The sequence below is a fragment of the Hyalella azteca genome, unplaced genomic scaffold (assembly GCF_000764305.2).
Source record: "Hyalella azteca isolate HAZT.00-mixed unplaced genomic scaffold, Hazt_2.0.2 contig8314, whole genome shotgun sequence".
NCBI lineage: Eukaryota > Metazoa > Arthropoda > Malacostraca > Amphipoda > Hyalellidae > Hyalella > Hyalella azteca.
The window spans coordinates 111,391-172,338 of NW_025938411.1; the positions used below are offsets into that span (position 1 = coordinate 111,391).

Below are 60,948 nucleotides of genomic sequence, written 5' to 3' on the forward strand. Positions count from 1 at the left end.
ACGCTTAGCGTAGGTAATTTATCGAGGGAAGAAGTGTCACAGGAATAATAGGTAGGTAGCATGCTGAATCTTGGCACCATTTAGAGAAAAAATTGTGAAGGGATATTCATCAATGAAATTTATGTTCAGCGAAGAGGCAGCGCGCCGTCCGTCTGCGTCAGCGAACCTTTGTTTACTGGAGCGTGCATAAAATATTCATGAAATATATTTAGAAAAATAATTGGTACGTGACTACTACTGTGTCACTATCTTAATAAAATAGCCATTAGTTATGTTAATAAACGTGTCCCGACTGATAAATTTTCAAATTTAATGTTCTGAGCTTATACAACAGCCTCTTATAAATTATTGAAGTTTCGAACAAAAGTATATGAATAGAAGAATATTCAATATATTATTGATATATAACAATTTAATGCATTTTCATAAATAAAATACACTTATTTAAATAGTAACATTCATGAGACAGACCTTCCGATTACCTCTCAGCAACGTACAATTATTTTTTTAATACAAATTCTAAAATTGCTCATTTTCACATCGACATTGATTTTTTCCATGGATTTAGCAAGATGATAAAATCGTGAGCTCTTTTTGCAAAGTGTGTCGGATCGTTGTAAGTGTAATTATTTTACACTGAAATTAACAAGTAACAAAGGCTTGGAATAAAATATTGTGTATATCTGATAATAAATCCAATATTCATCGAACGGGAGTAAAAAATGTACAAAAAGAAAACTTTCAGTTAGTTACAGTCGTTTATTCCGTACTACTCAGACGCAAGCAATATTGATGGCAGGCAGAATCATTAATCAGAACTTTAGGTTTGCAAATTATCTTCCGCATAATGATGACTTTCTTCAAGTTTGAAGCCGACTTTGCTACAGCGCTTCTAGGTTGGTATTTGTGGAACGCTTATGAGAAAAGATAGGGATTGAGAAGTTCTCTTCAGAAGGATTTTGAAAGTTTGCAATGAAGCTCGCTGAGGTAAAAACACAACACGGAGCATTACCTCCAGGATAAGCGAGCAGGGGGTTTTTAAATCCTACAGATGTTTTCATCGGGTAACGAAAATTTATAGTGGAAGCTTAATCGCAGTATATTTTACAGTAAAATTTCACGTGTTGTTTTAATGTATCGTTACAATGTTGCAAGTTCCTCCATGCATGGCATTCATTTATTAAATTATGAATAATAATAACAATTGAAAGACTAGCGTTTAAACACTATAGTTTCTTATTGAATTCGTGTCAAATGCTTCCAGCCTAATCTAAATCATATATGAATTCCATTGAATCTGGATTTCATGATAAACCATAGAAACATCAAGTTTATCAATATACATTTCTCGAAAAATATAGGAATCAACTATCAGAACGAAAAAGATATCCTGTGAAAAATATATTTTACTATTCATAAGCATAACAACTGTCCAATTTACGTATTACATGACACACTTTCCTGCTTCCGTGCGATAAATTTTATTTATTTCATTTCATTTTCCCTCGTTATATTTTTTCTTGAGATAAAAATTCCAGTAATTTTTTTATTGCCAACCTCAACAGAAATTTCCCCAGAGGATTTAAGATCCCTGAGCATTTTTCTGTCGTTAGTCCATAATTTCTGAAAATTTCGAGCGTCCGCCATTGTTAAGGATCTTGACCTGACCGAGCGGCTCAATTGCATGGGCCTTGTGTAGGCGCACGCTATTGAAAAGCGGCCGACGTTCCTTGCCTTCTTTTTTTAATTCGTTTTAGAATGTCCGTTATCCATAATAAAATGAAGGGTTTTATTTCAGTCAATCACATATGACCAGAATAGAGCCAAATAAGATGAACAGTCCGATGAAGTATCAAGAGTAAGTGGTACTATGTTCATTAAATTAAGTTATGTTGTAGACCAATGTCGCATAGCAGGTATTTTTTTTTGTTGTGAAAACGATCGACAGGAGTCGAAAAAAACGTGAGAAACAAAATTATGTAGAAACTATAGCTACAATAGTCAACAAGCGGAGAAAACTTTTAGGGCTTCGAACATTGCGAAATTTTGTAATAGTTAATATTTTTTGAACATTTGGAGACGATAGTAACATTACAGTCAATTATAAAAAACTTTTTAGGAATTGTTTTAGTAAAATATTTTCCACTACTAGAAAGTGTAGATACGTTCACATTATTGTGCATCGCAAGTTGAATACCCATGAGTATGTTGTATGTACCCATGAGTTTATTGAGAACGCATTTTCACAATTTGGAAGCCACAATTTATTGTTAAAACTGTATAACTATTTCTTCATGCAATACAATTATTCAACAAATAAAAAGTGTAACGTGGACAGGTAAATAATTGAACACTTGAATAATTATTTCTGGCATGAAGAAGTTTTGATTTAGTGTACGAGCTGCCTAATAGACGTTATTTTAATTGTAATTGTAGGGCAGAGTTCAATTTAGGAAGTCTAGTCTATGGTTTTTCATCTTCATATTTCAGTACCTCTTCCCTTTTCTCTTATAGGTGACCAGATCAAGCCAATTCAGATTATAAACTCTTAATTTGATTTTCTTGATCAATGGCCTGTAAAAATTAACTTGAAGGTCAATTTAAGGGTACAATATATTATTAGACAACTGAGGTAATTTATAATGATTATTAATTATCAGCTTGTAAAAAATTGCTCAGCACCAGAGGTTGAACTAAGCGCGGAAGTTGTTCTGCAAAATTAATTTCTCTTGAGGTCAATTGATCATGGAAGCTGACAGATTGAATTAAAGGGAGCGAGAAACATTTTTTAGTCATGATTTAGATGAGATATTGATAGATAATGGACAAGTTTGGAGAAAATTTATTAACTCGAATCTGTAAGAAAATTGTTAAGTAGTGAGAATTTGTTTAAAGTCTATATACATGTCTATTCTATACATGTCTGTATAGAATAGTGATGCTATATAGTTGTTTTAATAATCCTTGTTTTACCGGCCGTAAACCAGTGCTTAAGCAAGACTTTCATTACTACAGGTCAGTATTGTCCGAGATTTTATGCATCAATATAGTCTGGGAAGCACGCATGGAATTTGGCGTAAGCCCGTAGAATATCTTTGTTTACGCGTATCCAATATACCTACTGCTTATTGTGAGCATTTGCTATTTTCTGTCCAGCTTTTTTTGTGCCAGTTATCCGTTCTTTGTTCCCATGAGTAACGTTAAAACGAACAATTATTCTAGATTCAACTAAAAAGTGGCTTGAGAAGATTTAATCAAAGAATCTATCACTTTAATCAAATATATCTGAGAGATAAAGTGACCGAAACACGAGAGCATCGTTTATACTAATTCTCCGTTTAAGGTAATTGAAGTGTTTGTTAATAATGCTGTGGTAATTTTATGAAATTTAATGCTGTGGTAATTTTACGCAATGTAATGCTCTGGTAATTTTATGCGATGTATATAGAATCGACTGCTGTTGAAGAACAGGTTATAAATGTTTTCATGTGACATTGAGTAACATCGAATTCCAAAATGAAGCTCAAATTTTCGCCATTTCGTTCGCAGCGCATGAATGAGAATAGATGTAACTATTTTAAAAGTGCTTTTAAATACATATCAATAATCGTATTATTACAATCAAGTTCCATGACTTGCAATGTCCTCTTTCCTATTTAATTCCGCTGACATCATTAATGTAACTGAGATAAATCATTCAAACTTCATCAATTTTTACTCCCCAATCTTCTTGCAGCAATAAATTAATCAAGATAATTCCAATATTGTTAACTTCAAAAAATTTGTCTGTTGCTAAAGATCTTCGTAGAAACTAATAGTGGAGCTCCAGTAAACTTTAATTTTTAAAGACTTTTCCATCGTTCACAAAAACGATCCTTAGCATTGTTAATCGTTTGGTGCGAACCTGAAAACCAATTTTCGGTATTAAATCCGGTAAAGTTGCTGTTGTTTTCCAGCAAGATCAATTAAATCGTACCTGTTTTAGATGAGGCGCTAATGAGACGCTCATTCCGAGGATAAATTTCCAATCAATGGCCTCATAATGGAGGCAGAATCGTGGATAAAATATAATGCAATAATGGATATCGGACAGAACTGCATATATCTACATCGGCTCCATGATACGGATGACAAAATCTTGAATCGAGGATGATAAATGTGATTTTATATTATCAATTACAGCAATCATCTGAGGTACGAAATCATCTGCAATTATAGTTAAACAATTTCATTTAATGACACAATATACACATTTGCGGCACTTTTTCCTGATGGTTTTATAATTTTGTTGGTGTAGTTAGTGTAAAAGTGATCTTGTAGAAACGAATAAATAATCATTACATGATATTTTTCTTCATATGCCAACATATGGGATCGGTTTTAGCTATTTCCATGTTCTGCATTTCTCTTTATTATCTTTATGAACCATTACTTGGTTAGATGGATTAAAAATTGAATGAAGTTTTCCAAATATATGATATGCTTCATCAACTACGAACACAGTTATCTCACCCTCACAGAGTCCTAAGATATAGTTTGTTTGATATCTTAGACTCTCTAAATTATATGGATTACCTATATTTTATGAGCGCGTATATGCTTGTTCTTTTTTTTGTGATGGCATTTAATTAAATTAAAAATCGATTTTGGCGGTGGAATAACGTTTTATAGTTTTTCTTAAATTAAAGAAATATTATCTTGCTGCTTTATCCAAGAACCTAATGCTTTCTTGCCACAAACCAACACCAGCATTTTAATACTTTGATCGTAGTTGGTATATATAAAACTTTATGATGCGTGATTTGAAAGCAATATTGAAAAAATAGGTTACAGTTGCAATGATCAAATACCAGAAATTAAGGTTAATGGAAACTTGAAAAAAAATCTGGACTACTGCACTCTCTATGTTTACTTGTTACCTTGCTCTACCTGCAGTATCGGGTCAAACCTTTGCATAGGGCAAGCCCGCTATGTCAATTCAACCTAACATTTATCATTCTTAACCACCCGAGAAACTTTGTATAGACATTTTAATTAGGAAATTCTATAAAATATCTTCCTCCCGTCTGAACTAATAATCATGTAAATTAATTTTGATGATTTACAACGTGGTTATTTACAACGTCACTATCTTTGATGATTTACAACGGCATTTCTTTAATAAGATCAATAAAAATTTCAGCGTTTCCACTGAACTTCGTGATTGCGAGTAAAATAATCAAAGTGCGAATAGATGGCCAAGGTCGGTTCTCGAGCGAGGTTCACAGAATTCTTCTAGTCTAGTATCTTATGATCATTTAAATTATCTTCGCTGAATCATCAGGGTATTTCCTTATTAATTAAGATAAGTGTGGCTTACGGATTTCTTCTAGTCTGATCTCATGATCATGTAAAATTTCTTCGTTGAATCATCATGATATTTTTAATTAAAATAAATGAAGATTCCAGCATTTCCTTTCTGTTATTTCGTAATTGCGAGTAAAATAGTCACGCTAGATAGCGACGGTGAGCCTTGAGTGTGTGCTCTGAAGCAGCCTCAGCGGTGCTGTTCTCAGCGGGCTCGTGCCGCGGACTTGTGCCCCGCGATAACAGTTAACTCACGAGCCTCAGTGGGGCCGTGGCTCGGGCAGCAGCCTGGTAACAATGGCTAAATATAAATTTTTTCATTTAATTATTGTTTTTCTCGAATTAAGATGGAAAAGCTGAAAAATTTTAAGGTCTGTGTTGTTTTTGGAAGGAAAATAACAACATGATATGTTCAGAATTAATATGCGTTTAAAATTACTTTTTATATACAACACTTCTAAAGAGGCCAGTCTATCCAACGTTACACATTTACCATGAATTTCTTATTTATTTTAAAATAATAAAAAATTATTTATAATTTTTTAATATATAAAATTTATTTTTCTAATTTAAAAAAATAATCTATTCTGTCCTTTTATTCATGCATTGTCTCCGATTTTACGCAAGGGTGCAAAATTTCAAATCGATTGGATAGGTAAAAGTGTGTTAAAAATCGATTATAAGATTTGTAGCAGACAAACAAAGAAACAAATAAACAAACAAACACCAAGAAGTGAAGTTAAAGAAACGTGTTGTAAAAATACATTTGATTATATTCACGCAATTTCGGTTAAATCGAGTAGTGGTGGAAGAAGAGAGGAGAAACCTAATTTTTTTATTTATTCTCGCTTGCACATGAATAAATTTGATTAAGCCATAGGCGTGTGTCCTTCGTTATTTCATTCAAAAGAAATTAAGGGCTCCTTAAATTAAATGTATAAATAGTATTACACCATTGTACACATATAATGAAATATTCACGATAAGCACCATTACGATGCAAACAAAATGCTGCAAGTCCTGCATAAAATCCATTTATTTGCTTATGAATTAGCATTAGCAAAATATTGTTGCCATATTTAAAATCTATTCCATCTACACCGAAGACAAAATGATTTACTCGAAGGATTACACCAAGTTATTATTATAGCACCAATTTCAAAAATATTACCTCTTCAGTAAAATTTTCTCGTTATTTTTAAGCTGAAGTAAATTTTTATGTTCGACATCGATAAAGCAATGGCATGCACTGACATTTTCTAATTAAAAAAAGAAGAAAAATTATGTTCATACTTTTTGATTACGGAACGTGATGTCTAATCTTATTGCATTACAGCTCTTTCTATGCAGCAGAATTTTTAATCAAGCTTTCTTCAACGTCTGTATCAGAAGTCTTGTTTATGTCCTTAGACGCGCGTGTCTAAAATGTTGTTATTTTTCAGGCTCTAGACGGAAAATAACTGAAGATTCGATCAAGGCCATTAAGTGCCCCACTGAGCTTCTAAGGAGTGTCACGTGCACCTGTACTAATTTGAAATTATTTTTAAGATTTATTTTTATCTCTCCTTGCTAGAAGCCTGGATTGATCAGAATTTCTTTCATTTTTTCATTTTTGCTGGATGCCGTTAACATCTTCGAAAAAATTAGGCTCTAGTAATTTCTTTAACTTTCAGGATATATATTAATTGCATAATACCGCGAATTTTCTTCAACAAGATTACAAGTCTCATCAAGTCTCATCTCTCATCTATGCATTCGCTCATGTACAATTATTTTATGAAACACCTACAATTTCGTTTAGAATTAATTATTCATTCTCGAACTCGATGTGTGTAAAGTTTGGGCACAGATGAAAGTGTTTTCTGGCAAAAGAATTTCTTTGATGTGATAAAAACTCTTGATCAATATTACCATACACTCCGTACGAAAGTGGTCGGAAAATGTGTGATGGAACTCTCGATACTTTTAAATGTTTCACCTGCTTTTATTTTTCTGTTTCCCTAGCTGGACCCAGCCCTTTTTCTTCACGGCTAGTTGCCTCGGCTTATATAGAGCTTCCATAAAGGGCCACTTTTCTCACCGTCGCCCTGCTTTATGGTCGCTCATTTTATTTTATTACGCAGCACTCGGTCCTCATGCATACACTTATAACGCTAAGCCTGCCTCGAGATGTGGAAGGAAACTCACAAGCGTAAAGTCAAAGCAAGCTGATTTCAATACAACAAATATTTATGTTTGCTTTACAAGGGAAAAACGGATAATAATCTGGTCCGGCCGGATTCGTTTCTTCAGAGTTTTCGAAATACACGCTTTATTTTCTAGCCAGTTGAAGTCGTCCAAATGCATATCAGACTTTACAACGGTATGGTCATTTGATACACAAATGGTGCGTTAAATGCAAAAAAGTCTGGGAAGGTTTATTTTTTTTCGCTCAGTCGATAATATTTCTGGATAAAAATTTTAATTCTCAGACCTCCCAGACCACAGTACATGACTTCAATTCATATGTAATATAAGTATATACTATATAGTTATTGTTATTGTTCCTGGTGAAACTAAGGCTATATTATGTTAAAATACTAAAATGCAGAAAATTTTTTCATTAAAATGGGAATGAAAATTCTGCTCAGCTTGCTGCCTTGCCATGAAGCCAGACTCTCTGCAGTAAAGTAATTGCCCAGTAAACTTCTTCTATAGGATCGGGAGATAAATCTAATATTGCGCATTCTTGGGATGAATGATCGCTTCCAAGAACTGTCAATTATACGAGGTCTCGAAATTCCGTTCACACGGAACGAGAGCAATGGAATATTTGCTCAATTGTGACTGACCTACATCGTTGAATGGATCTGAGTAATTTTTGTTGTGATGAGTTGGAGTATTTCTGGTGCAGTAGGGCGATGAAAACAATGTATGACAAATGACAGTATAATATCATAAAGTTTTAGTGTGCAACAAAATCCCAGTCATGAAAATTTATCCGCAAAATTGCTGTTGTTATATAATTGAAATAGTTGTAAATATTTTTAAAGGTTTTGAATGATTTGCCTTAGGACATCATGACTGAATCTTCTGGCTTGTGATGAAATTGTAGTTTGATCTAAAATAGTACTTATGTAAAATTAATAAACTTGATGGTCTCCGAAGTGTTGCGATATAGATAAGATAAATTCGTATATTTTGCATTATAACCAGCGCGTTCTATATACTGAAACCAGCGCGTTATTCAATTGCCAGCTACAGTTCAGGTCCCAGGTATCAGCTTTGGATAATACACGACTACAGAGATTTCCAGGAGCTTCAGATCAAAGTAGCTGCAGTGGAAAGACTTCTTTGCCTAAACAGGCAGATACCATTAATCTCCCGAACCCAGCAGACATCAAACAAAGCTCGTGTACACATATTAATGGCTTCTATGCCTGCAGAGATCGGCCCGATATCTCGAGAAAATCTTCATGTTGTGCGGGCGAACATGTTGTGCAGATACGAGACCCGATCCCTAGACGCTAATGTAGTATATAAATGTGACTTTATTCAACTCGGAACAGTTGATGCCTTCCGGGAAATAAATCTAAGTGTGGAGAAATGACGATGACGCCGATACCATTTTTGCATGCAAAATGTTAGTGATGACGGCAGGAAAAGAATCGGGCACTAAAAGGTTACATTTTCTTGATGCTGCTGCAGGCATTTAGGAAGAATCTAAGTAACAATCAAATGCAGAATAAGTTTCAATTTTTTTGAAACTAAATCGTACATGCGTGTTTGCAAATGATATTGCTACAACAATTTCACGTAAATTCCTAAAACACGCTTTACATAGTTTCCACGTATACTATTTATAAGAAAAATATATGAGTAAGAAACAGGAAGTTTTCATGGAACAATGAAATTAATTAATTTTTGCCCTGACGGTAACTTTGACATCAAATTTCAGAGAACTTTTCTCAAAATTTCTAGGAATATAACGCTAATCGAGTTTACAAGTGAGTCAGCTTCAGGGCACTGGTTAAAGTTGCTCACTCATACTAGATCGATGTAGGCGTTTTGATGATGTCTAGACAGTAATTTTTTCATCATTATTTAGTGATGAAGTTTACATAGAAAGAAATATTGACTTCACTTTCTTGTAAACGGGTGATTACAAAGCAACATCGAAATACATTTAGCGTGTGTTCTCCTTCAAAAATTAATAATAATTATCAACAAATTTTGCTCTAAAATACGACCAATGAAAAGCAAAAAATGAAGTACAAAGAAGTTGTGTCACCTAAGCTCCTGTAAAGCGTCGCTTAACGACATGGAATATATAAGTACTCTAAATGACGGCAGTAACACGTAGCGCCATCACAGGAACCTAAATAATGTTGAATGTAATGATATTCAGGTGAGTTTATTAATTAATTGCAAAGATTGACGTGAGGCCGAGGGCCAAGCCATGAAAATTTTTATAAAGCTAACAAATATAAATATATTTAAAATATACCCTCGCTCTGGAAATGATGGGAGCATGAACTTCGAACAGTATATGCTTTGTTATAAACCAGCTTCCCCTGTGGCTATTTACTCAATATATCATAAATAGCCGTTAATTGTTTCCCAATTTTCGTTCGGTAGCAAGCCTTCCTAATCAATATGCAAGCCAACCATGCATTCTTGCGCCTCATGTTGCCAACTCATGAGCTAATGAAGTGATTATAGTAGGCGTAGGCCGGGCATTCAGCCTAAGCACTATATCTTCCTACATGGGGGCATTCATCCTATAAGGGACGAGGTATTGAGCCGGTCTCGGGCAAACAGTTACAGTAATTGCGTGCTACTGTGCAAACGGGCTAATGCCTTGGTCATTTACAGGGCGGAACAGAAGCAGCTAGGTCTGTTAGTAGCTGTGCATAGACCTAGTTTTACGTCATGCATATAAATGCGTTCGTTTCATGCATGCAAATACTTTTTCTACATACAGGAAAATATTTTTTCTAAATTCATACACATACTTTTTTATCCTTTGTGCAACAGAAATCCTTACAACTTTACTGCAAGTGTCTAACTTCTTTTTATGTATAAAATATGTAGTCCTTATGAAAATACTATTATCAAGGAATAATCGTGACTATGAGTAATTGATGTATGAGAAATACAATAATCTTGAAAAAATTGAACTAGTTTTCTTGCTCTGTGCCGTTGATCGAGCGACAAACTTTGGCAGTGTTCTCGAGCCATGAGGAAAATATCAACCATTCTCAATTTTGGTTGAAAATCCATGCCGGTTCCCGAACGGTCAATTAATAATAGGCGGTTGGTTCCTGATACTCCGCGTGAAATTTTCAATCGCGATGTTGCGCGAAATTAAACCGAAGTATCAGAGAACTCGAGAAAGTCAGCGAGTAAGAATCTACGCAGTTCATCCAAAACACCAACATTTTTTTAGAACTTCGACAAAGTTGGAGAGTTGCTCGGGAAGTGTAATTGGTTTACTTGTGATGAGGCAGAAATTAAGCTGGCAGTTCCGTGAGCGTCTTGAGTCTGACGACAGATCTGGTCGGAGTGTGAAGCCAGCACCCAAACACTCTGGTTTGCCTGTCTTTATTGGTACTCTATATGCAAATATTCCCGTTAGAAGATCGAGTGACCAATAAAACTTGTTAATACGTTTCCTTTTACACTGCCGCTAAAGCAGTCGGATTGCCGGTGAAAATGTTAGAAGCCTTGAAATGGCTATTGCGGGAACTGTCGCAGCGGGAGTGTAATGGTCATTTCAACAGCTGTGAGAGTATATTTATGCAAGACGATTGCGAATTCGGTCGTCAAATAACAGATATTACTGAAGGCGCTAGTGTTCCTCCATTCTTATTTCTCCAATTCAGATCTTATTATACGTCTGAACTCTAATAGACGAAGCAGACTAATAATAAATTTTATGCAAGGCAAAAATGGTACAGATAAGTACCTTAATAGTTGCATGAAAACATAAAAATCTGAAACAAATGATTGATTAGAAGGAAATTTAATCGAAGGGACAGTGTCATAGGCGTTGTAGACATGCGCTCTAATATCGATAAGACATTAGAAAAAAAAGTTTGTGTTGTGCGTTTGTTGGAAAAAGTAACGGAGATGGCATATCGAATTAATGGTAGATGATTGCTGACTAATTAAAATATGGAAGGATACCAAAAACATGAGTTCATTATGCATAACATTCACATATTGCATTGGATACCAAATACGCGGAACAATTTAGATATAGTGTCAGGAATTCATTGGAAATGTCTTAAATATGTAGAAATGCATAAACCTGAAAGAGGTAGTTATGTGCGAAAAAACTGATGTTGTACATATGAGAAATGTTAAATCTGTTTGAAATTTATGATATATGCCTTTCTTGAGAATGAAAATGGCTAACGTACCCAATTTGAATTAAAAAATAATAATCACCTAAATTAATTCATTGAGATATATTATGAAATTGATAAAAATGACTCAAAAATGTTAGAAAATATTTTTTAGAACACGTTTGGAAAAATTATTAGCAACGTACATAAAAGTAAGCTCTCATAAGTTAACGATACTTGAGGAGTTGAAAGAACGTGACGACGATATTTATTAGTTTACATGGATTAAAAAGGAGAAACATCTGCACTCGCACACATCGGCACCTTCAAATAAAATTTAAGATTTGTTTCATGGTCACGGTTTATGCGGGTAGCCAAATTCCACAGTATCGCGGATTTTATATTCATGAAATAGAAATGAAAAAATTCGCTAGTCAAAATCATTCACATGCATGCGTGACAAGTGAAAATCTGCTTGCTTTTCTTGATTCAAAAATTCATAATAACATGAAACCCATTGAATTCTTTAGCAGCCGTTTTATCTGAAAATTTGCAGCTGTTGTCAAATAGTTTCGAGATCGTGGACAAACACGATTGTTAAAAAATTATCCATTTTACCAATACTGTGCCAATTTCTGATCAAAGTTTTGTTTTTGTGTGCGTTCCGCCCGAATTTTTAGAGTTCGTGCTCTCATGCAAAGTTTATTTTGCGATATGAAGCGGTGACTCTGGCTGAGGAATGCAGACCGAACTGCGTGGAATTCGGCATATGTATCTGATACCGCAGAATTCTTCAACTATAGTCGATTCACTCGCGGCAAAACCTGGCGCATTTTTATTTGAATGGTAAATATTGAAGGGTCTTTCCATGAATGGCTGCTAAAGGTGCACGAATCATGAGGTGGAAAATGAAAAGGCATGGAAATAGTAAACATTAAAAGATATTTTCATACTTCCTCCTAACCACGTATTTCCGGTGCTGATGGTCGTGCTGCATAATCTTTAGTCAAGGAAGCAAGAGCACATTTTTGTGCGCTGGAAGTATTTCAGGATTCTATCTGTAGCATATAATATATTTTCTCCGATTATTAAAAACTCTTTCAGTAGTGGAAGATTAAATAAAATTAATTATATATGACTTACTTATACAGATTGTTTCAGTGAAGCTTATTGTCCAATAAAATTGTTTATGAACAAAAGTTTAAGGCAAGGCCCTGAGGGAGGAGACTTCTGGGAGAGTGGCTACTCAAATTTTTGTTCCCGTTAGCTGACTGTTACTAACACGCGAAATAATCGCACGCTTTTCATCGAGGTTTACTTCGGTAATTGCCAAAAATAACTTGATTGTTTGACGCTCTATCAGGATGAGGATGATGAGGCGATATAAAAAGGCAAAAATGAACAATATCAATATAATATCCCAATATATTTATACAATGTATCTCAGAGATCAGAAATTTCTATAAGCCAAAAATTAAGGAACCGAAAATGCAGATTAATTGAATCATTGCATTTAAAAAAATGCAACGTCTGAAAGCAGTTCTGCAGCAAAACATTACTCTATTTAATTGAGCTCCCAAGAAATTTAGTGCACTTTTCGTACCTTTTGTGACAATTTTACAGTAAAAATATATTGTGTTCACTGCTCCACTTCGGAGAAATTTCAACCAGAAGAATTTACCAAAATATTATTAAAATTAAAATAGAGTCAAACAATAAAGGTATGTACCAATATTATCCTTATTAATAATAAAGGAAAATATTAATAATAACTACGTTGTATAATAAATTTACACGTAAGTCCATTCTCACTCGAAGTTAGAAGATAATGAGCCTAATTAATATGACGCAAATACGCCTAATATAAACCGCTAATGAGCGAATTTAATTCTAATCATCAAGTCCCATTGTAAGTTCGACTACCTCTAATTAATTATTTATAAGCATACTTCCTACTGATACACCGTATATCATGAATAAAACTAAAAAACTTTTCTCTTTGTAATAAAGGTAAAATTTGTTGAGAATGTAATGGGAAAATTTTATGAGTTATATTAATAAGAAGTCAATTAACGAGTAAACAAATTTAGCAGGGAAAACGCATCCATGAAAATACTTGGTATATATAATCCAGATATAAAAAAAAGTTTGTTACATCCATGGCTCAACATAATTATTTTTTCTTCTATAAATCTAAATAGTAAAGTCATGAGGTAGAATCTGGGTCCCGATAGTCATATTTGATTTAATTTCATTGAGTTCAAATCTTATTCATCCAGCTGATCTGTGATCCTTTTCACTGATTTTATAAGATCAGTAAACTGAAAAATCCCACATCAGAGTTCGACTGACTTTCCGTTTCTTCAGCTCAGAGCGCAAGACGCGACAGAAGTCCTAATTAGATCTTATTTTGCCCTCAAGTCCAAAAGCCTGGGGCTAAGCTTCTTTTTCTTGCCATTCATAATCATTGCTATCATAAAACTGGCCGCGTAATCATTTTCATGAAATATTTTCAGTCTAAATAAACTAAAAAAAAATAAACTAAAAATCAGCGGTCTTCTGAAACGAGTAACGTTATGACATAAAATTCACATCTACACGTGGAAAATTCCAAACAGGCGTTTGGTATTGGGTTTTTGCCATCATAAAATACGAATAAAGGGATCAAATGGAAGATGAATATTCACAGTATTTATCCTCACTATTGAATATATAATGTATTGACTTCTGGCGCAACTTTCGTGCAAGCATGCATGTGTAGTTGGTGCACAGGACCTAATGAGGGATAAGCCTCAGGGACCAAAGGAGGGACAGAGAGGGTGAGGAAGAGAAGCTAGGGCAAGGGGAATGCTCCCTCGTGATCAGGGGTTTGTGAGGGAGTCGCGCAGTCGCACAAGCCTGCATCAGGTGGAGGGGAAAGAAGGGGAGACGGGTTCTCTTTGGGGCTCCGTGGTGCGAGCTCGAGTCAGTCAGGTGAGGGACGTCTTGTGGCAGACGCTCTGTTCGATGCACGCAAGAGCTTCGGTCGAATCGATAAATATCTTTCGCTAAGTTCGGCAGTGCGGCGACGAGCGCGATCGTTGTTCCGCGGAACGAGGGGTCTCAGACACGCAGTTACCGAACTCTTTTGACGGCTGTCGTTCACGCTTCCTTGCTGAGGCGCCGATCGCTCGTATTAATTATATTTTAGCATTGCATTGGCCACTAAAAAAGTAAGTTTTCGGTAATTATGTGAGACATTTCTGCGTAATAAACTCAGTGACTACGAAAATGAGGAAATTTTCACAAAAATGTATTTTATAAACAGTTAAAATTGAAAATAACATAAGAAAGCCACTGAAAATATGAATTTAAATTGTGTAAACCGTTTTGCTAGGAATGGATGTGACAGTTTCGATAGATTTCTGGATTAGAATACACAAAAATTAAAGAAAAAAACATTGTTAAAGCAGAGAACATTTTAAAATTCGCCGGAAATTGTACTAGAACAAATGATTCATATTGCCTGGCTTTTCCGGGAAAAACCTAACAGTTTTTCGGCTGATGTTCATAAAAAATAATTTCGTCTAAATAAATTTGTGTAACGTGCAAAATGAGGTATTTTGATAATCACATGAAATTTGTTTATTAGCATCCAAGATAACAGCTCTTGGAAGTGATTTAACTCTGAAAGACAGCATCTTAAAAAAAATTCACTTGTTTAAGCTTCTAACGGACGTGGAAAATTTACCTTTTCTGCAGTTTTACCTTTAAGCGTGTTTTTTCGTTTTGATCTGCTTGGAAAGACATCTAAAACCATAATTCAGTTAATAAATAATTGAATAATTATCAGTAAAGAAGCATAGCAAAAATGTTGTTTCCAAGCTTTAATGTTCTCTTCTTCGTCCTGGAGATCGTCAGTGTGAATTGTAAGTACACATTGCTCCAAAATGAAGCGCGAAAATGAAAGCAATATGTAGATCTAATGAATTATTATTATTGTAAGTATGCACTGTATCATAAAAAATTTTTGTCTTTTAATATATCCAAATATCTCTGTATTATTTATAAATAGTTTATATTACCTGTCGAGCAAAAGATAATCGAATAATGTTCAGTATTTTCCGGATTGAACTTGGTGTCAGTTAATTTAAAATAATGCATTGTTAAATTTTACAGCAGTCGAACGATCCGCGGACAAAGTTCACTAGAAGATTTGAATCAATTTTAAGGAGTTAAGATTTTTTTGTCAAATCCATTTATTGGTGTTATTCGTATAACTTGGTGCACGAATCCATTTCTTTTGTAATAAAATATTCGTGTTTGTATTTGTCGCTGTGCAAAATTTACTGAAAACTAGCTGAATATCTAAAAGATCGATTTAGATAAAACCAAGTCACACATTTCACCTCATTTCCCTTATCTGCAGCACTGCCGGGCATTTTTTTTATCCAAGATTTGTTTCGGCTTTTAATTTTCGTGGAAAAATATCATTGCTGACACGGAGGTAAATAAAATTAATTTTGTACTCGATCAAATACATTACGTGAGACGATTGAACATTTCGTCTTTATATAGGTTACAACGCAATACAATTCAAATGGTCGAAAATAATTTGATAGTATTTCTTTCAGTAGCTCTGTACTGATGTCCAGCCAATTAGAGCCAATCGCCAAAATATAAATTTTCATGAAGTTTTACACTTGAAACTTGTTATGTTAACTCATTCAGCTTAGCAGTCAATCATGTCTTAAATTGGCCAGCACATCGCTTGAATTTATGCGCCCGTTTCAAATGTCCGTAGACTTTTTCTTGGAACGGTGACCAAATGCCTTTGTTTAGGTATTTATTTGCTTAGGGATTGCAGAATGCAATTTTGTTTCTTTCCGATCAGCTTCCTGGATAATTATTTGCTCTTAAATGCAAGTCAATGAGTAAATTGTATCAGTGATTTTTCGTTTGCGCATAAGTTTGAACGACATATAAACTGAGACATCGCTATCGACATTAGATTTCGGAATTACGCTATGTTATTGCAATAATTTGGACAAAATTGACAGAAAATGTTTTTAATTTGTCTGTTGGATACATCGATAGCTTAATGTCTGAATTTTGCCAAAAGCTTTACCCAATAATTATTCGTACATTGACCATATACGATTTTCAATTTGACTTTATCTCACTCTGCATCTTCCTTCACCACACTTCACTCGTTCTCGTCTTACGATCTCAAACATATGAGCATCCATCAATCTCCTAAATACTGCAGTCGGAATAAATATCCGGTCGTTGTAGGGGAATGAGGCTAGTGCGATTCATCATCGTAGAGTTGGACGGTTGAATGTAAAGTACTTCGGCGAGGTCTTGCTCCGAGCTTTAGAAGCTGGCTAAGTGAAGTTTGATTTACGTAAAGCAGATCAATATGCTTCATAAAATTTTGCAAGACGGCGTGCAATAGAAAATACGAATATAAGTTTGCAATTTATAAAAAATACATGCCATTTAATTACATTGGCTTCATTTTCCGGCAATGAAAAATAACATTTTAAGATTATAATTTCTTAGTTTGAATTGCATTTATAGCCGTATAGGAATTGTGGTGTCTGATTTTAGGTTAGGAGATTGACAAATTATCCCTGAAAAATTAAAAGAATTCAATGACTGAATAGCAAGGCAGTTTGTGTTCCACGTATCATATTATTGTAAAGTGTACTAAATACGTCACACAATATTAACAAGCGTATTTATCAATATAAATGAATAAAACATTTCATTTTATTCAATGGGTTTTGGAGAACCTAAATTGGTCTTCATTGCTCATAAAAGTCTGTTGGTAAAACGATATAGAGTGACATCTGAGACTTCTTTCCTCGCTACTATAATTGAATTTAGATTAGAAATGACGTACTTCATTCGACTTTGAAGGGTCTTTCTGAAATTTGTTGGAGAAGCGACTGATCCCAAAATGCACCGAATTGGAATTTTGACGATACGACCAGTCAGAAAACTCGTTTGCGTGAAGGATTTGAAGAGAAACTCGCTATTCATTCGGTATCTTCAAAATCACAAAATCGACTTTGCTGGAGTGCCCTTGTAAAATCTCGCCATCTGTCACATATATGACAAAAGAAAAAATCGTATTTTTGCAGCCATGTCCGCTCTTGATCCCTTTAGCAACGACACATACAAAAAAGTATGGTGAAATCTCACAAATCTCACCATCTGTTATTAATTCAATCATGGCCGCAGAGAAGATAATAAGAATCGTAAAGAATTCCACCTTCTGTCAAATACTCGTATGGGCTTCTAGCTGAAACATAACTATAAAAATGTTCTAAAATCTAGCCGTCTCTCAAATATGTCTCCTATTATAAGAAATTAACCAGAGAAATCAAAACTAATTTGCTCGGTCCAAGGGTGTTTATTATAGAGGGCGGTACTTCGATAATTAAATTAAGCTTTTATTTCGTTATTAATTAAATGATACAAAATTTTTGTTCTATGAAATTTTACGCGTATTAATGTCACGCATTATTTCATTGTGTGAGATGGCCATACTTTTGAAAAGATAACATTTTATTCGGTCCTGTAAGATCCTTCTAATGACACTGCCTCGTAAAAGCTGATGAAATTAAGACTGGCGCCGCGCTTTATGGATCATCACAGTCAACGGGCTCAAAATATTTGCATCTTAAAGGGAAAAAATGAAAGGGGCATCGAAATGAAATAAAAAAATCCAGAAAACATTTCTGCTGGCTGCCGATGTCGTTATAGGCATTAGCAGCACTGCAGTTAATGGAGACTTGACATCATAAACAATGGAATGAAATGCACAGAAATGTGATCGATAAAGTTAATATAATAATAACTTTTAAAAATAGAGCTTCAAAATTTCTATGGAAAATAATACCGTTTGGTCAAATAGGCTTTTTTGTGATTCACACTAAATTACTGTAATTAGATTATTCAGTTTTATATGTTGGTTAATGAAATATTCTTGATTTGGGGACAATCTTCGTATTAAGCCATATCTCTAACAATCATTCACGACACTCTTTTTTTCAGTTTTCCAATGACGTTAAATCCAGTTTATGATATTATTGCAGCGTTGAGTACCTTAGATCACGCTCGCTCTGTCATTCTGATATCAGTAGTAATAATGTGTTCCGTAAAGTTCAACACGCACTGCCAATCACTCAATAAAGAGAATAAAATATTGGCATGAAATAAAATAAGTTTTTTTCTGCGCATTAACCACACATGCAGAAACATTGTTTTTAACCATGACCGGAACAAGCATTTCTCACGTTCTATTAAATTGTTAGTGACACTCTCAGTTTATAGTTCAAGGTGTAAATATATATTTATAAAGAGTGGAAAAGATTATCTTATATGCAGAAAAGAGTTCAAAGCATGGAAAGCGAAATGACAACGCAAATTATTGACGATAAGCTTTCAACCATGGGAGCCAGCACGGATTGGTGGATTAAGAATCGAAATTGCCTGAGTAATGAAATTTCATGACTGAATAAATATTTGCTTGTGGTTCTCTTCGGAGATTATACTTGCATTTGGTCATTCTTTTCGCTCGAACTATAAACGAGACTACATAATCTAAAATACATACATAAAATATAATTACAATCTACAATGCATAACCATTATCTACATTAATAACAAAATTATCTATAAATTCATCAGTTAGTAAGCGATAGCAGTGGTAAAAATTAACATTTTCTACGTTTTTTAGCGCATTTTCTCATTTATTAGCGCATTTTCTCATTTATGAAATAAATGCAATATTGTGCTCGCCATGTCCGTGACTTCATGTTTTCGTCGACTAGAAAATGCGCTCTCTGTCACTCACGACAGTGAGTACTGAGTTATATTTTTGTTTTATCTATGCGCAGAATTCAAATTCTTCAGTTATTTTAGATCGAGAACAAGAGAAGAAATCGAAAGTATTGAATAAAAATATTAAATATTTCTATACAGCCTCGTGGTATTAGAGTTTATGTAATCACTCATAATCACAGGTGATTCCGGAATAAATCGGCTAGATTGAATGGTATTTAACGTATTTATTCCATCGGTACACTCAACTCGACATAGAGGTTTTTAAAGATCTCAAATTTCCCTTTTAATGCTCGCAGGACATCTTAAGTGACACAACCAGTATTATTTCTTCTATAAAATTTATACGTGAAAAGAAAAGAATTATTGTAGCCTTAAAAGGATAAATAGATTATTCACTTAATAATGATGTGCTATCTTGAATTCAAAATCCGTCGACTGATCGAGAATATTTCAATACTAATTTACCTGAACATTATTCGAAATATTTACACAAATTTCGGTTTCAATCTTATTCCTGAGTAGTGAACGATGAAAACTGACACCAAGTAAAGCTGAGCACTTGTTCAAATGAATAAATGATTCTTCAAAACATTTTATAATCATTTGTATTATATAAAATGAATTGACATTCTCTTGTGAGAAAAAATACCAGTGGGAATTGAAGCGTTGTCTTCTTCGCGTTTCCTGCGTCTGACAGAAACCATATTTTTCGAGGTACAGCTCCAGAAAACTAACAAGTAGGGTTTTTTCTCAGCCAAAAAGGTTTTGCCTATGTAATGCAAAAGTCAGAACTCAGGCCCACAGCTCACTGTTTTGCTAATGTCATGCAGAGGCCAGAGCTTAGGTCCACTGTTAGAAAACTCTTACAGTAGGTAGAAATTGGAAAGATAAACGTAGATTATAGTTTTGTGTGCGTGACTGACATATGCTGCATAAAGAAATAACAGTAGTTGGAAATTAAAATTGAGATTGGCTCATTTTTCGGATAAGGTGAGATCATTGTACTACTTGCCTATAGTGGAGGTAAGATCATTATACTCCCTGCATGGTGGAGGTAAGATCATTTAACTGCCTGCATGGCAGAGGTGAGATCATTTAACTGCCTGTATGGTGGAGGTTAGATCATTTAACTGCCTGCGTGGTGGAGGTGAGATCGCGCTACCGTCTTTTCGGTGACACGAGCTCCCATCGCCCCTTAATTGCCAGGAATCGATGTACGTCGTCTGTAAGGTCAACATTGGGAGCCAGCAGCCCAAACTCTGCAGTGATGATATCAGTAGTTCAACAGCTTCATTAAGATGGTTCTGCGACTAATTATCGCAGAATTTGAATTAATGCTAATAAAATAGTGGCCAGAATGTAGGCGATTAAAATAACTTACAGTTTACATAATAGATATTTTCAGTAGGTAATTATGATGTTTCTTTAAAGTCATGAAAGTTTATTTTGATTCAAATTAAATAAGTGGAAGTGATGTAGAAACAAAAAATAAGATTTACAAGCGAAAGTTGATTCAAATAATCAATGTAGACCTCCTTCTTCGGAGGTCTCTCTCTATTTATGGCAATCGACCATCGACCTTATGAAATTACTATTGAAAATTATGTTTAGTGAATGATTTACATTTAAGAGAATTCAATGGGACTGCATAATCTAATTTACTATGAGGTTTCTCAATCAATGTATTGGTTTCTCAATCTTGGGGTTCGGATTAACCGAAAACAGAACTTCTGTAAATGGCTGACTCACAAGTTACGGAATTGAGCTGAAATGGCCAATATGCATGACTGTAACAAATCAAGCCTGATTTTATGCTAGCGAAAACTGCTCAGAAATACAGGAACTGAACAAGTTTTAGTGGTCTGTGTGGCCGGGCATTTGCTGACGCATAACGATATTCGCAAAAGGAATCCCAGCAAGTGGCATGGCACTTGACATTATGCGAAATGTTTTTCCAATATAGAAATGTGTTGTGGCTCCTGGCCACAGTACCTTTGATAAGTTTGGCAGGTGGATGGTTATCGTCAATGTCAGAAATGATTGAGGTCAACTATACGAATTGAGTATGATCAGCATGATGAAGGTTTGAAATAAGCATGAACAGCATGAAAGCTTTATCACGAGCAAGAGGTACTGACATATCAATAGTTTTTCTCCGTTTCATTTATAACGAATTTAATTGAGTTTCATCCAGCCACACCAATAAAATTTTTTCGACAGGTAAAAGAAATCCCATGCCCTTGCTTGTGTGTAGTCTAGGATAATGTTAAGATCCAAAATATTATCTAATCTATTTTTTTATATTATATATCTAATAGCATACCTAAAGTATCCCAATTATTCTAAAAAAGAAGTATATGGACTGTGCCCGTAAAGTCAATAAACATTTTCTAACTCTAACTCGAAAAACTCAAAACTAGTAAGTTCGGCACAATTATTTTGCACCTGAGCTTCGGTCATCGATTTCTTGTTTCAGTTTTTGTGACCTGAGATGACCGATCGACATTCAATAATCCTTCTGTAGGCTACGGCGGCTCGATATGCGCTGCAAAGGACTTTTTTAATAGTTCTTCTTGTGGATGCCGCAAAGTACAATGTTTCATCTTCTGTAAAATATCCTGGCTTGATATGTACTTCAAAGGACTCTTCCAATAGTTCTTCTTGTGGATGCCGCAAAGTATAATGTTCCATTTCGTGCACAAATGTCATGTTATTGCTATCATGCCTGAACCTTTTGATAAATCGATCACACAGGAGATGAATTGTATCGTGAATTGTTGGAATGAGTCCTTATTATTTAAGAGGTTTTTCATCGCTTGAATAATTTAACAATTAGTTAGTGATTTGAAACGAATTTACAGGAATGTGTTGTAATTCGAGAAACAGACCAGGACTTTATTCTGCAAGATACTCTACGGAATTAAAGCCTGACATTTAATTTATTTCGTTTTAGTTAAAAAGTTAATTCAAAAAAAATATTTAATCTCCATTTATTTGGCATTTAATTGCATAATAAACAATTTTCCATTTAACACGGGAATTTCACTCTGTCCCTTGCTTTAGGGACTCAAAGATAAAACTACTCCAGATTAACTCAAGGTAAAACTTAGACAAAAATTCTAGGAATTAACTGCTGAAAAACTCTTATTCAGTTCTGCTAGGAATAGTTTCACAGGCCTGCTCGCATTCAATTTTTATGTGATAAGCGTCATAACAATTTTCCATTTTATTGCAGCAACTGAGGTTCTCTGCAGAGCAAACCTGTCAAAAACATTTTTGTGAAACAGCTGACTAGGAAGATTCATCTCAAGCAAAATGTCATGGGCAATGTAAAGAATATGGCTCTTTGTTCAGGGGATTGTTCAGAATGAAAACTCGTTGTGGATTGTAACGGTTTCTGAAAACAAAGAACGAACAATTTGAACACAAATCGAGGTTATTCGAGATTATAAACAATATAGAGAAAATAGCCAAGGTTAACAAGTAATAAAATGGATCATAACATAAGTAAATGATAACGTACCAAATTGCTGAACAATCTCGGTCAAGTTTGGTTCAAAATGAATTTTGTCTGAGCTCATTAACTCTGGTCCTGTCTAAAAGGTCCCAACCTTATGTACACAGGAGAAGTATGCCTAGTAAAATTCTTTACCGGCAAGATTTATTATAAGCCTAAATATAGGAGTCCTCTGGGACTAGAAGCGCATCTAGTAACCATAGTAACCACCTTCGAATTTCTGCGGCCTAAGGCGCGACGAGATGGGACGCAAAAACGCGTTAGGGTCTGATGCCTCGTGGTCATATTCATAAATTTTTCCGAAAACAAATTTCTTCCGTGAAAAAGAGCTACAAAAAATGTTAAATAAAAACCGTCATTATTCAATTTTTTTGAAGATTCAAGTTCTTATCAATTTGGAATGGTTAAGTTAGTTAGTTTCTCAATTCTTGAATACGTTTTCAAAAACCTACCAAGATTATGACTTTTTTACGTTTGAATGCTTAGATGCAAGTTTTTATATATATATATATAATTTTATGTTAGTAGTCTTTTGAGCAGAACTCGCCGATTTGAAAGCGTTCGATGACGATACTGACGGACCGTGTATATTCTTAGTTACACAAGACCATTTATGCGTACTTGGTCAATGGTAACAACTTGTTATGCCTGCAAATAATTTTTGTTGAAAAGTATCAACAGTATCGAAAAAAGTTTTATAATGACTTACTCCTTACTTACGTAGCAATTTTATTGAATACATAAATATGTTGTACTTCTGCAGTTGGCACATCAACCAATTAGTTACATTGAAGAGGGTTTTCAATATCAGCATACAAATGTGCACGCTAAAATTTGATTATATTGATACGATTTCCTTATTGGAGACGGCCAGGGCATTGCCGAACTGCTAGGAGCGCAATTTGAAAAAAATCAGCAACTCAATTATATTCAGCAACTCCAATTCAGTCCTTCAAGAACTGCCATTTGCTGACGAATGCAGAATTTGAAACACCGGATCTAGAGAGGAGTATCCAAGAATTGGATACTCCTCTCTAAAGGAGTATCCAATTAGCCGGGTTGGACGTGGTGAATTTAGACCTCTCGAAAGCGTCTGGCAAAGTTAACCATGCAGTGATCTTCGAAAAATTAAGACCATTGTAGGTCGGATGTGAAATGTTTGCATGTATCCACAACTTTCTAACGGAAAGACTACACGCTGTCGTTGTTATATAGAGGCTCGAAATCGAGCGTGGCTAGGGTGATGAGTGAAATAACACAGGGAACGGTACTCGGCCCTATACTTTTCCTCATCCACATCGTCGACATAGATGTGGCAGTGAACCACCCCTATCAAAATTTGGCGAGCCTGGCGAGCCTGAATTAGGGACCGCCTAGGACTCGGGCCGAACGTAAATCAGCTTCTCTATGTCCGCTTTTTGGTCTACATTCCGATCCCCGATTCAGACAGCTACCAGAGCCTGGTGAGGGGACTGAGGGGATTCTGCCAACTCTTGCCCTACTCTCAGGAGACCATAAAGTCGGCCAGGAGGTTCTGACTAGACGCTGATTGCGATCAGTTGGCCAACTGACCCAGAATAACTTTGCGCCGAGTGTAGTGACTATTCGGCCAAAGCCTAGGCGGTCCCCGAATTTTGTTAGGGACGCCACTGTATCGTAATTCACGGACGACACCAGGATACTAATGACAATTGCGGTCAAGACAGACTGCGAGGGGCTGCAAGAAGATATCTCTCTAATATATGACTGGGCCCAAGTGAACAACATGCAGTTCAACAGGCCAAGTTTGAAGGCGATGTTATGTCTCGTTCGCTATCTACGACTGTTGATGAACACTCAGGCCAAGTTTGATGATCACATAGCGGCAATAACCGCAGGAGTCAGGCAGCAGATGGGGTGGATCCGGTGGAAGTTCAGAACAAGAGAAGCGGAACCGATGATCATGCTCTTTAGATCCTTGCAATACCTATCCTTGAATACTGCTGCCAGCTCTGGACCCCTTTCACACCCGGCGCAGTGTGGCAACTGGAAGATGTCCAACGAACCTTCACTTCCAGGATCAGAGGGATGGAGGAGTTGAACTACTGGGAGTGGTTGAAACCCCTGGGTCTGTACTCACTGCAGAGGAGACGGAAGAAGCAAGTCATTTTTGTACACGTGGAAAATAATAAACGGAATGGCACCAAACTTTGAAAACGTGACCGTCAGGAGTGAAACATACCATAGCAAGAGAATGGGGAGACGGCAGGATTCCCCCACTACGTAACAGATCTGCGGTCAGATTTCAATCCCTGCCGGAAGGATCTCTTTCCGTGTCAGGGCCAAGGCTGTTCAACGCTCTACCAAAATATCTAAGAGAGAGGGAGTTCACCCTGGAGACCTTCAAGAGACGACTGGACGTGTTCCTGGGCACAATCCAAGATCGACCTCCCCTGCAACACTATAACCAGCAGCGAGGAGCAAGCAACAGCATCGTGCATCAGGTGGCCCAAATGAGTGCGGATGGGCGATAGTCAGAGGCGGCGATCCATCGTAGCGTGGGACTGATCCGTCTGAAACATATACTAAAGATGAAATTTACCCGTTGTTCCACCCATTACTTTCGTTTTGCAAAATAGGATAGTTAGATATCTCATGAGAGTTTCTAGAAAAAATTTAACATATGCATTTTCAGAAAATTAATTTCTTGGGAGCAACGAAAATCAAATGGTGAAAATCCAATTATCTCAATTCATTGTTTCATTTTGTAATGTAGTGGTAAGCATCAATGTTGATGCTTACCACAATGGAAGTGAATTTCCCACAATGGGAAGGTGTGTATAGTTGAAGATAAGTTATTGATTTATCTTTATTTTGTTCATATATACTAGTTGTGGCATTATTTAGTGTGTAAAAAAGTATGGAAAGTATAGAATATATCGATTCGTTGATATTATTTGTATAGAGTTTTCTGATCCGATTAGTATTATCTTTTATTCATTTTAGTTTTTGTCATTTACTGCAAGGCGTATGGATCCATATTCTAATTGAAATATTTACAACATAAGCTACACGTACAAGGTAGATCTAGCGACACATTATCCTGGAGCGTTATCCAATTGAGAACATGGGGGTGGAGTTCAACAGTGGGGTAAGGTCATTTTGAATTTTCATGTCTTTACTTATATGAACGTATTATAATAATAATTTGGTATTCTATATAATGAAACCACCGACTTGCAGCTTAGAGTGGTTACGCACCATTCTAGCAATGGTCTTCACGTTTACTGACTTCATAGTTCGTACAAGGGCATGGCTTATGAAACTTTTGACAACTGAACACCAAAAATTTTAATACCAACGAATTTAGAAAATATTTCGTCTAAGAGGCTTTAAGCTAAGTCACAGGCCTAATGCCGCTGTTGAAATTTTTTGCCTCTAGGTCTGCAAAGAGATTAAACTCGTTACGTATAGTCATAAATCCCTACAACAATTCAAATCTCACAAATAACAATATGACAAATGTTCAGCATCTCCGCACCACACCGCACTGATCTGCATCGAGATCAAGAGAGACACGTGGAGAAAGAGTGATGCTGAAAATTGCTCATGATAAACAAATGCTATACGAGATACGTCAAACTGCGGCTACATATAATATCCATAATAATGTTTGAGCACTTGACACATTTAGGTTTATTTGTACACACGAATTCTATCCGATAAACAGATGCAAGCTTGATAACTATGTACATGAAATATAAAGTCCGGCTTTAAAACTTTCTGACATTTTTATCACTACAACATTGTAGAAATAATGCCCATAAATATTATTGCTAGGTCAAAATATTTTCTGATAACTAGCTGGTTGGCTTGAAGGTCAAAAAGATAGCATTAAGTTTTGTTGCTAGCAAATAGGGCGATACCTTCATTTCATTATTTGGTAGTAATTCTGGAATGTGAATAATTAATTATGATTATCATAAAGAAGCGTAAAATTCCCTATTTTTAACATTAAAATCCTAAATTTTTGAGGTTGAATTTTTTTCAGGAGAGACTAAAGACGATTCATCTTTTCTATTAATTTCACGAACATATTTGCTATGAAATATTTGGACTTTTCACTGACAAACAAAACGTGCAGTTGCAAAATCAATTGAGCATTGATCATTTTTTCTTAAAAAATACAGGTAGAACCTATACTCAGCACCAATTTGCATCGGATCATTTTATTCAATAGCTCACATGTTAGTTCTAATCATCAGACCCTTATTAATTTCTAATCATCAGACCCTTATACCATTACCAGAATATTCATATAATTTCAATGCAATAGTAATTATCTATATAATTTCATGTCTCATGGAGGCCATGGCTGCCAAGATTTGAAGCATTTTTCAGTGTTCTCTTTGTTGGTTATAGTTTCATTCAAATTAGAAATATTTTGTTCTCTATGACTCATTTCATTTGGTTCAATTTTGGAGCAGGTGAAAATTATTTTCGAATATAATCTCAAATATTTAGACTTCAAAATCATTTCATGTGTTGCTTAATTTGGAACATAGAATAATAATATTGTTTATACGAGGCATTGATACGAGGAAAATTATAAATTTGAAAAGCAAGAAACATTATTACGCAAAAAAATCGTTTCCAAAATATTAACAAAAAGGACGATGGGAAATAAATTTACACGTATATAAGTTTTTAGTAGTTCTAAATGATATTGAAATTGTACCTTTGAAATAATTGATGAAAAGAAGATCGGGCCAAACACAATTTTAGTTAAAAATAAATAGTCGTGTCTGCCCTGATCTTTTCCTTTGCTTTTCAACCATTTTAATTTAGGCAATTACGCTCGTTAACAATTAACTGTTTTCAAGCAGATGTATTGTTAAGGTACCAACACTTTAGTATCCCTTATCATGTAATAAAGAATTACATGCGGACAAACTGCATGAAAATTATTTTATGGTGTAAAGGCATTGATGTAATCAATATCAGCAAATTAAATTAAAAAAGGCGCTCCGTCGTCGCACCTTTCTCGTTTGAATTTTTGCAAATACAGATTATATTTGACCACACTTGACACAAATTGGGAAGATAGACTATGCAGAAGTAAATATGAAACATTTTAGCGAATTTTTGTAGGCTTGGGAGATAAAATAATCTGTACATGCTTTGAATTTCAATCTTGATATTTTATTGTGTGCCAGGCATAAATTGTTCCCGTGATTTCGTTTTGTTTTTTAAAAATCATGCGTTTTTTTTATTTCTGACCAGCTTATATCGGTAAAGAAAATTTTTACCCTGGAACTGTAATTTATGTCAATTAGTGTTAATACAATATTTTCTTCTTTATATTTGCAATCCGTTTGTCGACATGCTATCATATAATAGAAAATCATCCGGCATATAATGAATATAGATCAAATTTTCTAGGTGTTCCAGGAGGGGAGAATATGGAATGTTTGTAAATAGAAGTAAATACGAGGAATGTCAGTTGCATGTACCTTTCGATATGGTAATTTTACGCTCTTTTTGAAAGAGTTTTTACGTTAGTGACTGAAAAAATAGCATAATAAGGTATGTAGAACAATTTAGCATCTACGATGGTACAATTAACTTTTATTATTTAGTTTTTTAGTTCCATATATTTTACAACACCCGTTTCATATAAACAATTGAAAAATAAATTCCTTCAGATCTGACGTTAAAATTGAATTATCACTGGCGTCTGGCTTCATATTTACTTTGTTTGGCACCCAATTTTTTGTCCGATTAATAATAGAATACTCGCGAACCATGTTAAAGGAACCTTGTCATGGTAATTTACGAACTGAATTTGAGAATCTGGTTTAAAAACCACGAGCCTGCATTTGTATATAGTTTTTATTCGTGGTGGAACCAACATGTTTGTTGTGTGTGTACAAGCCTTACACCGCTAATTGCTATCTATCTGAACACGACTGTTGGAATCCGGAAAGCGATCGAGACAAATCGAGTATTCGTCTGCATGAGATGGCACAGTATCAACATAGAACTCGTATATATCTAAAATATTTAAATGTATAAGACTTAAATTCTAACGGCATAAAATAAAATATATTCATAATTTTTCGTAAATTTCTTGAAAAATAAGCGACAAATAAGACATTTTTTATAACGAAAATACAATTTAATTTCGCGAAACATTTTTTTTTTTTTCAGGAGGCGATGAAATTTCTCACTGTGTTTGTACTAAGTGAGCAGATGGTGAACTTTTCAAATATATAGACCAACCATTTCTTGAAAATGACTTCAGGTGACTGACTGCGAATCCCAGATTTACGAACAAAATAGCTATATATCAATCAACAATCTGACTTCAATATATAATAACCTACAGCATTTTAGGTCCACCACTTTCAACTGCTATATTTTTTCAATATCTCATTCAAATGAACAGACAGTTTACGTATCTGAGACACACTCGCACTACAGTGCAGTCTTCGGTAAGCACTTGAAGTCGGCTTTTTCGATATAAAAGCGCATTATTTTTGAAGAACAATCGCTTTTCTCAAGCTCTGTAGATAAGGCTCAACTGCAGCGATCTATTCAATGCAAAGGCAAATATCGCGAAGCTCAAAATTCAATCATTCGAATGCTCAGATGAACGCAAGCTTTAGATGGTATAGCTCTGGAAAATCGTCTTAACTTTTTATTGTATTCTATAATATTTATGTTTTGACTTAAAAAGTATTTGTATGCCTCTCTTTAGTTGGGTCAAAAGCTGGATGAGTACTTAAATTTTTGTATTTATGCGAGTGGATATAGGTATAAGCGTATTGTTCAGTGTGAATTTGATGATAGTTTGCTTTTGATGAAATTTAGACGCCTGTAATAAAATTTAAGGATTATTTAACTTTGAGTCTTTTCAATATATATCACTTGATCTAGAGATCATCTGAATCAAGGAATTATTTTTCCCTGCTGAAACGAATCTCAATTATTTCGCAGATATTAGCGAATACGCTCCCTTCGATTTCTTTTCCCCCAAAGTATTTTTCTCGGCTATGAATGTGGTTTGTCGGTTCCGTCGTCAGTGGTTGCAATGGCACGTTTTTGGATTTCCAGGAAGCGCTGTCAGCGACTCGTGATACTCGCCTAGATCGAGGAAGCCTGCTACTAAAATGCTCAGTTTTAGGGAGACTCGCCTGCACCCCGGCGCCGGACGACGCCATAAACATGTAGGGCCACGGGAGCAAGTCGAACTCAAGCTTTCCAGCGCATGCGATTGATGCCTGAAATTCAATTAAAAGTGCTGGCTCCAGAGTCCGGACTTGTCTCAACTGTGCAACGAATGGCGGGAGCAGCCACACCAATGTAAAGTCTTGTTTTAGTTCGTATTTTTGTTCAATGGATGCAATGAACAGCACAGGGCAAGCGGCTATATATATTCAATTGCTCATTGTTTTTATATTGATTTCTCAAAATTTAGGGATTTAGTGAGTTACACTGAATCATAAATAGTATTTTTTTCTGTAAAATAACGATTCTAGCACTGTTAAAAACATGTTTGTCTTTTAAATTTGATTTGCCAGTCTAGAATATAAATGTATTAAATTCCAAAAAATATATTGAAGCATTTTGTAAATTCAGTCGCTGAAAGAAAAAAAAACAAACCTAAGAACCTCATTTAATTTTTTTTGTGAAAATGTCTTTGACCGCTACTTCAAAAGAAGCAGGCGTTTCTGGTAAAATTCTCCATGAAGAGATTTGTTTTCAGATATTGTTTACGGTTAAATTTATCGTACTCTTATGCGAATTAAATCCAGATGCATTTGTATGGTCTTTTGTCGTCAGCTCATGCGGCATTTTTTTATCTATAATTCACCCTTCTAGTTTTGGAGACACTTCAAAATTTATATTATTTAGATAACTGGAACAACTATGAATTGCAGCCTTTTCAGAACAATAATAATTGTGAACCTTTATCTAATTTTGTGGAAAATAATTTCGAACTCGAACCTTGGACGACTGTGAACCAAACCTCGTTACCCAAATTTGCAATTAAACTCAATAACTTGCACTCATCAATATTCGCTTTCCTATATTTTATTATCAGCGTCCAGATCTTCGTTTGTAAATCTATGATAAGATGGTTTCTGAAGCGTCACTGTTTAATTGTGATCAAATTATGTGATTAAAATTGCTTGAAAGTTAATGACAAATAAACGTACCTTACTTCATATACATGATCGCGTCGACGCACAGAAATCGTTATTAATTCATTTATTGCGGGTAAATTTCGCATTTACCAATTGAAATGATTTACTTTTTTTCATTTTTTTATTCGCATTGTAATTTTGAGCCGGAAGTGCAAAAATTTTTTGTTCGATTTCTGTTTTGATTATTGTGATCTGTTGCCCTGACGGTCGTATACGGCGACCGATCAAACGCTGTTTTGATTTTCTCATCATGCTGCTTCATCATTAAATGAAAGTACAGGCGGTGGCTTGAATGAATGAGTGATTCTGCTATAAATGCTAGCAATTATCATCTAAAAGACCTTAAGATTGAGTACCTAGTCACGCTTCAGGAGGATGCTGTTTACTAAATATTTATTCAGGAGGATGTTGTTTACTAAATATTTAAATATCAATCGCATAAAAAAATATTGCACCTCCTGTTGCGCTCAATCTCTTACTTATACAATTATCCCGTTCATATTAGATGAGGATAGTAAAAGTATGTTACACACATGATTTTCTTCGGCAAAAATGTGAGTGTTAATCATCGTAGCAATTGGCACGCATGCTCAATGTTATTCCGAGATTATATATAATTTTTTATATTATTATAAGAAATCATGAGGTGTAGAAGTATAGAACTTTCTAGGGCAATTTATTATTAGAGCTAATGAGCCCTGCTATATCCAGAGATGAGATCACATTGGAAATACCGTTATAATACGAGCTTAATTTCACATGTTAATGTATAATAAACATTTCAATAAAAAACATGAATAATTTCACGCATAGTTTAACGGACTAAATCATGTGAGCATTTACTCGAATTAATGAATGAGGTATTTTACTGTGGAGTAGTTTACTAAATTCGGGAAGCTATAATTAAGACACCCAACAAATATGAATTATTTCTTGTGTGTATCATATTTGAAATACAATAATGATAGTTATTATTTTTTATGACGATATAATACGGTGTAGTGACAGAACTCCACGGCTTATAAGTTTTCCTCAGAAAATTTCCAGCCATATGCTAAACCTGCCATATTTTCTTCTATAGACGAGATGATAAGTTTAAGATTCTTTGGTGACAAATCGTGCCGAGTTCCTCCAATAGTTTAGGAAATGCGTGACCAGCCTCAGTAGTTTCTTCAACAGCCACGGAAAAATAGCCAAGCGATGCAAGTCTGCGTGACCCGACAAAGTTTAGGAGCCATGGTCGATGTAAAGGCTCACACAATGTGTGGTCTGGCCGGACCTCCACTGCTCGCTTCATTTTCATGACGTTGTGGTTCCTAAATATTTCGTTAGTTAATTGTTTAAGCTTGCAATTGAGATCTAATTCAGGGATCGAAAAATACTATGGAAAATGTTTTTTGTTTTCAAAACCTGAAGAAGATATCATTAGTGAAATGGAGCTTGAATGAACGTTTCATCTATCCATCTCCACGGTAATGCATTTTTTTTTAACATTTTACCTCAAGTATTTCCCAATCATGCGTCAGTGGTTTCTGAATAAGAATAATTGATCCCTGATATAATTTCGTTCCGTCGGCTTAGAGTACGACAACGACACAAATTTTGACGAAACGATGTTTGATTGATTTATTTCGATAGGTTCATGTACTAGGAAAAAATTTAAGTGAACTGCAACGAAATTTCAATCTCGGACTCAATGCTTCGAATGAGCTTCGAGATCGTAGAAATATATGTTGACCTTGTAATTACTGTTATTTGTTTTCGGCGGGCAACGCAATACCGACATTATTTCTAGTTTCTTTACAGTGTTTTACATTTTTGATGGAAATTCACTAACTTATCAATAATAAGAAGAGCCTAGAGATTTTTGCCCTCCACTACCATTTTTTGCATTTAAATGAAGAAGTTTCAGTCAAACTCGTATTCTTTAATCGTTTAATTTGGAAATATTTTTAATGACGAGAAAAGAATTGCTGCTTCCAATAATTCCTCTCTCTTCTTTCACATTCAATTTTGTGTAGAAATGCCATTATTTTGCATCGGATTTCAGATCTGCAGCTAATCAATTTCTAACCGATCGAGAATACTTTAGGTAGTCACGGTTCAATATTTTTTTCTGACAGGTTTGAACGAACCAAAAACAGAACTACATCGTCCAAATCCTGAGGATTGGCTTAGCTATTTTTTGCAATACCTCGCAGCGCTGTTCCGTCATAAAAACATTCAATGCTATTGCCTTGCGTTCCCAAAATGGCTCCATTTGAAGGTCTTTTGTTGTGAAAAAATTGCTCCAAACATAGAGGGAAAGAATTTGAAACGTTATTTTGTCATGACTCGAAGGAAATCTGCTTCTGTGTTTCCAGATTAAAGAATAGGCTACCTGGAAGAAAGTGAAATTAAATGATGCTCTTTTTTATTTGGATTCGAGATATGCCGTTCATAATTTTACCGCCTTTTGAAATAGAAGATGACAATTTTGAATCGGAAAATTTGCTACTTACAATTCATTTGAGCATCTGAGTGCTATTTCCGATTGGCTCTATCAGTATATTTTGTAATGCATTTTAAAATAAAAAAAGATATTTTCCACTAGTATCAGCTTACAAATAATCTCTGATGTTTATTGATATAGCAAGATAGCACTACACGTATATTTCCTCTAATTCACCTGGTATTTTTTTTTCAGAATAGAAATGTAATATTGATCAGTCAGGCATTCATTAAGTTATTTATTGGAGCAAAAAATTTGCGTGCGATTAATTGGGCCAATAAACAATTCTATTATAGTAAAGGTCAGTTAAGTACGTTTTGTTAATCATAACTTCTGTATTTACCTTAATTTTTTATTGATCATTTGTGTAACTGATCGTCTCTAATCATCCGCAATAATTTTAATCCCGCCAATCAAGTCTTCCTGATATTATTAGAACTGGAACATATCTCCACTATTAATAGATAATAACTGGATTTTTTTTAAATGATGTCTTAAATGAGTTTAAGTTTTCAAAACGAATAAAAACTTCACCTACACAAGAACCATGAATGAATGGATAACTGAACTAAATAACCACGATTTCATAGCAATGAGCTGATTAATTTCGATGCAGTGTTCGCTAAAGAGAGCGAATGTTTCGATGTAAGGTTAACTCAGAAGTGCGGCTTGAAGAATAATATGTCACTTACGGCACGCGTACGTGACATATTATTCTTCAATTCAAACACTGAAAATAAACGACGTAAGTGAGCGTTACATGCGTGATATATTATATAATAGCATGCATCGCGTTACCAATAAAATGAGCCACGCCCAGAAGCTTCCTCCACGAAACTTGAGCTATAAGATTTCTCTTCAACTCGAGCAGTCGCCCAATTGTTCTAATTGAAGCTTATCGACCAGCTTCCTGATGTATTTCCGACCTGGACGAGGCACCGCTCAGCATGCGATCTATGGCACCTTGAGGATCAGCTCAACGTATTTTCAGGCTTTTAGCTGATTGTGTCCGGGTCAAAAATTCAACCGGATGTGAAATAACCTGATTTGGTTATTGCGTTGTAGACAACAAATTGTGTTCTGATGTTTCGAAGCAGTAATTTACTAACTGCTCATATGCTAAGAAGCGTACGGTAAACATTGCTCATATTTTTACCAAAAAAAAACTCGATTTCATTCAAGAGAATTGGAAAACTTTTTAATGCTTCTAACTGCGATGACAATTATGCATAGAATGTTATGGTTAAAATAATGTTAAGGTAGCACTTTTAGTAATATTAATGTTAATTTAAGGCTTGTTGAGTCATATTTCAAATATAAAATAATGATCGAATAACCCATGAATAGAATTTAAAATTTTGTCAGGTTGCGTGCAAAATACGAATTTAAAATTGAATGTTTTAATTAATTTTGACAATTAATAATTTCAAATTGAGAAAACAGGATAATTGATCACACACTGGCAGGAGAACAAGTAGACGATATTCATTTTTGTAAGATAACGTATCAAGGAGCGGGCAATATGAAAGTCGACTCTCTCTGAACTGCCGGGATTCCAGTCTATATCCGAGGTAATCTTGACTGCACTCCGGACTCAGCCGTGTTGCTGGATATAATATTCATGTAATGAAACCGTAGTACAGTCTTGCTTATTGAGGCACGCGCCATGCTAAAATTTATTTAAGTTCATCGTGTGTGAGCACGCATTCTTAAAATAAAGTGCAAGCACGCGAATAATAAGATAAAAAACGCATTACCCTCGTATAGAGAAATTAAAAGGGACGACGGATTTAAACATAATTTAAATGAAGGTGGAAGGTGGAAATCCCTTAATAACTCTAAAAATTCCTAATTCAACGCCTCGGTATATTGTCTTGCCATTCTCAACTCGACATTTTTTAAAAGCGTTTTTGTGCGACATCATAAACGACCCTTGGCATTCTTGCTGCCAAAATGAAAAGAAACAAGATTTGGATTTTGCTTTGGCTGCTACTCAAATGCGTAAGCGAAATTGGCTTTTTTCGCCATCATAGGAGCATATATTACAGCTCGGGAAAATTAATTAAAGGTTTTTTCACCGAGAAGGATTAGTTCGAGGGGCAGACATGTTATTTTTGATTAATATAATCAAGTTTAGGCAGGGAAACAAGTTTGGATTACCTTAAGAAGTTTTTGGAACAAGTCTCATGGACAAATTGATATTTACATGACGGATCGAAAGCGGCTTTCTTTTTTGCATAAAAAGTTAAATCTCTGGAATTTATTCAGAATTTATTAACGCAGTCACAAACGAAAAATTAATATACACATTCATGTTTTCATTCTCATTCATATATGTATGTTATTTATTATTGTAGGGCTGCCAAGAAAAATTAACGTTCATATTCATGAATTAAAAGTTTTTACAGCCCTTTGATCCGAAACTGAATAGATAACTATACAACGCAAGTGAGTTTTGCATTTTGACCACCAGCTCCTGATCATCTAATCACGTTAACAGACCTCGAAGTAATGGTACGGTGAGCCATAACTGACGTTAACCACCAACCGTCATGCTTCTTATGAGGAGAAAAATACCCGCTTCGGTTTTTAGCTCAGTGATGATCAAAAGGCCCCTTAGCACGTGACTCATGAAGTTGAGAAACTTATAGGGTTTTATGAGGTGGTATATTCAGGTTTCGCCTTATTTGGTTCGGTCAAAAATGTAAAAATTCCAACACATCCCATAAACGGTTTATTTAAATTTTAGAATTAATCTTTGGCCTGCTGAATTTCCTATTCACTGACAAGTGCCAGAAGGAAAGCATCAACTATTCAACGAATGCTCAAATTATATCGTTTTATTTTTGTCAGTAATGGTCGCGTTGGCGAGATTTCCCTGGCTGTCTATATGTCTATAAGGAGTTTTTATTGACAGAGAAAGAAGCAACGGTCAGTCAAAGAGGGAAAATTCCATGTCGTTACGAACCCAAAATTACGGAACTGCGCAAGGCAACCAGGAATTACGGCCGTTTTATAGCTGGTAATGCGAAATTGATTGCATCTTGTCCGGTCAACACACTATGATGAGTCCCAAGTTGGGTACTAAGAACCAACGAAAAGTCATTCCGACTTGCCAGTCAGCAGGGCATGTAGAATTTACTGTTGGACATCATAACTTGATCCTTCGCTACAGAGAGCAGTAGCCATGGTGAATACTATGAATGAACTCCGTTGCTAGAAGGAAATGGTGTTTTTTTGCTTATCATGAAATTTAGAATGGAGAAAGTGGAAGTATAAATTTCGTTAACGAAAAAGGAATGACAAAAAATATAACTCAGTACTCACTGCAGTGGGTGACAAGAGAGCGCATTTCTCGTCGACGAAAACATGAAGTCACGGACGGACGGACAGACAGACAGACGGACGGACAGACGGACGGACAGACGGACATGACAAGCACAATAGCGCCTTTTTCCATAAATGAGAAAATTCGCTAAAAATGTTGATGAAAAGGATTTTTATTCTGGACAGTGCGATAATTTCTGATATTAATTTTGCATGCCAAGCATTTCTGTCTTCTTCAAGCTGGTGATATGCCCGTGAAATATATTTTAATCAATTATGAGCAGGCAAGCAGAAAAATGAAAAGTTCGATGCGAAAAACTGGTCCCCATGTACTCGTATCAAGGATCGTCTATTTCGGGACACGCCTTTGCCAATAGATTGGCTGATACGAAGCGATGTTGGCTTTGTTGCAGAACCCATAAAGTATCGAAAAATCTTTGACACGCTAGACATGATATCTTGACCGTGAGCTAAGCACCGCTGATGAGGACATCATTATGCGGTCACCGACACAGCTTCCTTGCAACATAAAATCGACTTATCAAACTTTTTTCACTTAGAAAAGTGATACAAGTAAATGTTCCAAATTGTTTGTACTCTTAGAATGCAATAGATCCGTAAGCCATTGTAAGGGAAATGGCCCGAAAAATATTTTATGGGTAGCAAAATCGCGAACGAAAAATTATTACACAAATTTGTAGTATACACTGATGGAGTCCATCCCTTTCTATTAACGGAACATTTTATGATGGACTTCCAATGGAGAAAAAGTTAGCAATCATCTTTGGTTCTTTATGAACTCCTGTAGTTAATGTGTGTTATTATTCATTACTACTTATTGGGATTATTTGGAAATATTTGTAAACTTTAAATAACACCTTCTGTGCAAGACTGAACAGTGAAATTACCTGCAGCGAAAGTCGTTAAACAAAAAGGAACTCATGTCAGTTCAACAAACGATGTCAGTGATGTCGTGGCAAGCTACACTTCACAATGATTAAGCGTTACGCTGTTGTTATACTGGGATTATAATCGAGGGGGAAAAGTAAAGGCTTTTAATAAGCCCGAAACATTTTCCTTTATACGGGAATATCGTGTAACATTTTCAGAATAAATTCATGATCGAATCGATTCTGATCGAACCGAATCGAAAAAAAATGAATCGATTCATTTTCAGAATCGATTCAATCGAACATCATCAATCGAAAATGTTCGATCAAACGAATAATCAAGGTATTTATGGAGTAGTATAATAATCATTAAAAATTGCATATACTGTTCAACGAGCAAGTGAAGTTATGACCATTGTAACAGCGTTGACCTCAGAGTTGGCTAGTAAGTCCATTACATCAACGAGTATATAATTTTAATTTACACGATTTTGAATGCACAATCATCATAATTTTTAATCGAGAATTAAATTACAATTGGCATGAATATTAAATAAGAATCAAATATAAAAATATTTCATTCGTTGTGAAATTATTCATCCTATTCAGGCAGCTAATAAAGTTTCTCCTTTTTTGAAAATTAGTCTAGTGTAAATTTTATAAATAAATTTCTAGATAGTTAAATATAATTTTACATTAGCATTATGGTGATTTTACTCACCTTATTCATAATAACCGGTTTATTGAACAGCTTCTGCTGACCTCGCGTCAGAGTGTAGCGTGCAGGAACAAGCTTCGTGCGGCTCGCGTATCAATGTTCGTGACAGACTGATTATGGGGACTGAATTTTAATTCAGCTAAGTCGGCTGAGCATCAAACTCCTTCTAATCAAATATCAACAAACCCAGAGATAATAATATCAGGATAGCTGCCTGCAGTACGTAAACACTGTTGGATTACGGGGCGATCAACAACATGAAACAAGTCACATAAATAAATCAGCTACTGAGTCTGGATGCTAAATCATATTTCCTAAATTACTTAAGGAAGGTTTGAGTTAATAATTCATATAGTTACAATTGATTGTTTTATTAAATGTCTTCACGGACTCAATGAAAACGAATGTAAAAATTCCATCTTACTTTAAATTTGATGCGATCTCCCTAAGCTTGCTCAACATTACCAGTGTTTATGGCACGTTGGTTGTGGGCTGAGTGAGAGCTACTTAACTCGGTTCAAAAGGGAAGTCATGTTAGATGGGTAATTAGGTTGACAAACTCAAGGTACAAAGTTGAGGCATCTATTGTCTGAGGAACCTATTGAATATCCGGCCAATGGAAGTTTCTCAATCGGGCTCGTTAGAATGTATGGGACGTTTACAAGCTTTGATTGCAGATGCACTGGTTAGTTTGGTGTGTCTTGCGGGGTTCAGTTAAATCTTAGAATCATGTAGATTGCTTGTATAACATAATAAATCATGCAGGTAAAAAATGACTTGCTCTTTCAAGATTCGGAGATGACTTCAGTATTTCTCTAATGTAACTAAATGCATTGTGAGAGACTACTATGGAAGCAAATCAGTAAAATAAATATTTAATGGTCTATCAAATTTACTGCATGATTTACAAACTTTATTTTTATTTTTTTGCCGTGTCATTTAATCACACCGATTTTGAATTTCAGAGACATGGTATCAAGTTTAAAATCTCGAGTCAAACAAAATTTACTCCTTTGTTGACTCGCGGCCCTTAACTTTAATAGAAAATTTTCCCGTTAGTGACGCTGAATTAATTCAATTGAAGTGAAGCTTAAGTTTTTATCCAACGTAGGCACTTTATTCAGCCTAAAATTTAAATTAAAGTTTTAAACATTTATTTCTTAAAAATTATATGATTTTTAATTTAGTTAAAGTAGATATTCATTTGTTTGAAATAAGTTTCGAATATCTCTTATTTTACGTTCGTTGAAACGGATTCTCCATCGCAACGGGCAGTGTATAGCGTATTCGTAGTCTGTAAAACTTAGTAAAACTGAATCTTGTTTCCTTACATTATACTCATAAGAGTTATGGCCCCGTCAACACTCGCGTGCAGATGACCGTGTATATTAAAGGTCCTTTGCACGCTCTCCTCTACCAGAATACTGAGCATGCAATCACTCACTCGGCTTAGGGGACAGGTTTCCCGAAGACTTACTTTATTTAGTCTTAGGATAATGTCCTTTGTGCCTCTCGCAGACATTTATCGCCAGGGCCCGAGAAATATTCGCGCTCTGCAACACAAAGGTACGAAAGTCTTTCATAAACTCCCGCCTGGTCAGTTATTATTCTGGAAAATGGCACTGTTTTGGGCCGAATAACTCCCGATTGTCGAGCCTTCCAAGATGCTGGGATTTCCTCTGCTGCAAAAAACGTCCACTGCAAATGATGAGGTTGGCATGGAGATGAGGATTGGAAGGCCAAAAGTTCGGCCGCGTGAGCGAGAGCTTTTTGGTTATGAGAATAAATAACCGAGGCTGGAATGCAATTCCATAGGCTAAGGTATTTTTATATGATCGTTCATATGCGCACGTTCATTTCTAAATAATTGTACGAGATAAACGATTTATTACAATACTACAGAAATAAGATGATGCAAGGAACTTTAGTAAATTTAGGAAGAGTTAAAAAAATGCAAAAGTTCAGTTGCCTTCTAAAGATTGATCCTTTCGGATACATTCGAGCCTTCAGCATGAGTTTGAGGGTAAAGTCGGCTGCCAATGTTTAAGGGGTTTATGTCAGTTAGCCACCACAAACGATTTCCACTGATGTGTCCTATCAGCCGTTCACTAAGACGGATCACTTGCGATGTGCGACTCAGATGCCGCAGTGATCGCGTCTAAGTAGCGGGACGCCAGATCAGCATTACTAGCGATCCGTCTTTCCGGGATTCCTCAACTCTTTCTCTGGTCTTGAAAACTAATCTGAGCTCTTCAAAAGCTTTCTTCTGTTATATTATCACCATTCTACTTCCTACTATTATATCTGTATTTAATACGTAAAACGCGCCTAAATAAAAATTTACCTTAAGTGATGGTAATATTAAATTACCTGAATGTATTAACTAATTAAGCTATATTCAATGTGGATCAGTATATGCAGAGATTGCGTGCACATCACAGTTGGAGATGAAAATTCTAAAAGAGCAATAAAAATATTGATTACGTAGCTCTGAGATTGAGTAAAATTATTTATAGAAGTTTATTTTGAAAATAAATTCACCTGAAATAAATGCGGTATTTATGTCTTTGATCAAAACTGTCATGTTATGCAGAGCTCACTAGATTCCAGACAAACAATCCCTATCACTGCCATAACCTGGTGATAAAACTGTGGAAGCGATCGAAGACCACGTTGAGCCCTTGATATGTTATAGACTGCATATCAAGAAAAAAATATTTAATTTTCGTCTTAGTTCGCCTAGAGCCTAATAGTTGCCTCATGGGCACAAAGCCGTTATCGCAACCTCACAACCGGTCACGCAACCATTGGCTTGCATTGATCGCTGAATGCCACAGATTGATGGAGCTCCCTACCATTTTATTCACACGAAAAATGGATCATAGGCAGTGTTTCTCAAGCATTCTTGGAAACCAGAATGGCGGAGCTAAAAATTCGACGAAAATCTTTCCGTTTTTATGCTGGGCGCATTAGCGTGAAGGAGCTAAATGAATGAAGTCCATTCACATAGTAGCAGTTACGAAGAAAATATTTTAAAGTTTTAGCTTCTCCTACCGGTAAAGTCATTTTTGAAGATTTGACTTTTATAAAAGCATCTGAAATTCAAGATGAATTATGTAAAATTCCATCAGCTTAAATAATTCACAGCAGTAAGCGAAATTCTCATGGCTGTCGTTCCAGTGAAAAATTGAATTATTTTGGAAAGACAACGGATTGAATGATGCAATGATGCCTTGTGCGAATTTAAGTGATCACTAGTTCATTCCGTTAATGATCGATAGATTGATAAGTACAACATTGGAAATCATCATTTAAATTATTCGGTTATTAAATTTTTAAAATATCGAAGAAAACATTCGATTATTGATTATTTTCTATTAATTAATGAATATTTCCATTAATTTAGAATTTTTGAATTTCTTATAGAGTAAAGTAGATAGCTCGGTTTCCGGGAGCTAATTTGTTACATAACTATCTGAGTTTTTATTGTTTGCTAAATTTTCGATAGTATGTGATATGCTCAGAAAATAATAAAAGAATCTACGACATGCTGCAATTGTCATCTGAGCTCGTGACTCTATCATTCCAGTGCCAATATGAGATTTACATGCGCTCGCTTTTTAGGCAAATGCCAGAGCTTTTGATATATAATCTCTGGACAGAATATTGCTTTTTGGCCCGAGAACAATCTTGGTACGAAGTGGAACCCTTGCTCGTCCAATGCATCCCAAGTATTGCTTGCAGAGCTCTGGTTGGTCGACCGTGGACCTGAAGTTTGCACTTGGCTCACTAAGCCAAATATTGCTTAGATTGGGAGAAAGTCTCCCACTCTTTTATTTTCAGCGTTTTGGGAAAAAGCAGAAGAAAACACTTTTCTCCTTCTCGGGATCCGTCAACGTTGGAATAAAAAGTTATTTGTTTCGGAACTCCAGAATTTGAATAGAGAGGATCTTTCGTTGGCCCAGAGTTCCTTAGAAAATTAGAGCTACGGCGGGGACCGTCTTGACATATTTCCTTAATATTTTATCTGTTGCTAAGGCCAAATAATGCAGTCGGGGAACTTAGCACACATTTTATGGGAGACAAGATATTCGCGGGCTAACAATATGCGCTTGAAGCTGCCCCTGGAAGCTCAGCGTGGTATACTAAGTGGTAAAATGTAATCTTACTTTCCTAATAAAAATTTTAGAATATGGGAGGATGTTTTGTTGAAATGGAATTCAGAAAAAATTTACGGTGCAATTAATGAAAATTTCAACGCGAAATTGAATGTTCGATCTAATTCGAAGTTTCTCTAATCGATTAGATCTCTTCGATCTAATCGAAAACACTTCGATCTTCGTTTCGAAGTGTTTATTAGCGATAAATATCTGGCCTTATTTGGCATGTGGTCCATTAAAAACATCACAGAATTTGAATATTTTTATGTTCATTTTTTTCTGTCAACTGATAACTTCAAACTCGTAACTCGTTGATTTAACATCTTATCTACTCGGTCACCCTGTGATCGAGTAACTTAAATAAAAATTATATTAAAAAAACATGAACAAAAATACTAATATTATTCAAATTTATTTCCAGGCGAAGGAAGGACCAGCAGCGGCGGCAAAGAAAATGCTCACAAACCAGAGTCTCGGGCTAGTCGATCTACCTACGACGGCTCTTCTCCCGTGGTTACCCACGGCAGTGTCAAGAACTTGGCGTCTGAGGGGGACGAAGGCGAGACGTTTGACGTGTGGGCCTTAGCCATGAGATTGGATGACCCGGCAGCTCTTAGCGCTACGGAAGATTCATCAAGTCTGGCCGCGCGGGTGCTGAATAACACTGAGATTGTGGCGCAAGTCGGAGGCACAGCCACACTGAGTTGCTTCACTGGACACATGTCTGATGAAACGGTGAGTGATTGTTTGATTTCGTGTCTGAATATTGAACACAATTCAGGCATTCAAAAGCTTTTGACCAGTACTCACGAGAATGGAGATTATGCACGTGAATGAAGCAGTGAATGATTATTTCATATCAGGATTTAGGGACGTTTAGGTTTCCGTGAATAAAACATCATATAGAGCACATTAAAACCAAGCTGAGGAAGAGTTAGGTGAAATTTTAATTATCGTTCAAGGTTATAGCAATGGTAATAAATGAGCGTTAAACTAAAATGTGGTACATGCATTTCGAGATATTTACTTATTTGCTTCTCATAACTTTTCGTTACGTTTGTTTAATGAAATTGTGAGGAATTCTCCTCCCACTAAGTTCTCGCTCTACTCTCATAGCGACGCATAAAGTGTCGTGGGTTGCGGTATATTCAACAATAACCGATATTCACTGGTGAGGTTTTGAATGGTTATGACTGATATTCTCTGGTAAGGTTATGACTGGTTAAGACTGATGTTCTCTGGTAAGGTTATGACTGGTTATAACTGATATTCTCAGGTAAGGTTATGACTGGTTATGACTGATGTTCTCTGGTAAGGTTATGACTGGTTAAGACTGATGTTCTCTGGTAAGGTTATGACTGGTTATGACTGATATTCTCTGGTAAGGTCATGACTGGTTAAGACTGATGTTCTCTGGTAAGGTTATGACAGGTTATGACTGATATTCTATGGTAAGGTCATGACTGGTTATGACTGATATTCTGAGGTAAGGTTATGACTGGTTACGAATGAAATTCTCTGGTAAGGTTATGACTGGTTATGATTGATATTCTCTGGTAAGGTTATGACTGGTTATGACTGATATTCTCTGGTAAGGTCATGACTGGTTATGACTGATATTCTGAGGTAAGGTTATGACTGGTTACGTATGAAATTCTCTGGTAAGGTTATGACCACCAAGAGTTCCTGTCTTTGTGTCGCAGCTATCCACTTTCATGGGAAGTTTACGGCTGGCATTATCCTCATGCATATGCAGCCGTGCATAATCAAGCCATTTGTCATGAGTCACTGCAAAGTCCATGGACTTTCATTCACATTTCAGAGAGATCTTTCGTCAATTAGTGCACCTGCCATTTGAAAATGAATACAATTTTGATGTTCTAAATTAAATTTTTGTACTTTCATATGATTACAACTTCGTTAGAAATAACTGTCAGAAATGTATCGCAGAGTGATTTAAAGAATTATAGGAAATATATTTTAATAGGAATAAAATTCGTTGAAATTCCTGCGCCTAATGGTTATTGCGGAGAGGGGTCTGCCATCACAAAAGAAGCTGTTTAAGGGATTTAAAATTTCCGTGGTTGAGATGAAAATTGCCCTTGAAAATAACATGCATGGTTTCAATAAAGTCAGAAGAAAATAACATGGATGGCCTCAATAAAGGCTGAGGAAAATAACATGTATGGCCTCACTTAAGGCCCTAAAGGACGAGGTTATGCGTCTCCCCAGAGGCACGGTAACATCTAGGTAAGGAAAACTAGAGACGCTCTCGCCTAGTTTATCGCCAAATTCGAGAACACTCGCGTAATTTTGCTGCCCAGTTTGTTGCAGTAAAAACGTCCACCGCGGCAATAAAATCTGCCCAAGCTGCGGTATTGGTTTGCAAGTTTCCCTTTACCTCTTCAGCAGCGTGGAAAAATTTTCTGCAAGCAGCTGATATATCGCAAGTTTGCACACAGACCGACGTGGAATGCGGTCGAACATTAGACTTGAGCTAGCACTGCTACATCGCAGACGCAAATTCAAGTTCGCGTGTACTGACATTCTTAACGTATCATTATTTCAAATGTACCGTCAATATAAAAGTGGTTCATATTTATATCATGATTTAAGAAAGTAAAAAATTTTGTATTTACTGGTAGCTTAAATTTAAACCGTATATTTATAGTCTAAGCATCATTGATAAGCAATGCATCCTGCAAGTTATAAGACTTTTCGTTCCAATGACGCGGCTAAGTAAGTCGTTAGCGTTTCTTGTGCATCATGTTAACAAGTTGAGTTCTCCATACTTCCTGCCGCTCACCCTTCTTCAGATAACTTCCTCACATAACTCAATTATAGGCAAGTTTGCTCACAGACTTGACAGAGGAGGAGGAACTTGTCCTTGTATAAACTCTAGCGCATCCTTCGTAATAGGAATGCAATCTCATTTCTATGGCTATTTCGTTGAGATGTTATAAATGTTGGAATGACATTTCAGAAAGGGCTTCTGAAGCACAGAAATTGAGTTTTATATATTTGCTACTCCATTATTGTCATTTATCATTTGCAACAATTTCAGTTGATCGCGGGCTCACTTCAGAAGATACTTTCAACTCTACGTTAATGTATTACAGGAAATAGAATAATAAAATTAACGACCATAAACCTGATTTGGTATTGGACTGACATTACAAGGGATGTGAGTGCCTTTAGTTCATTAAAGCGACCAAATGACTTTTAAACTGCATGCATGCATGGCACAACCAGCGAATTATGATATATGCAAGCTATGAACAGCGTTTTGCATGAACAGCGGCTCTGCTGTGACGCCGCTATCCAAAGTAATTTACATTTCAGACCCGATTCCAGCTAAGCGCTAGCTGCAGCTACTCAGTTTGTAGCTCAAGCAAGTAGGAATTTTGTTTATTACAAATAAATGAATATGGTAACTCCCTCATTAGCATATAAATAGCATGCCTGCCGAAGTTTCGAATTCCATTGTAGGGCTAGACGATGACCTTTCCATGATGTTTCATAAATGGTTGTGATGCTCATTATCTTGCCGTTCCTTGCATACAAGGGCGAGTGTTGTAACAAAGCTCTCTAGTAAAATTCCAAGTTGCCTGAAGAATGGGGTTGTTTCGCTAATTGCATTAGCATTTAGTTCAGATTAGCTCCGTAAGATCTCCCAATTTTGGTACGTTCGTGGAAACTGATTTTATCATAAAAAGAGCAATAATTATGGAATGCGTAAGTTAAATGAATAAAGGAAACCTTGCAATTTGTTCCGTAAACTGTTATATATCAATATAAATTATTATTTAAAACTACGAATGTTCAAATAAAACTGGTCCATAATAGATGTGGATTGCGTTGTTGATTTGAATAAATATCCTGGCGATAGTTCAGAAAATTATATTGAATATTGTTTTGTGGTTCAAATCCTCTTAGTTAGATGGATATTCACAACGCGCAATTTCAACACATTTGAGTAATTGCTATCTTTGGGGTAATATTACTGAAAAATACCCTAATTTATTTGTAAATGAACTAGGAATGGTATGCGGGTTCCACAGTTTACAAGAATAATAATAAAATTTAGATTAAGAATAATAATAAAATAAATAAATCCAGAATACAGGATTTTAGGAGTTCTTCAGTTTTCCAACAGAATAAATTGTTTGAATTACCTTCTCATTATTAAATATTGAAGACACATATTAAGTCGTGGGCGATTTCACGTACAACTGGAAAACTTACAGAGATAAATGAATAGACTTTACGATCTTGCGTCTTCAACTGAAATGCTATATAGGTTAAGAGCTCAAGGACACTCTAATACTAGTGAAATTTTATAGTCTAACAATTTCGCATTCTCCGGGGCCCAATCGAACACTAGACGAATGAATAGCTGTCACATCAAAGGGTCTCTCCTACGATTGAAATCGTAATTAAGACTGTCTAAGGATCTCTCAATATTAAATCAAGAATGAGAAAAACTTCGAACAATCAAATAGTAATTAAATGCACAGCTATCTTTTTCCTTGGAATTACACCGAGGAATTGGAATCGCAGAAGTGTGGCTATCATTAAATCGTTAGCATGACGGCAGATTATGATTCTCAAGCCTCGTGCTTTTGTTCTTTGGTTGAAGGAGAATCGTTTTGTCAACTTCAGAGACCAAAGCCAGGCTTATCGATCATGGCTGCTGCCCTCATCCACATGCAACCTGAGAACTGTTCTTTGCAGCTATTTCAGAATTCCGTGTACACTCAAAGAAATCAGAAACTTTGTCTGAATAACGATGCTCTTCCTGCCCTTGTGTGGGCCATCTCAACACAGTTGCAAACGCAAAAAAACGTATCAGTGTTACATGTAGAAAGTTTGTTACTATTTAGACAATATTCCACAGTCATTTTTCTGAGAGTAGCATACTCAATACTCACGGTGTACGGAGGCATCAATCATGCGAGCCATCAATTTTATATGAATTGGAAGATAATGGAAGCTATCAGTTGAGCTATCACTCAATATTTGGAATTAATGAATCTAGCGTGGGATCTAATGGACACAGCAAATAACGATGGTGAATGATAGCTTTATGATAAACATTGCATATATTCGAGAACATCAAACGATTTATTCATTTTGTCTCAAGAATCGTCATATGTAAAAATTCATTCTCTTTTATCATTGTTTCGTCAAAGAAATCCAAAAGATAAAGGTCATCTGCTATATTTTTCACAATAATTGTATATCAACAAATTCGATCAGTTTTTATAAACAAAAAAGAACAACGAGAATATTTTAAGGGTCTTTTATTTGTGTTGAAAATGAGGCGATGATTGATTATTCATTAAATTTTGTTTCTATTGCCTTTCCGGCAGAGTAATGTAACAGAAAAATTACATTATATAAAATTTCGTAGCGATAAGAAACGTGTCAAATATATATATAGGAAAAATATTCACGCTTGAGAATGAGTTTTCGTGCAGTAGTTATGCTAATTTATTGCATAATGTGATTGCCTAGGTCGTCACCCTTACCGAGGCAGGCTCATTAAGGACACGCCTGCAATTCCTTGTTAGCGCTCGAGTAAATAACAGTCAAAAGGCGTAAAGTTGCGGAATGCGGGATTAATAGAAAAAGTGTCAGAGTGACTCGAAAATTATGATATTTATGACAGTCATGCGTAATTAATCATTAGTGATTAATATATGTATTCAAGTAACGACCACACGATAAATGATTTAATCGCGAAGCCAACACATTTGTTAAATGTTCATTCACTATCCACAAAATGAAAAATTTTAGATTACTAATTTAGTGTAGTGATATTAGTTCATGTTTAATTAGTACCGCATTTGACATGAAATGTGAAAAGGTTTTACTTTTGTTACGGTCAGTTCGTGCGCTGTGCTCATGTCATTGTTCAATTAAAAAGTAAAATGGAATAAATTACGTGAAGTTGACACCATTACATGAAATTAAAGGACTGGCAACGAGTTAACAATTAAATGCAATAAAAGTTTCCTGTGCTGCTCTTTAACTCAAAAAACAAATGCAGAGACGAGGTCATTCGCAACAAAAGTTTGGCAACGTGGAACAAAAGTTTCGAAACCACAAGTCCAAAGTTAGGCCTGCTCAATTAGAGAAACTGCAGCTGCTAGCAACAAAGCTAGAAGATTCTTCAGAAAAATTCGTATTCCTTGCGGCTGCCAGTGACTGATGATGCGGTCCCTTGTATCCCAGTCTGAGAAACATCAATGCTAGAGGTCTAGTAAACCTACATAGCTGCAGGAGATACGAGCCTTGTTTGTAGCTAAAAATATAATTTCATTAAACAGTTGCTGCATAGGCGGTTTCAAGATGCGAAGCATTTCCTGTTTCAAAGTTGCAGTTTTTTCACCTGAATATTACGTGTGGGGTCTAATTATATTTATTACTTTTCTTTGTTTTTTTTTTCAAATATACTTTAAAATGCAATTCTCGAGATAATTTTAGTGGAATATATTAATTTTTCTCAACATGTATATACTTATATTACCACAAACATCACGTCTAAAATACTGTTTGAGGCGTAATTTTTCTTGCAATCCAATTCTCATCGTGGCCTTGGTTTGATTCAGAAGAGCAGGCAGAAATTCCATCAGGAAAAATATGCTCTTCATTCCAGTTTGGTGCATGCGCATAAGCTGCTCATACAGTGAATAACGCAACAGATTTGAAGGCTTGTCAAAGACTGCCTAATGGATGTTGTGGCAGACTGCCGCACAACAAGCGTTATAACAAGTTGTCTTTGAAATACTTCAATCAAAGTTCAAGGTTATGAACCAAGACTTTTAATACCGCATTACACATGTCAGTCTCCTGACTGTACTGATCCATCAGCTATGAGCTAAATTCTGCAAGGACTGATTGACTAACAATTCAATTGATATATGAGCAAATATATTAGGATAAATGCGTCATGTATATTTTAATTTACTTCAAAAACATGAATAATAAATGAAATCATGATCATATGATAAATATGATTTAGAGAAGTAAAAAATGATTTAAGTTTATTGACGCGGCGATTATCCCCTCCAATACATTACCTCCCCAAGTGAAGTTCATAACGGGATAAGTGTTTTTTCTCCAAGTTAAATGGATAAAGTATGTAATATTTTTTTTATAAAATTTAAGTTCATTACGGTTTTAAGTGTTCATTCCTAATGTGGTGTGTATAACGGGCTTTAGCGTTCTCTCCAAAGTCAATTCATGCTGAGAGGCAAATTCAATACCGACTATAATGCGGCGAAGATAGAAAATTTCCCAATTGGCTTTGAAAACATGGCATATCATAAACTTTTTTTCCTATTTTTCCTATCTCAAAAATTTTTCCTATCTCAATTTATTTTTTCCTATCTCAAAAAGGTAATTGGGATCCAAATTTACAGAAATATAATGCCCGTTTACGCTGGGCGGAGGCTAGGCCTTATTTACGAAAAGTTCCCCTTTGGGATATTTTTTTCGGAAACTGTGTACGAAAGATTTAATAAAATTATTTAATGACTTCAGTTTCCGCGGTTCCTGGTAAAATTAACGTTAGCGTAAATGTCAGTCTCAAATTGCATCAATGATTTTAGGGGTAAAAATATTAATTCAGAGGCAAATTTCACATTAAATCCTTTTGCCTTTAATTCGTTTGACAGAGACATCCCATTGAAGTCAATTAAAACAATAAAAAACTATACAAGACTTGATAAAACAATTGGCTGGGAACCTTGATCTCAGCTCAAGACTACTTAAAAGAATAAAAAAAGGAAACAAAACTTGATAAAACAATTGGCTGGGAACCTTGATCTCAGCTCAAGACTTCTTAAAAGAATAAAAAAAAACAATACAAGACTTGATAAAACAATTGGCTGGGAATCTTAATCTCAGCTCAAGACTTCATCTCTGTCCTGGTATCATTTCCCTCGCCCTCGGCATCGGGTAGAAGTTCATTAGCTTGCCGGGCGGATGAGGGCTTCAGGGAAACGGCTTCCTTTTGCTCGCCTGCCAAGACGAATAATTAGCCCTTTGCAATTGCAAGCCATCCACGCCATTCTTTTCCCGAGGATAAAATGGCATGACATTGTCGGCTCAAGAAGTTTTCACTCCCATGAGTGTAAAGTAGATGTTTAATTTTGTTCACTGAAGAATGTCTAATTTATTTAACCGAATGTAACAGCTCTTTTTTCATGGTTAGCGAAAATGCTGTGAACAAATTGGGAGAAATTGCTTAATGGTGGAAGTCGGAATTTAGAAAATGTTTTGGCCAACTTAGAAGACTGTGTTTGCTATGAACTGTGACTGTGTTTGATATGAAAAATGACTGTGTTTGATATATAATTTATATTAAATGACTCGCTTGGATAATGGAAAAGTGCTATTTAAATTCTTATAATTTTCATCAAGATAAAAATCTGTACCTTCTAAGTTGATGGTTGCAGCGGGTAAAAATATAAAGTGCAATGATTGGCGGGAGAACTAGGGGAAATAATCCAAAAGAATTATCAGTAGAATAAAAAGAAATATCGGTGCAGTTATAAAAAAAACGTTATCAGTAAGAGTTATTTTGTTCGTTTATTTTAAAATCTACCGACTCTGACTCTAGATTCATTACATTGTGTTTATTATTTTTTTTGTAGTAGTTATTCCAAAGATTCAATTGTGACTTAAAAGTGGACTTGCCACGTTAAGTAAGTGCAGCGGCTACTCTATTGTTTTTATTTGATAAATAAAAGGGTAATGTCGTTATCATTGAGGGATATTCATTTTCAAATTTAGTTATAAAAGTCTATTTTGCATTTTACTATTGAAATGACATTTTTGTTTCAATATCTCAGTTCTACAGCAATATATTTTATCTGACTTAATGAAATTTAAAATACACATAGCATGATTGATAACACACATCAGGTTGGATGGGGCATTATGTTGTATTATTGACATAAATAAGATTGGCAGACCAACTAATTATGATTGTCGGCGCAAATGAGAATATAAGACCTAATTAATTATTATGATTGGCGCCACAAATAAGTTCGGAGACAAAATCTGTACACCGTGGGATAAAAATAGTGTCCCGTTTTCAAATCTAGTATGTTCAGCATTAACTTATGATTAATAGTGAGATGCCTTGACTACAACATCAATGCTAGAATTTTCAGTGACGTTATTTCCTCAAAACATATACAAATAATTGGTTGCTTTGAAAAGGTAATCCTTAAATCGTTAGTATTGACTCTATCGGTAAACTTAGTTCTTTAAAGTGTTAAATCTTATGTGAATTATTGAATATGTTCGAGAATTTGCTAAATAAACAAATTGCTTAGAAATTTACGAAATGTTTTGCACACCAGTAATATAATGGATAAATAACATTGTACTACATTAAAAAGTACATGGAACTATGGACGCAAGTCGAAAATTTTATCATTTCACCCAATTGTTGGCTGGAATTATGAAAGATATTGTAAGCAAATGCTTTGAATTATTGCTTCGACATTATGATTATATTTAATAATTTAATAATAATCATAATTAAAATTCTGGAATTTATTTGTGCAGGTAACGTGGCTGAAGAGAGAAGACGACCAATTACTCACCGTAGGTCAGCTAGTCTACGTGTCAGAGGAGCGACTGAGGGTCTCACAATGCCACCGAACTAAGGTAGAGTCTTTTCATGAAGCTCATTTTGCTCCTTTATACATAACGCATGTTCAATGTTGTAGTTTGACTACAAAAAACATGCTTCTTACGTCTATAGATTATCAGACAATACAATACATTGGGAAAAAAGATCGTCTGACCGTTGCCAGTAGCTCTCGTATCAAGGTTGCCTTCACATCAAATTAAGATATAAATGACGGTCGATCTCTCTTTTGAACTAATTAGTTTACATTTGATGTACATACAGTATATAAGTATTAAATTAAATAAAGTTTCCTGCAAAGATTGAAAATTTCATTGATAAATTTTTAATAAACATTGAAACAATCAGAGAATATACATATGCTAAAAGACACATAACACTTGCATGAACAAGTCTTTTGCAGTATTGAGTTGAGAGAACTGATCGATGTCATTCATATAATTTCTCTGTTTTATATAACTGTTAAATATTAGAGTAAAAATTCTGAAATATTAAAATCCTGGTATTTACTGCGTGCCTCGCGAGTATCAAGGCGGTACCATCACGGAATACATCAAGTTCATCTAGCGCAAAATATCAAGTTCATCAAGCGCAAAATATCAAGTTCATCTAGCGCAAAATATCAAGTTCATCTAGCGCAAAATATCAAGTTCATCAAGCGCAAAATATCAAGTTCATCTAGCGCAAAATATCAAGTTCATCAAGCGCAAAATATCAAGTTCATCGAGCGCAAAATATCAAGTTCATATAGTACTATACAAATGGCTAATTTGGATGTCAACTGTAAATAAGGCTGGGATGAGATACAGATAAGGTTTGAAAGTCAAACCTCTCTAGGTGCGAGCTAGTTCTTTAAAACGGGCATTTCGCAGATACGGAAACTAATTTGATATTATCTTATATAAATGAATTTCGTAACGATGCTTCGGTAGAGCAGCATTTATCATCAAATTGTAGGATGCTCTCATTTCTTTTTCATCATAATTGGAATAAATATCTTTAACCATGTTCCAAAAATGGAAAACAAATTTCACTTCAGGTCTAGGTTTAATGGAGTTTTGCATAAGATTAAAAATCAAGTCTTTTAAGAGGATAAATAAATATATTAAAATAATTCCAAATCAAAATAGGCAAGACATTATTTTTAGGTGTTTATCATGACAATCTAATAAATTATCACTAAATAAATCAGTCAATTAAGCCAAAATAAACATTCATTAATTTTTGCTAATGTTTTGAAACGTTTACATACGTTTATAAATCGCTTATTTGAATCGTATTCATCCATTTATATTTACATAACTAAAAATTCGTACGTTGGAATGACTTACCGTTGTAACAAGGAAAATAAAGCAAAATTGCGCATTGTTTAGACTCAGGATTATATATATTTCTAGCCAGTGGCCAGGTGTTGCTTGGGCCTGAAAATCCCTGCAATTTTTAGTCCCGTTATCCCTAATCCCATTATTTATCTTTTGTCCCTTATCTCGTAAATTACGATTATACTGGTGTGAATGCTAATGAAAAAAACTCGCACTTCACACGTAGAACGAATCTCCCAATTGACTTTCGTCTAAAAATTCAAAGAAAATAATTTCCGTTTTTTTTTTCATTAAATTTATATGTGTGAAATGGAATTTTTTTTTAAATTTTTGGTTCAATCCTACCAGTTGTGCAATGCCTCACTATTCTCTCACTAAGAATACGTTTTCAGGTCCAGGAAATATCTTGACACGATTAGTATCCTGGATACGCGTACAAACAGAAACGATATATTTACTGTGCCAGCCTTCAAAAACAAAAAAAAAAATAATTTGAGAAATATTCAAAAGATTTTGTGATAAATGTGTATATTTTTAGACATATTAACTCTTATATTTGGTTTATGCTCAAGCTCGAAAATTATTGAGACGGTATGTTCCTATAAGGAATTTTTTATCGCCTCATGAGATATTCATAGTAGTATTTTTGATCAATTTTGTCAGGGATGCATTTGCTTTGTGATTTCCAATGATTTGTGATTTATTTCTAAAGTTTTAGACTTTATTCAGACTTAAATTCAATAATTATTAATACAAATATTTGAACCTTACGGGACTCTATATAGACAGTGCAACTCTAAGGAAATGCCACTCACTTGCGCACTAAAAATGTTATTTTTTTAATTTATTCGAAATTGTCATCATTGAAATTTCTGCAAATTTCGCCCAGGCGTGGGAGTTGTTCATCAAAGACGTACACAAGAGCGACGCAGGACAGTACGAGTGTCAGCTCACCACGCATCCTCCGGTCTCCTATTTCTTCACACTCAGAGTCACCCGTGAGAACAATAATTTTTTATAAAATTAAAAATTAATTAATTAATTAGTAAAAAATTTATGAATCGAATTTTCTTGAAACATGCAATATAGTGACTAGGAATAAAATATTTACTATCAGTTTCTGGAAAAATATTGAATCATCATGAACACAACTATATATATCGGAAATAAAAATTTATATTTAATATCTTTTTGTAACTTAAACCTCACATTGACTGTACAGAGCAATTCCCATGTATAAGCAAGCTTAGACATCATGAATATGCCAGGCGGCTAAATTTAAGAGAGTCTTAACTCGGCTGAGAAATAGAGCAGTTCTAGTTCAGCTATCTGCCCCAACAGAGGCCGTCGCAGAAGTTATCGGCTCAAAGGAAGTGCACATCGAGGAAGGGTCGCAACTGGCTCTTGAATGTCAGGTTTTACGAGCACCCGTGCCACCAATTTACATATTTTGGTACCACAACGGAACCATGGTCAATTACAACCAGAACTTGATCGTCCGCACTGAGAACTTCACCTCAAGTTTGGTTGTGTCCAAAGTCACCGGAAGGGACGCTGGCATCTATACATGCGAGCCTCAGCTCGCGTCGCCTGCTAATGTAACCGTGCATGTGGTGACTGGTGAGTCTCATTGTGTTCATTGGTAATGTAACCGTGCATGTGGTGACTGCTGAGTCTCATTGTGTTCATTGCTAATGTAACCGTGCATGTGGTGACTGGTGAGTCTCATTGTGTTCATTGCTAATGTGACCGTACATGTGGTGACCGGTGAGTCTCATTGTGTTCATTGCTAATGTAACCGTGCATGTGGTGACCGGTGAGTCTCATTGTGTTCATTGCTAATGTGACCGTGCATGTGGTGACTGGTGAGTCTCATTGTGTTCATTGCTAATGTGACCGTGCATGTGGTGACCGGTGAGTCTCATTGTGTTCATTTTAGCGACTTTGTTTATGGATTCTTGCTGATGTAGATGTGGTCTAACAAAGGTGTTCAATACTTTAGTCTTTTGTAGGCTCCATCTCATGGTGGAACCAGTCTCGCAGTTACAATATTATTGAACGCTCAATAAATAATTTACGAGTCTTTTGTACGAAAAGTTGCAATGTTGCTTCGTTTCAGTGAACTTGCAAAGCCTGGGTAGAGATGTTGTTTTACCTTAAGTGTAGTTAATTTAATTCTCACTGGCAGAAGTTTGTTACCCATGCTAAATAAGAAATGTACAGCAACATAGGGATATCAATGGTTTTGCATTTGTTCTAAAACCGATTGTATGATTATCATCAATTTCAATTAATAATAAATGCAGCTGAACCCCCTACGAAAATAATGTCTTTCCTAATTACTGTTATCCTTGTCTGGGCATTCATAATATTTATTTATTCTGAACGAAAAAATTCTCTTGATTTCTTGCAGGGGAGCGACCGGCCGCAATGCAGCACGGTCACAGCAGCAAGGCTGTCATCAACTCGCCTGCTCACAATATTCTCGGCCTCCTCGTGTGCTTGGCCCTTGGCCTCCTCTTACGTAGGGATAACTTAAGTGAACAGCACACGCAGTTTGTTCTGCAGACGCCACGCAGCTCGCTGGGCAGCCCTTCTCTCACCAGCAGAAGATTGGGAATGTCAATATCGATACAGCGGCATGGGGGGCTGGGTCTAAATGCCTCAGTGGGTGAAACCTGCAATGGTCACATGGTCTCATTCAGGTGAATAGAAAATGCAATACGTTAATTATGAATGAATAGCCAGTACTGCAGATATGGATGTTGTTGAATCATACGGCACAATTTTATTTACATTGCATAGCAGCTAAAGTGCTGGGATTTGCCTGATGTGTAATTGTGTATAGTAATGACTTTTTTATATATGTGTATATATTAGATAATATGATGTTGGCTAACATCACGAAAGAAAGTAAATATTCGCGCATAATAAAAAACCCAGTGTAAATTATTTTATTATTCGCGGCAGAAATTACTGTGTAATCTCTTGTTTCGTTATTTAAATTGGCTTATGTCAATTTAACGTCTTTTAACATAATTTATTTTCATTTATAATACTTTTAAACCCCTTCCTGAGTTTTTAGCTGGTACATGTATATCTAGAATTAATTAGTGGAAGAAAAATGGCTATGTCTATATATAGTGAAAAAATAATGTGTGAGCGTACTGGGAGCTGACCTCTATGGAGATCATCAATCATCACCGCGGAATTATTTGGGATCTAAAACTCTACGGTTTTAAGTACGTTGATTTCACTATCTTTTTTTATGCCGATTCCTGATTTTTAATTTATAATTAAACACAGAAAATAACAATCAACTACAACTTCGCGTACAGCTGCTGACCGAAAATTAATTAATACCGTTTTGTTTAAATGTGGAAAAATCATCATAATATTCACAGATGAATCGACAAGCGCATCAACTGAATGCTCCCACTGAATTCAGTGGGAGCATAAATTACAAATTCAGTGGCAGCAAAAAATTTATAATATAAAATAAAATTAAGTATGATAGTCTGCTAATCTCAATGAAAACTCAGCAAATAAAAAATTTTCATGGACAGATTTTGAGCCTAACTGACTGTTGTTGCTAAGGTGTTCATCATTTCAGCTTACAGTATGTGTCAGTAACAATACTTATCGTCTAAAAGTCATGAATATTTGACTCGCTTAATTCAATTTAAATTTAGCATGAGTACTTGAATTCGAATTATTCAGCCCACGAATACGCTTACATTCGAGCCTCATCTATAACTCAAAATATAGTCAATAGAAATATTGAATAGACTCTTGTTCACGGTTTGTTTTGTCTTGCTGTTCATGCAAACTGCTCTAAATTAAAAAAAAATGAAAGTTTCAAATCGAACGTTAGTGATACAGTATACATGACTGCAGCATGACTTTTAAATTTTTTGATTCGTTTGATGAAAGAATTCTTTTTGATTTTAAGTTTTGCTTGGAAGGATTTATCTGATCTACTTATATCATTGACGAATGAAGGAATGTTGAAAACAAATTGACCTCCACATGCAGTGTGGAAACATTGAAATCAATGTCTCTGCAAAAATGATTAAAATTTATTATTTATAAATCATAATAATTATTTACTATACAGTTGGTTAATTATATTAATTATCAAGTCTCTATTATCGTAATAATTATTTACAGAACAATTATTTACTGTACAGTTCACTACCAAGCATTCAGTCTGTCAATAATTGCTGATAATTGACTGATACTCATTAACTTTTATTATTTAAAATGAGTTCAAGGACTTTAATTTTATAATCACAGGTAGTTAAATGATAAATGTTTTTATATTAAACCATGTAATTTAGATGTACCTGTAACTGGTATGTAAACTCCAGGTTCTGCCATGCACAGAATCAAATGAAATTCAATTTGCTCTACCAAACTGATCGTTGATCACTAATTATAAAGTCACCTGCAGTCAATCTTTTCTGCGACCGAAATCAGTGGAAATGTAATGGGCACGAAATAAATCACCACTGAATCCACTTCACGCAGTGGCAATCAAACAATGATTATTGAGAATAATTTTATATTCTATTCGTAAAGGCAAGTTGACCTCTGCCTGTCGATTGCATGATCTATAATTTTTAGAGGCTTTTTATTACTGTAATTGTAGGGGTTCTCAGTAAATCGAATACAAGAAATTTTAAATCGAATTGAATTCAAAAAGTTTTAATCAAAGTGAGATTTTAATAACCATGCAATTAGTTTAGATGTTGTTTCAGTATTCCTACTTCTCATCATAAATTGAGCCAATGCGATCGCTCGGAGATTCGTGAAGCTAAATTTGGGCTTCACTGATTGAACCATGAAATTATTCCTTATTGACTGGACCAGGTAAATTGAGTATTGACATAATTTTCAATGCCGTATTGTGTATTGCTTCGCTGTATCGTGTTTCAATTGTCGGAACAAGTAAAAGAGCGTATCTATTTCTGGGCAGGCTTTAACAGTTTTTTTTCTGTGGCTTATGATAAACCTGCTCGAGTTACAGAAAAAGTCTGGTAAGGCCTTTGCGTGCCCTCAGTAACCGTAGATTTTCAACGTTTAAAACAATCAACAGAGAATAGTTTAATACTTCCAATCTGCAGATTTAGCATTTAGGCGTTTTTCTGAGAATAAATCTGCACGCTTGCTTAAATTTCTTAATTTTTCAGTGGTTGTTCATAATAGTGCTGGATTTATTTAAAAGTGTGGTACCCCATTAACGTGAATGGCAATGTATGCTCCTCCGTTGAGCACAAAATGTCGTGTAAATAAAAAATGAACCAAAACAGAACAAAAAACGCTCATACATTCGAGGGTGACAATCCAAAAAAATTTTTAGACGGACAAGATTGATTGTTTAGACGACTTTTTTTGTTTGTAACAAGTCAAAGTAAGTTTAATTCCTACGCTGAGATCTTCACATTATGCAGTGTAACCTTTTCGATAATTTTTAAATCGAATTTAAAGTACTGCACATTCGTGTTGTTTGTTGCAGTGAGCCTCAGCAACTGAAATCCAAGTTTTTTATCCAGTTTTCGCCTACCTGCTCTTGAATGTACACGCGACGAGCTTAACTATTCACCAGTGATTGAATAATTTGTCTCTCCCTACGACATTCATCAGTTTGAAGCGAGTCCCTTCTGTAGCTAGATTGGACATACGCTATTCCTGGAGTGTTTAATTGATGAAAGTTGGCCTCGATTCACGGTTTCAACAATTACATTTTTAGGAAGAAGAATACAACATCTTTAAAGAATAACAACAAATGAAATGGTTAAAATAATCACTTGTACTCGAGGTTTTTATCCTTGCTGTGTTACATGGTGTGTTACATCCCATAATAGTGAGGTCTGTGTTTTCTTGGTTGGCTTGAATTGCGCGTCAACGAACGCTCAAGCACAGAGGTATTCTCTACCTTAGTGGGCAGAATTAAAGTACAGTGTCTTGACTGAAATTATCTATGGTAAGGATCCTACTTATACCGACTGAAAGCAAAGGTTTGGGCATTTTTTGTATATAGCCATATACTGAATGAGAAGCGGACTTCTGTTGAATTCAGAATCGATTCCTTCAAGACATAAAATTGATGAAGTCTCATAGTAAGTTCTACCCAGCAGTGCTCACATTTAAAATGGTAAATTGATTTCTATTATTACAACACTTCTCTTTAACTTCACTTCTTGTTTGTCTGTCTGTCTGTCTGTCTGTCTGCTACAAATCTTGCAATCAAAATTTAATACACTTCTACTTATCCTATCGATCTGAAATTTTGCCCACTTGTGTAAAGTTGGAGACAATGCATGAATCAAATGTCAAAATAAATGATTTTAGAAATTAAAAAAAAAATTTTCAATATTAAAAAAATTAAAAAATAATTTGGTCAGCTACAAATCTCATAACTGATATTTGACACACTTTTACCTGTCTATTTGATCTGAAAATTTGCACACTAGTGTGAAATCAGAGGCAATGCACGAATCAATTAACAGAATAAATAATTTTGGAAAAAAATTTATATATTAAAAAAATTTATATATATTTAAAAAATTGAAAAGGTAATTTTTTTTAATTTCGAAAATTAGATGAGAAATTCATTGTACGTCTGTAAGATTGGAGATACTGGATTCTTTGGAAGTGTTGTCTTTAAAAAGTAGTTTTTTAACGTATATTATTTTTCGTAATTTAAACAAAATAAAAGACGAATAACTTGACCCAGTGTTTTTGAAGGCGATTGATTGGTAAATACACGTTTTCTCATATGTTATAAAGAGCGTTGTAAAAATTAATTTGAGACGATTCTCATCATTTATGGTGATTTGCAACTGAATCTGCATTCAGTAGAAGCAAAACAATTAGAAGCAAAAACCCAACGAATATGAGAGCCGTAAGATAAGACATCTTGTACTCAAGGCATGAATTCTCATTGTATGAATTATTGGGTGCGAAGAATACTCAATGGATGAATGGGTGACTTTAGAATGTAATATTGCGCGATTTTACAATTGTATATATTCTCGTGTCGTTGTTTGATGTGCATAAATATTTAAAATGTTCTATCAATTATACGATCTCTATGAATTTAGGAAAATGTAAATGAAATATCTTAATATATATGCTGTATTTGCCATAC

General features: G+C 35.2%; 1 protein-coding gene across 1 annotated transcript; it reads left to right on the forward strand.

Moving 5' to 3' along the window:
- The first annotated feature begins 14,982 nt into the window (after positions 1-14,982).
- Positions 14,983-57,910, forward strand: LOC108678027. The gene is made up of 6 exons (XM_018166358.2): positions 14,983-15,583; positions 43,225-43,538; positions 52,389-52,490; positions 54,685-54,793; positions 55,137-55,415; positions 56,209-57,910. Exons 1-6 carry the CDS (start codon positions 15,526-15,528, stop codon positions 56,502-56,504), a joined length of 1,158 nt encoding a protein of 385 aa, XP_018021847.1. The 5' UTR covers positions 14,983-15,525; the 3' UTR covers positions 56,505-57,910.
- The last annotated feature ends 3,038 nt before the right edge of the window (positions 57,911-60,948 follow it).

What these genes read in the sequence shown, in the direction of transcription:
- LOC108678027 (XM_018166358.2), top strand. Translation starts at nt 15,526, where the DNA reads ATGTTGTTTCCAAGCTTTAATGTTCTCTTCTTCGTCCTGGAGATCGTC. An exon ending in GGAGATCGTCAGTGTGAATT is followed by an intron (nt 15,584 to 43,224) that starts GTAAGTACACAT and finishes ATTTATTTCCAG; the next exon opens with GCGAAGGAAGGACCAGCAGC. An exon ending in CACAATGCCACCGAACTAAG is followed by an intron (nt 52,491 to 54,684) that starts GTAGAGTCTTTT and finishes AATTTCGCCCAG; the next exon opens with GCGTGGGAGTTGTTCATCAA.